The 72089-nt window shown below is 46.6% G+C and overlaps 2 protein-coding genes and 1 long non-coding RNA gene across 3 annotated transcripts; all 3 read right to left on the bottom strand.

Moving 5' to 3' along the window:
• Nucleotides 1-9301: 9301 nt before the first annotated feature.
• Nucleotides 9302-28542, bottom strand: LOC103191552 (NACHT, LRR and PYD domains-containing protein 3-like). The gene is given in 12 exon segments (XM_042345892.1): nucleotides 9302-9481; nucleotides 9644-9810; nucleotides 11955-12125; nucleotides 12784-12870; nucleotides 15914-17006; nucleotides 17009-17701; nucleotides 18490-18555; nucleotides 18668-18839; nucleotides 19289-19455; nucleotides 20918-21380; nucleotides 23851-23933; nucleotides 27907-28542. Coding segments are annotated over 10 exon segments (2748 nt in total). The 5' UTR covers nucleotides 21015-21380; nucleotides 23851-23933; nucleotides 27907-28542; the 3' UTR covers nucleotides 9302-9446.
• Nucleotides 28543-34883: 6341 nt separating this feature from the next.
• LOC121851804 lies at nucleotides 34884-42270 on the bottom strand. Its single transcript, XR_006085982.1, has 3 exons — nucleotides 42248-42270; nucleotides 40317-40487; nucleotides 34884-34914 (listed from the first exon to the last, which is right to left on the bottom strand). It is a non-coding gene; the product is annotated as an uncharacterized LOC121851804 (long non-coding RNA).
• A 1529-nt stretch (nucleotides 42271-43799) lies between these two features.
• Nucleotides 43800-70269, bottom strand: LOC103171884 (NACHT, LRR and PYD domains-containing protein 12-like). Its single transcript, XM_042345891.1, has 6 exons — nucleotides 69386-70269; nucleotides 66502-66673; nucleotides 55654-55719; nucleotides 52426-54136; nucleotides 48231-48254; nucleotides 43800-44034 (listed from the first exon to the last, which is right to left on the bottom strand). Exons 1-6 carry the CDS (start codon nucleotides 69587-69589, stop codon nucleotides 43800-43802), a joined length of 2412 nt encoding a protein of 803 aa, XP_042201825.1. The 5' UTR covers nucleotides 69590-70269.
• Between the last annotated feature and the right edge of the window lie 1820 nt (nucleotides 70270-72089).

The following is a 72089-nucleotide window of genomic DNA, read 5'->3' as shown; positions in this document are numbered from 1 at the left end:
TATGCCCCGGAGGTGGCGGTGATGCTCTGTGATTACAGTGCATCACTCCGCGTGATCGCAGTACAACACCGCCTCCCAGTGGCCGTTAGTTGTATTACAACTCCAAAAAATTCACTTAAAAAATTCTTCCTTTTGCAACAATATCAAATCACCTGCATTTACTCAGCGTACCTCACGTTGGATCACGTCTTTGAACTTTTTATCGGTGTTGTGTTATAATTGACAAATAGATTTTCAAATGTTTGTGCAAATAAACTTTTCCATATTGAATCCCATGACATGAATTATATTCCTCAATCCCTCAGCTCGGTTACCACCATATAATGCTGGAGAGGGGTAAGGCGGAGAAATCAATTCACTTTTACTTCATCTCTCCTGATGGCTGTTGTGTATTTGAGGAATATAATCATTTACTGTGCGTGTTCAAATTAAACATTGAAAACCTGCAGCACCGCATAACTGCCGCCAGAGGGCGCCGTTGCACTGTGTAACTTCCCACAAGGTCCTCAGTGAAATCACTTGTACTCCTTGACTGGAGGTGAAGAGAGTCTCAATGCAGCTGATCTGGAGTTTGGCCACAGAGAGTCAGCAGCAGCCAATCCTCTGTGACGGTCTCTAGTCCGGTTCCCGAGGCAGGAGGAGCAGCACCGAACAGCCCAGCCCGGCTCATCGGTAGGACCTGCAAGGAAAGAGCAGTCACTGGGAGAGAACCATCCCAGTCGGCACCTGTTATCCCAGTGAGCAAAAGCCCTAATGGTTTGGGTGGTCCTTGGAGTGGGAAAGCCTCGAGCTCCAAACGTCATGTCTCCACTCGCAAATGCATACCTCGCCCTCACACCTCACCAGACTTCGAACACACACAATTTCTGTCGGGACGCATCTCTGTCTCACTGTTCCCTGGGTCGGACGAACATTGGTAGGGAATGGACGAGGAGGGGCTAGTTGTGGGTAAGCATGGGGAGTGGGTGAGGATGAGGAAGGGCTGTGTATCGGTGAGGATGACTCGGGGCTGCGTATGTGTTGAATTGGGGAAGGGCTGTATATGGGTGAAAGTAGGAAGGGGCTGAGTGTGGGTAAGGATGGGCCAGGTATGGGTGTTGTTAGGATGTGGAGGGGATTGGTGTGGGTGAGAATGGGGAAAGTGTTGGTTTGTAGGTGGAGGGATAAGGTGTGGGTGAGCAATGCAGGTCTGGGTGAGGGTGGGATTGGGGAGGTGCAGGATGTGGTTGAGGGTCGGGAGGGCTGGATGCGTGTGCAGTTGGGGACGGGTGTGTGAGGGTGATGTTTGGAGGCGCTGTGGGTGAGGATGGCGAGTTGCCGGTTCCTCAGACAGAATAAGGTCAGGATGGGCTGTGTCAGGATCCAGAGTCTGAGAGCTGAGAGGAAGAAACAAAACACCGTGGAGTGAGGGAGCAACCGAGAGGGTGATGGGTGAGCTGGTAGGTTGGAGGTGGGGTGTGTGAAGAGGTAAGAGAGGTGTGGGGTGTGTGTGTGTGTGTGTGGGGGGGGTTCAGGACTCTGGGCGGTGCACGGGGAGGCCAGCGTGTGTGTGAGCTGGTGAAAGATCACGTTATTGGGTCAGTATTCCTGAAACCAGAAAAACAGCACTGATCGTGTAGTTTTGCTCGGCCACAAGCAGAGGACGATCATGAGCCCCATCCGGATCGGGTTCCACTTCTACTCCATTCCTCGGAGGATCAAGTTCATTCCCTTGATGATACCGCACTCCCCAACCCATTCATTTGCGCCCCAACCCAATCCCTGCTTCCTCCGCTCGACTTTCTCCAGCCTCCTGCATGTCCCCCTGTGGAACCTTCAGATCCACCATCAGCGGCAACACTTTCAGCCACTCACGCCCCGAAATTCTGGAACACTCTTCGTGTGTTCCTTGTTCTTGTCCCTTCCTTCCCCATCTTCAGGTCGCAACTGAAGACCTTAGTCTTCGACGTTGCTTACGATTACCTGCCTATCCTCCGGGCCGCTGTGATGATCCATCACGGTCAAGCTCTCTGGGAATCCACACCTGTGAGGGGCGCAATAAAAATGCAAGTTGTTATTGTTGTTCGTGATTTCAAGATCCTCGTCCTCACCTTGGAAGCTCTCCAGGGTCTTTGTCCCTCCTTATCTACCTACCCGCTCCCTCCGCTCAGTGGGCTCCAGTCAGTACCAAATCCCCATCGCGCTGCCCGACCAAACATCAGCAACGAGGCCTTCAGCATTCATGGCCCGACCTTCTGGAACTCCATACTGGAGAACCTCCACACGGGACCCCTCCCTGGCCTCCCTCAAATCCCATCGCAAGACCTTCCTCTTCCTCATCGTCCAACCTCGCCCCCCCCCCCCCCCACCACCCCCACCCCCCGGCTACTTAGTTCCAAACCCCGGCTTTTGTGCAAAACCTTCAATGTCCAGTGCCTTGGGACGTCTTGACGTGAGAGGCGCTGTATCAATACCATTTCAGTACCAACAGTGTTGATGCTGTTAGGATGCAGGTGTCTGAGGCGCGAAGCCGGCGAGTGGCGGGACCTCGAGAACCCGGTAAACCGAGCGGGACTCACGGAAGGTCAGTCAGGCTGCGGCGGGGAGTCACAGGGCTGGTCTCCCGGGGATCGGGACCAGCGTTACATTTACTGACTGACTCTTAAATCATTCACATTCACTCACAGAGTGAGTATGAGCAGAGTTTACACACACACACACACACACTACACACTCACACACATAAATGCTGACACAAATATATGTACACGCTCACACACACACATATACAATTCGACACACGCATTCATACGCACCCGCGCGCGCGCACACACACACACACACAGAGACACACACAGATACACACACACAGACACAAAGACACACACACACGCACACACGCACACACACACACACACAGACACATACAGACACACACATACAGACACAGACACACACACGCATACACATTCATGGAGACACACAGAAATCCGTGACTGGGATCTCCCTATCTTTCTCTTACCCATTTCTCTCTCCCCTCTCCCCATCCCGCCATCTCTTTCTCCTCCGCTCTCACCCCCCTCTCCCTCTCACTCTCCCACTCTCTCCCCCCTCACCCCTTTATCTCAGCCCCTTCTCTACTCTCTCTCCCCCTCTATATCTCACTCCCCTCTATCTCTTTCCCTCTCCCCCCATTCGTTCACACTCTCTCCCCCGCTCTCTCTCTCTCTCTCCTCTCTCTCTCTCTCTCGGCCTCCCACCTCTTTCTCTCTCTCCCCGCTATCTCCCGCTCTAACCCACTCTCTCCCCTCTCTCTCTACCCCCCTTTCACACTCTCTCACTCCCCATTCTCTCAACTCTCTCTCTCCCCCTCTTATTACCCCATTCTCTCAACTCTCTCTCTCCCATCCTCTGTCTCCCCTTCTCTCATTTTCTACCCCTCTCTCCCTTTTTCTCCTACACTCTCCACCGCCCCCTCCCTCTTCTCCAAAATCCCCCTTCCTATCCCCCAGCCCCTCCTTCTAACCCCCCACCCCATCCACCATCTCTCCCTCTAGCCCCTCTCTTCTCTCGCTCTCTCTCCAGTACAGGCTTCTCGGGCGAATCCATCATCTTCCCCAACACCACCCGGTTCGACCACGTCAAACTGCTCCCGAGCTCCTCGCTCGTCCTCGCCGCGTTCACCCTGTGCCTGAGAGCCTCCACCGGGGTGACCCGCACCGTCAGCCTCTTCTCCTACGCGGTGCGGGGCCAAGACAACGAGTTCCTGAATCCCATGATCGCGGGAACCGGCAGCTTCCCGCTGCAATCGGGGGCAGAAGCGTCGGCTTGTGGATGCCCCCACTGACCGAGGTGTTGACCCACATCTGCGCCACTTAGGAGAGCAAGTCCGGGCTGGCTCGCCTGTGGGTCAACTCTCACAGGAGCCTAAAGGCCGCCATGAAGCCGGTCTACACCATCACACCCAGGCTGGGTGTGGGGGGGCGGGGGGGGGGGGGTGGCTCCGTCCTGGGTCAAGATCATGACTCGCCGGGCGGGGGTTTCGACGCCTCTCAGTCGCTCCAGGGAGAGGAGACTGAGGTCAACCTGTGGGACCATGTGTTGTCCTTCGCCAAGATTCAGGATCTCAGCCGGGACTGCTCCCGGAGACGGGGGAACGTGATCAACTGGGAGACGGTGGGGTATCAGAGGGAAGGGGGCGCGATCGTGCAGGAAAATAACTACTGCGACTTTTATTTGTAGGCTCCAGTTTGTGTTGCGTTCCCCGAAACTATCTCTCCTTTTGCTCCCTCCATCCATCCCTCCCTCCCTCCTCCCTCCTACAATCCTCACCTCCCTCCAACGTACGCTCCTCACCTCCGTCCCCCCTTCCTATTCTCCCCACCTCCCTTCCCCTCTCTCGCTCCCTCCCTCCAACACGTACTCTCCTCAGCTCTCTACCTCCCTCCTTCCCTCCTATACTCCTCACCTCCCTCCCTCCCTCACTCGCTCCCTCCCTCCCTCTTGCTCCCTCTCTCCTATACGTGCTCTCCTCACTTCCCTCCCCCCTATACTGCTCACCTCTCTCCCTCCCTACCTCCTACATTCCTCACCTCCCTCCCTCCCTCCTACAATCCTCACCTCCCTCACTCCTATATGTCGCACTTCTCTCCCTCCTACACTCTTCACCTCCCATTCCCCCTCACGACTTCACTCCTCACCTCCCTCCCTTCTACACACCTCACCTCCTTTCCTTCTACACTCCTCACCTCCCTCCCTCCATCCTACACCGCTCACCTCCCTCACTCCCTCCCTCCTGCACTCCTCACCTCCCTCCCTCCTACGCTCCTCACCTCCCTGCCTCCCTCCTACACGAGAGGGATTCTGAGATCAATTGGATTTTGCGGTGATTCTGATCCGAAAGTAATTCTGATGAAGAGCTCAGTGGTTAGAGCACTCGCTTTGCAAGCGAGAGACCTGAGTTCAATTCCAGGCAGAGGGCGAAACCTTGGTCAAGTTTCCTTACTCCACACAGAGCCTAATAATAATCCCTCCAAAACAAAAAATAATAATAAATTGGTCATTTTCAATCTACGACTGTTTGTGGGACATTGCTGTGCGCAATTGGCTGCCGCGTTCGCCCACAAATATACAGTCAATTCACTTTACAGTATATTCTGTGAAGCGCTTTGGGACGTCCTCCTGACGTGAAAAGCGCTATATCAAATGCAAGGATTATTATTATTATTATTATTATTATTTCTGGGGAGGAATCTGTCTCTGCCAAATAAAAGTCGTGGTGAATAAACTCTATCCCTGTCTATTTCTGTGCGCTTACACTCAACCCTTGCACACTAACTCGCTCGCTCGCTCGCACGGGCGCTAATACACTCAGCCATAGATTCACTGAGCGACAGAAACAGACAGCGAGCGAGACTGTGAGTGTGAGTGAGAGAGGGAGAGACTGAGCGAGATGGGGAGGGGGACAATGGGCGAGAGGGAGAAGGGGAGAATGAGGGAGTGAGAGGGAGAGAGATGTGATGGAATAATGAAAGGAGTTGTTGTGAACATGTCAAGAACCGTTATGGTCTGTGAGAATATAAGCTCAGGATGACTTTCCATGGACAATATTCCCTTAATAAAACAACAGCAATAACAACAGCAAGATTGCATACAGCGCCTCTCACGTCGGGAGGACACGCCGATAAAAATAGTAATAGAGAGGTTGCAAAATAGTAATAATCCCTTAAATAACTATGTGATATGTCATATGTGATATATCTCCATCCTCCTGACCGTCTGCTGTTATTGGTGTCTCCATTAAAACAGCGATCACATCATCTTCAAATCGCTGTCAGATGTCCTTTGATTTCTACAGCCTTACAGAATCCCTTCGTAGTCACTCTCACCCGCTGAGTGTCCAGTGTCTCTCTGTCCCTAATTTTTCATTCCCTTGAACCTTGTAAAATATTGCTCTGATCGACCTTTCGTGTGGTTTGAGCTCCCGGTTCTGCCGGGTGTCGGCATAGCTCAGTTGGGAGCTCACTCAGCTCTCGAGTCAGGAGGTTGGGGGTTCGAGCCCCCACATGCGGACTGTGAGCTGATGGTCGAGGCTGACGGATCCCGATGTGGTGGTGGAGGAGCATCGCATGGTCAGAGGGGCCGACCTTCAGGTGAGATGTGGAGCCGAGGCCGTGTCGGGCTGTTCAGGTGGTACCAAACTTTCCATTTCACTTGGCAAAGAGGAGGGAGTTTCTCCCGGTTTCCTGGCGGTTTGTGGCTCATTGCTGACAAAACTGTTGTGGAGTCCTGTAGCTCAATGGTTAAGGCAACTCCCCGATCGAGAGATTTGGGTTTGATACCCGGCAGTTCAGGTCAGGGCGAAGCCTTGTGCAAGTTTTCTTACTCCACACACACACACACACACACACACACACATCTGATAATAATACCTCCAAAGAACAAAACAATAATAGGTGCAGAATTGGGAATGTTTCGCGCCGATGTACTTGGAAACCCGGGAATCTTGGGATTCTACAACCGATTGCATTCGGTTTTCACGGGTTTGGGGTTAAAATCAAAACACAATGTTAATGCAAAAATCTGTTGATATATTCGACAGTAGTGCAGAATTGAGGATATTTTGCACCGATGCACTTAATATCCCGGGGATTCGGAGAGCTCATAACCCGCTTCATGTCTTTATACATTGGGGCGTAATTGAACGGTTTCTCTTGAAGCCTCGCGCGGTCGTTCCCCCTCCCTCCCGGTCTCCCTCATACCGTCACCTACAGCCATGCGCGCGTGCGCAGACGCTCCCCCTTTCCCACCCACACTCGTGTGCCACGAGTTCGAGACACGGCACCTTCTCTCCTGGTGACAATTCGTAATCCAGGGGGAAAAACATCTTCATTTAAATTATATTTCGCGCTTAAAAAATAAAACTCTCACGCGACTTCTCGGGCTGAAATTATACATGTGAAATGATACTTCGCCTTAAAATGCGAATTGAGGACAATTGACACCAAAAACTCTGCAGAAACGCGGGAAGCGGGTTTGCATCAGTGCAACTTCTTCCTAATTCTGCATTAATCCCAATAATCCCAATGGGGTTTTGCATTGACTTTGTATTTCAATAGTAACCCGCTCTCTTGGTGCAAACACGGGAAACGGGTTTAAAAGTCCCCAGATCCCCGGGGTTTAAAGTGCATCAGCGCAAAATATCCCTAATTCTGCATTAACCTGAAACATGTCAACCGCTTTTTGAATGAAATCTCTCCCTCTCTCTCACTCTTTCTCTCTTTCAATCAGTCGCTGGAAGCTCTGTTGCAATCTGGAGACAGGTAGGGGCGGTGATAGGGTGGGGCTGTTTCTAGAGGCGGGACGAGGGCTGGGGGCGGGGCAGCAACTGGAGGTGGGGCTAGGGATGTGTCTGAGGCTCGGGTGGGATGGATGCTAGAGGTGGGGCTCGAGCTCGGTGGGTGGCGGGGTCGGGGTTGGGTTGACGCTAGAGGTGGGGCGGCCGCGAGGGGGGGTGCTGCATGACGTATTTCAGTCTGTGTACTAAATTTGGTAATTAAAGCGAGGGCGTTCCTTTCTTAAAGGGGAAGGAGGATTATTTGCGGTTGTGTTGGGGGTGGCGTAACCCACTGTTGATGATAGTAACAATCCTTGTGATTGTTATAGCGCCTCATCACATCTTCGAGACGTCCCAAAGCGCTTTATAGGATACACAGTAAAGTGTAGTGACTGTATTTTGTGGCTGAGGGAGAGAGGGAGGGAGAGAGAGAGAGAGACACGAACAGTGTTATAACGGGAAGTGACTGTGTTTTCTCGGATGGGAAGAGAGGGGGAGAGAGAGGAACAAGGACGTGACGTAAAGGATAGTGATTGTGTGTCTCGCTGGAAAGTGTATTGTCTGTTGTTTTAATATTCCCTTTTCCGCACTCTTTCTCTCTCGCTCGCTCTCACACACTTACATTCTCTCTTTCTCCCTCTCCCTTGCACATTCAGTCCCTCTCGCTCACACACACTCACAGTCTCTCTCACACAGTCTCTCTCTCTCTCTCTCTCTCTCTCTCTCACACACACAGTCTCTCTCTCCGACACTCACTCTCTCACAGTCTCTTTCTTTCTCTCTCCCTCTCACACTCTCTCTCTCACAGTCTTCTGGCTTGCGAGGCGAAGGGTCTAAACCCCTGAGCTACATGGTCCGTGACTTGCACAGTTAATGCAAAAAGTTAATGGAAAAAGTGGTTTATTTGGTTAATATTAATGCAAAATTGGGAATATTTTGCACTGATGCACTTTGAACCCCGGGGTTCTGGGTATTCTTTGATCCGCTACATTTGTTTTTCTCAGGTTTGGGGTTAAAATCTACACACAAAGTTAATGCCAGCAATCTATTCATATATTTGATATTAATGCCGAGTTAGGAATGTTTTGCACTGATGCACTTAAAATTCTGGGGTTCTGGGGAGTTTATAACCCGCTTCATGTCATTATAAATTGGGGTTTAATAAACTGTTACTCTTTGAACACCGGGAATGTGGGTAATTTGCAACCCATTTTCTCGTGTGTTACTCAGAGAAGGGCCGAATATTATAATAATGAGATAATGGAGAAAGCAGTTTATTTGGTTAATATCAATGCTGAATTGGGAATATTATGCACTGTTGCACTTTGAAACCTGAATATCTGGGGATTCTATAACACGCTACTTATGTTTGTCGCTTGGTTTTCGGATTAAAGTCAAAAGAATAAGTTAGTGCAAAAAGCGGTTTATATGGTTAATATTAATGCAGCATTGGGGACAATTTCCATTTAAACGGTGAGAAAAAATGTATTATGAAATATAGTGTTTGTGTTTTACGTGAGCGAGAAAAAGATAGAGACTGAGAGAGACTGAGATAGAATGACTGCGAGAGACAAAGAAAGACAGAGAGTGGCAGAGGAAGAGAGTGAGGGATCCTGAGGAATAGACAGATAGAGAGACTGAGAGCGAGATTGAGAAAGAGACTGAGAGAAAGTATATTATGCAGTGAATGTGTGTTTTGTGAGAGAGACTGAGAGGAGAGCCAGAGAGAGAAAGTGAAAAACGGAGACCGAGAGACAGAGAGAGAGATAGAATATGTGAGAGACTGAGAGAGAATGAAAGAGAGAATGAGGAAAAAAGACTTAGAGGGAGAAAGATTGAGAAAGAGAGAGAAAGAGAGTCACACACACACAAACATACACACAGAAAGAGAGAGAAAGAAAAAGAAAGGAAGAGAGCCCGGGGGAAGGTGTGTGTCAGGGTTTATGTGATAATAACTGTCCTCAGAGGAGGGATGGGAGAGGAATCAGGATTAACATCTTTAATAATCAGTCACTAAAGTGTCCAGAATATATTCCATATTACACAGACTGTGTGGACAGTCACTGCATAAGTCAGTGTTACACTGTCACTGACAGCTCAGCTCTGATTCCCCGCCGTGACTTCAGCTGATTCAGTCCGTCTGAACTGAACCTATTCTCCCACAGCCTGAAACACATTAAACAGGAAATAAACCCATGGGATAATGGTACAAACTGTAAACTGTTCATGTCGCAGTTAAATAAATAAATCCCTTCAAACTGTTCCCATTCTGATACGCAGCCCTTTCTCTATGGGTTTGTCACATTAAACACTGACACACACACTCACCTGATCTCCTCCAGACTGGTGCAGGTCTGTATGAGGCGGCGGAGAGCGGGACAGAGCCGTCTGTGAAGGAGTTAAACCCCAGGTCCAGGATCCTCAGTGAGCGGCTTGTACTGAGAGGGGAGACGAGATCATCAGTGCAGCCATCGGTCAGACTGTTACCCCACAGCCTGGAGATTAGTGGCACAGAGACATGACAGGGATCAGAGTAAACACAGTGTTCATAACCCACTGTAACTCAGTGTCTGCAAATTCACAAAAAACCTGTTTCCTTCTGACTGCTGGTAAACAGGGGACTGTGGAGTACGCAAACTTGCCTGATGTTTCGCTCTGACCGCCCTCGAGAATCATCCCCATATTCTCTCACTAGCGAGGCGGGTGCTCTAACCATTGAGGTACAGGACATAGACTTCAGTGTCTGAGTTGAAACAGACTATCTCATCACTAAAGCTATGTAGACTTTCCTCTGGTGAGATTTGTGCCGACGGGGTTTTACTGTATGGTCACGAAACAAAATAACATCTCAGGACCTGATTTCTCCACCGAAAATATATTTCCATACGGAGGCGAAAGCCGGTTGGGAATATGGATGGAATCGTTGAACACAGTCAGTTAAATAACTCGGCTCAGGAAATCCCCAAACTCTTGCATAAGTGAGATATACAGTTTGCAGGAATGCACACGCACACAGGCACACTCACACAGAAACACACGCATACAGACACACACATGCAGACTCCTAAAATGTACAAACGTACCACCCACACAAATATAAACATACATACACATACCCCCCCCACACACGAACATAACACCGACCCGTACACAAACACACAAACACGAAAACAAGCGCACTTGTCAGTGACGGTCTGCATCATGTGTGACGATCACAAGTCGAGTTCCTGAGCCAAGAGGGTTGCAGAATACAATTACATTCATTGCTGATTACAGCATATTCAATACCTCACCCCAAAAGCCACAGAAATCCTTGTCTGTGCCTTTGTCACCTCTTGGCTCAGCTATCAAATGCCTTCCTCGCCGATTTCCCCTCCATTACCATTCATAACATTCAAGGCATCAAAAACTCTTCTGCCCGCATTCTTGCGCTGAACAAATTCTGCTCCCCAATAACCCCAGTCCTTGGCCGACTTCACTGGTTGCCTCTCCCGTAGAGGAACGACTTCAAGATCCTCGCTATTGTGTTCGAATCACTCCTCTTCTCTGCCCCCTCCGACCTCTCTGACCTCCTCCCTACTCATAAAAGTTTTCGTTGCCTTCGTTCCTCCGAGTCTGACCTTGTCCTTGTCCCCCGAATCCGCTCAACTATCGGCGGCCGTGCCTTCAGCCACTATGCCCCGAGGCACTGGAACTCCCTTCGTCACTCCCTTCGCCTCGCTCCCTCACTTCTGATTTTCAGATCACGTCTGAAGACCTTTCTTTACGACGGCGACTTTCGTCAACATCATGCCCTTTCCCCTGGCTCGGTTCTGGGATCCGTTTTTGTGAAGCGCGCCGAGACGTCGTCCGGCGTGGAGGGCGCTATATACATCCAAGTTGTTGTTGTTTTGACAGAGAAACCAAGCCTGGCTCATCGGCAGGACTTGGCAGGTGAGACCAGTCACTGCGGGCAGGGAGACTATCCTTACAGCTGCTGCTCAGCACGCAAGCCAAAGCGCTCCGAGAGAGACGGAGATAGAGAGAAGCGCTGATCCCAACAAGATAGGCAGCGGGAAGCAAAGATCTACAGCTTCAACTCCACAAGTGAACTTAAAGCCAAGTACGGGTCCCTAAGCCTTGACACTGGTCAAACTGCTCCTAATAATATCTGGGATGATGTGAGCAGGGGGTGTCCTTCCGGACAGAGGATGTGCCTCCATTCCTCACACACACATATCTCCTGTCAGATTTGGAACTGTCAGGAGGTTGGTTTGGAGAGTTTGAAGCCTGGTGCCAGGTTTGTGTGTGTGTCAGACACCCGTCTGACAATAGTGGAGAAACACAAACCCACAGTGTGTGGAGGGATTGACGGGACCAGGGCAGGAGCTTGGGGATTAGACACAATGGGAGCGGGTGTGGGGCTGGAGCCAGTTTAGGGGTCAGAGCTGTGACTGTCCACATGGTAATAGAGCTGAGGTTTCCAGCACTTGGTGTATTATTAATACGTGTTGAGAGTTTGATGTAAACGATGGCTTGTGCCCTCGCACTGTCACACCGATTCCTGTCACAATATTCAGGCGCACTGATCAGACCATCACAGTAAACACATTGAGATATTGGAGTCATTCAGACTCTGGAGATACAATGTGTTACATACCACAGACTCTTTATTTTACACTCCGGATTCCTCAGGGCCTCACACAATCGCGTCACACCGGAATCTCCCAGTTCATTCTTATTCAGGTCCAGCTCGGTCAGTGAGTGGTTTGTCGTGAGAGCGGCGGCCAGATCCTCGGTACAATCAGCTGTCAGGTTGTTATCCCCCAGCCTGGAGATCAGAGCCACAGAGAAATAGCAGACATCAGAGTAAACACATTGTTTATTACTGTTTATTGCACAGCGGGGGATCAGATGCACGGAGATATATGAGATCAGAGTAAATATAACGTAAATAGTTAGAGATTCTGGATGGGTTGCGTTGTCTTATACTGAAGGAAAGGGCCGGCTCCTGACATTTTTGCCGCCTTCACTTTAAAATATAGCTGTGTTTGGAATAGACACTTACATTCAGGATTGAAGGTTTGGGTGTGGGTTGGTGAAATTCGAAACAGACTGAGTGTCCCAGAGTGTGTGTTGGGAAGAGGAGGGCGCGTGTGGCTAGGAGGGAGTGTGTTTGGGGGGGGGGGGGGGGGTGCTGTGGTGTGCGTGTCTGCTGCAGTTTATCCGACTAAAGTTGCATTGCGTCCCCAATGAGATATTTCCGGCTGAAAACACCAACTCACAACCTTCCCAGCTGAAAATATTGTGTCTCACGGGGTTATCAGAAGCCGAGTGGGAAGTATCTCTTCTCTCAGTGATTTACACTGAAAATCCATCCGCTGTGCCAAACCTTGTAGCATTTATGATCTCAGAATTAATACATCGACAACTGCTCAGGTTATAATAATTCATGTTAACAACCAGATACTGACACGATAGCTACTTACTCCAGTTTCTCTATTTTACAATGTGTGTTCCTCAGAGCCTCACACATTCGCTTCACTCCAGAATCTCCAATGCTATTGACCCCCAGCCTGGACACAGAGACAGAAACACAGTGAATGTAGGATAACAATAGAATAAACATTGACATCTATATGCAGTAGGCTTTCATGTGAGAAACATGTTCCGAAGGCGCTGTGACCAGGTTCAGAGACATTCCGTGCTCACAAACACATCGTTCCTAAGTCGGTTTGATTCGCAAAACAGCTGAGAAATATATTGCATTTAAAGGGAAGGAGTTGAAAGGTTCGAGCGGCCAACAGTCTCCCAGGCAACAATATCAAATCGAGTTTCACAAGGAGCCATACAATGAGGGTTTGAAACTGAGCTGCGCGTTGTGATCAGAGAGGGATTTGGGTGGGAGGAAAACCGAACGGAGGGTCAAAGAGGAAGATCTTGAGACGGGCTTTGAAGGAGATAAGAAAGGTGTTGGGATGGAGGTTCTCTGGGATTGAGTTCCAGAGGATGCGGGCAGAATGTGCAACTGACGATGCTGGAGAGGGCAGGGAGGGGGACATGGAGTAGGCCAGTGCCCGCCGAGCGGAAGCAATGAACAGGTTGGTAACGTTGGGAAACACCACAACCACCCTGTCGCACACCCAAGTGTGGCAGGTCCCTGGGTTGACACACCTGTCCCTTTAAGCCATTATCCTCTTCTAGTTCCAACAGCTGAGGCCCCACAGCATTAACTCCGCGCAGTCAACAGCCAAGGCTCCTCCGGCACATATGACTAGGACACAGGCTTCCGTTGTCCTGTCCGCAGCGCAGCAGGTCCTGCCCGAGATACTGTCGAAGAGCAGTGAGAGCCTCCCGGCAGTTTACTCACTCCCATTTGTGTGACACAGTAAAGGTGTGACTGATCTCATCACTCCCCACCATAACCCAATAAACAGAAATCACCAACACCCCCGCCCCCACCCCACCACCCACACCCATATAGTTGCATCCGTACTACAAGTCCTCATTTCAGAGCTGTTCAGCCCAGGTTACTATCCTTGCCCACGACCGGTATCCATAGCCAGTCATATTTGTTTAAATGATCGGGGGGTGAGGACAGGGCTGTGGGACCAGCTGATTCCATGGGCGGCTGTTCAGGCCCTGAGCAGCCGCAACAGATCAAGGGAGGCAGCGAGTCGAAAGGATTGCGAGATGTAGTTTGAAAGGATGGGGTCAGAGAGGATGAAAGCTCGGCCGCCGATTGTAGGGGGCATCGGGCGGGAGGTACGGAGGAGGCCACAGCGTGTTGAATGGAAGGAGCGGGCAAGTTGATAGGGGATTAGAAGATTGGAGAGGTAGGAGGAGTTTGAAAGTGAGTACGAGGATTTTGATTTCTATTCGCTGAGGCATGGGGAGCCAGTGGAGCCAAGGTGATGGAAATAGGGTCACAGGGTATATTGCGGTATAGGATATGAGCTGCAGAATTCTGGATGATCTGCAGCTTATGGAGGTAAGATTTGGGAAAGCCGACAAGCAGAGCATTGGACACCCTGAGTCCGGATATAGTGGAAGCATATTTGAGGGCTTTGGCGGCCTTGTGCTTGAGGCAGTCCTGGACTCGGACAATGCTGTGGAAGTGGAGCAAAGCAGAGCGGATAATATTAAGGATATGAATGATACAGGACTGTTGAGGGTCGAACAAGACGCCCAGGTTCCTGACACTTTTGGTGAGGTGGATTGTGCAACCATGGATGCTGATTCTGCCAGTGCCTGAGTTGGGGGGGTTGCTGGTGCAAGCCAATCAGGAGGACCTAGTTCTTGCTGACGTTTTTGCTGTAAAAAGTTAGGTCTCATCCAGCACTTGAACTCTGAGAGATATTCGAGTGTGGAAGCAGAGGGGTAGAGTTGGATGTCATCCGCATACATGTAGAAGTTGACTCCATCATCTGTGGTTCATGTCGCCAAGAGGGAGCACATATAGATGATGAAGAGAGGACCGAGGACAGAGCCCTTAGGAAAACGGAACGAGAAGGTGTAGCGGCTGGGGGAGAAACGGTTTCTGAAGGCAGAGTTAAGCTGGTGTGAGAGACAGCTTATGACCATAATAATAATGATAATAAGCGTTGCATTTGACACAGCACCTTTTCTCAGCAAGCTATCTTAACATGCTGGGCTGCTGGGTGTACATACAGAAGGAGCTACGCAGTGCCTGGATCTGGCAGCAACGCAGTTTACTCTGGTTCTATTTCAGCAACATTGCCACATTCGGTCAGTTTGTGAATAAAACTATTGACTTCGCTTTAGCCAGCCTGGACTGTCATCTCCCAGTTCAGTACAGTGGTTGTGAAGCTATTCTCTTATTCTCCAAAGAATGTGGATTCCAGATCTTGGAAAGTGAAACTCTGTGGCTGGGAAATCTCAGGAGCTGGAAATGGAGAATCTTAGCTACAGAAACCACAACTGCCAGGCTGATTTCAGCTCTGGGAGATGTGTTTGGGGTGAAATGTGTTGTAACCGAATTATAACCAATGTAATGGAGAGAGTAACTGACCCTGGATAAATGTGGTGTCCCAGCCCTCAGACCCGGAACACAGCCCGGGGTGGTTCTGAAGCTGGTAGGAGAGGACAAAGGAAACCTCCGTCCTAAACACATGGTTCACAGGTGTCAATCCTTGGGGCGTGAGCTGGGGGAAGCTTATAGGGTTAGAGGTTAGGACAGTTTCTGGAGTAGCAGAGACTCTGGTGTCAAGATAAAGCCGCACTGTTGTATGAATAAACCGAAACCACTGAATTAACTCGATGAGCGCAAACTCCGGTCTGTGTGATCTGATTCACGTCACAACATATTGAATCAAGTGAATATTCCAGTAGGGAGTCAGCAACGAATCCCAATAACATCAATAAGCTGTCATAAAAGGGCTCGCAATGTGGATCAGCAAGGTTTAAATTAGTAAGAGAGTATTTCACCTTCCAATCCCCCAGTGTGGTGTGTGGTGGCCACTAAAGTGTCAACAACTATTCCCTCCTGCTGTGTGATTTCATTCTTCAATTGATCAGCTGTTTGTTTTAATGTCAGTACAGTCTGTAGCTTTGAAATCAGAATAATAAGAAAACGAAATACAAACAGAGTAAACTTACTGCAACTCCTGACACTTATGCAGAACAGGAACCAGACGCTGGAGACCCTCATCCTGAATGTAGCAGCTCTTCAGATCCAGAAGTTTTATTGTGTCACACAGTCCAATGGCCTGAGACAACACAACACAATCTATCGGTGTTAGTCTCAATGCTTTGCTGGAAGAGTCATCACCAAATGCCAGTGTTTGTACAGAGCTCAGTGTTTGCTGTGCCAGGGTTTGATTCTGAGATTCAAATAGATAGTGGAGTTTGTTCAGCAGCTTTCTTTTCCCCCTGGTGCTCTTGCTGAATTTCGTGTCAGCTCCAAATTTCACCTTCAGCCAATTGATCACTGCGAAGGTTGTCTGTTCTTCAAATGGACCCAGAATCTCCCCCAGTGGCTGAGCTGCCCGTGGGGAGGAGAGACCCGCAACAAAGCGCAGGAATATCTCAAACCGGCCGTCATCTTCACTGCAAGTTTGATAAAGTCTTTCCTGAATACTTTCTGTATTTGGAGACAGGAATTGAGCGAGTGCAGCTAAGAACTCCTGGATGGTGAGGTGCGGGAAGGTGTACACCACGCTGTGCTCTGAAGACTCTCTCTCCACAAGCTCCATGAGAAAGCCAGAGAGGAACTGGAAAGGTTGGAGCTTAGTTTTGCTGAGATCCTCATCAGTAAAGACAATGTTGCACTGGGAGACTCCAGTGAAGGCCATCTCACCAATCTTCAGCATCACATCACGGGGGCTTTCTATCTTGACACTATGATGTGTTAGGATGTGGTAAATATAATAGGAGAAGAGTTGTGTGACTGTCTTGGGAACTTGCTGTTTGTTTCTGTGTGTCCGTGTAAAGAAGGGACCCAGAGACAGAGCGAGAATCCAGCAGTAGGACGGGTTGCAGCACATGGTGTGCAGGAGCTCGTTCTCCTCCACGTGGCTGTAAACAGCTGCCGCCACCTCCTGATCTTCAAAGAACTTGTGAAAATATTCCCTTCTCTCGTCACCCACAAACCCCAAGATTTCAGCCCAGACACTGATCTGAGCCTTTGCCAGTAAATGTAATGCAGTGGGGCGGCTGGTCACAAGCACTGAGCAGCCTGGCAGCAGTTTTTCTGTATTAAACTGTACACAATGTCAGACACATCACAGAGACATTCAGGGTCTGTGCACTTGCGCTGAGGCTCTGTGTCTCTCCGACTGTCAGCGAAATCAATCCTTGTCCTGAATTCATCCAAACCATCAAATATAAAGAGCAATCTCTCTGGATGTTTCCACAGCTCATCCAGAAAATCCCTGAGGTAAGGATACTGCTCCACCATTAGAACGCCCAATGTTGTTCTGTCGTAAAGTTTGTTTAGGTCTCGGAATTTAAAAACAAATACATAGTGGAAGTGAGGATAAATTTTGCCTGTGGCCCAGTCATGGACAATCTTTTGCACCATGGTTGTTTTGCCAATCCCAGCCACTCCACTGACTACTGCGGAAATCCCAGTGGGAGAGTCAGAAGCGCTTCCCTGAGAGGAATGTAAATGACTTCCTTTTGAGAAGCTGCTGTGGAACAGTTTATCAGTTCGGACTTTTTCCAGCTCTCTCTGGAGTTGCTTCTGTCTCCACTCCTCGTGGTCTCTGCCTCTCGCCAGCAGCTCATGTTCTACCAGTTCCCGTTCACGTACATCAGAAATAATTGTTAACTCCGTGTAGTGATCAACCAACTGAAACGTCCTCACCTTCTCCTTTATCAGGATGGTCTTCACTTCCAGTTTCTCACATTGTTTCTGTAACGTCTCCTTGTGCAGTCGCTGAATAGCTTCATGTTGAACATTACAAAATCATAAAGTAAATAGAAGAATTATTGAGCTTTATTAGTTAATAATACTTAGAATCATTCATGGCCTTTCAAGGCAGTAGGACTACCTAAAGCGCTGATAGATTTACTGTAAGGTGCAGTGGCTTTGTTTTGTTGGCAAACGCAACAGCTAATTTGTGCACAGCGATGTCCCACACGCAGTCGTGAAGTGATTGACCACATTTATTTGAGAGATTTTGGCCAGGAAACGGCAGAGAGAAACTCCCTTTCTTTTCAAATCGTATTGTGAAGTTTTTAATGTCCACCTGAAAAGTTAGACAGGACCTCGGTTTTATATCCCAATAGCGGCATCTCCAACAATGCATATACCCCACTGGAGTGTCAACGCATCCAGTTGATATGAACGTGAACCCACAGCTTCTGACTCCGAGACAAAAGGAACACCAATTGAGGCAGGCAAACAAGGGTTAAAGAATCTGAATTACATGTACACCATGGAAGCTTTTCACGCCATTATATGACGACTTGTGAGACGTTATCTCTAATTTATTTTGAGAAAAATCATTGCAAAGCAATATTTGCTGAAATATGTAAGAATCGAATAAGGATCATTCCCCTCCCTCCTTATTTGCAATCCTCCCCTCTCCCCTCCTCTCCCTCTTTATCTGCCTCCTACACTCTCTCATCCTCATTTGAATTTTTCTGGAAATCATCAAGTAAATGGAAAAGTATTAAACTGTGTATTTCAGAAGTGATTGACTGGCTTGAATCTTGTCACTGTCACATACCTATCATATTAATGGGGACGTCTGGAATACTTCGGTCAATGGTCACCTCATCCACCAGACTGGCACCTGTTTGAATAGAATTAATATTACTAGTTTGAACGAACTCTGTCTCAATACTATTTGAGTAAGATGTGTAACTCACCACAGAATGGAGGCACAGTGTATCATCACACATTACCTTGTTCCTGTATTTCAGTCATAATTTTGTTCAGTTTGGGCAAAGTGGACCTCATTTCCACAAAGGATTCCCACGTCACTCTCAGGGCATGGGAACCTTTTCCCATCACCAGGTTCAGAAGAAATTTCGAGCTTTGTGTCTTCTGCCCACTGTGTGTGAGCTCAGTGAGCTTCTGCAGAGAGTGAGCATTAATGTATTGAAGATGGAGTGAAACATGAGCAGTGAGAGTGATCAGCAACACCCAGCTCCATTGATGGCTTCGCTGGATTTGCTATCTCTTCCCTCCACAAACTGCTTTCCTCTGTGATTATGCCTTTGATCACCTTCCCTCCACTTCCCTTCCCAAATCCAGCTCAGGCTCTACTGTGAGTGCCTTGAGACTGCCTCACCACGTGAACGGAGTTATTTAAACGCTATATAAACAGACACGTCTTACACTGTGCAGTACTGCTCCACTAGAGGCATATACTGCATGTCCTGTATTATAACAAATCTGGTTGGTTAAGTTTTGATTGCCATTCTGCCGATTTCATGATAACAGCTGCACCTGAGCTGTGCAGACAGGCACAGATTAACTGAGAGTTTAGGAAATGAAAGGGAAATCTCCTGACTCAAACCTACTTTGTGTTCCTGCGGACTGAAACATTCCTTCTCAGTCAGCCTTGAGCTGATGTCCTCCACGCCTTCCTCAATGGCCTGTTCCAATCTGTCTCGGCAGAACTCTGTCAGTTTGTGCAGCTGGTGATCATCGTACAGGGAAAGGGTTTCAGGGAATAAGGTGTTTGTACCTTCAGCAACCGTAAAAAACATTAAGTCAGTCATGATTTAACTTTTGTTCCTTGAAATATATTTCCGAAAATATTACCACATTTATTATTGCAAACGTTCAGAATAAACCAACATCCATTAGCTTAAAACACAATTTAATAGCTACCATCAGGCAGCTGTCAGCCTGGCTATGTTGGTGTCATTCTCGCTCCTGAGAAAGAAGGTTGTGGGTTCAAACTCCACATTAGGGCTTTGACCTCATAGACGAACCTGGCAATCCACTGCAGGACTCCCCTCTGGTTCTTTTGCCTATTACCTTAAGTCGGTGTCCCCCTGGTTACCCACCCAACCACCAGAGGAAACAGCTATTCCCTCTCTGAACCATCAGAACCCTTCATAATTTGGAACGCATTTATTAAATCTATAAAGTTGAACATATTAATGCCAGAGTCTGAATTTTGCGGGATCAAGCCGCACGGCGTGAAAAGCAACTCATATCCTCTCACTGAAATGCAGGTCACACTGCTGGGGTATCGTTCGCTGCTGACCTGCCATTTTTAGACAACGTACTAAACCAAAGTCCATTTGTTGATGCTTTGGTAGTTATTAAAGAAAAGAGAGTGTCTCTCTATGTCCTGGATAACAAATCCCCAAATTAAATTGGTCTCTATCTCCATGGCTGTTTGAGTGACATTGATAAGTGCATATTGTCACATTCGCCCACAGCGCTCACAGTCACAGTCGCTTTGGCAAAGTTGTGCATGAACGTTTTGGCTGCTGTGGGTGTGAGGTTTGGACAGAGGTGAGGTGGGCAATGTGGCAGAGGTGGAAAGTCAAGGTCCTGGTCAGGCAACGGATGTGGAGGAGAAAGAAAGCTGTTGATCGAATCTGACTCCACGGTTGCGCATTTCTTTGGAGTGAGTTTGAGGGAGATCCTGGGGAGGTTGAGGAGATCGGACCCACAGGACCGAAGTTGATGGTGGGAGCCAAATATTATGTCCGTCTTGCCAACGCCGAGCTGCAGGAAGTTTGCGTTCATCGAGTACTTGTTGGCTGTCATACAACAACAACAACAACAAGATTCCATTTATAAAGCGCCTTTCACGTCAAAAGAGAAACTGACAGGACAATAGCGGACTGGGATACGTAAATGGAGGAGAGGCCAGAGGCAGAGAAGTACATTTGAGTGTCATCCGCATACATATGGACTGTACACTCTACCATAAGGGCTTGCAGCTTTAACAGGAGCTGATTTGGAATAATTCATTCCCCCAGGACTGGTCTGTGACTGCAAGAGCTGCCCATCTGCCAGGCTGGCTGGTCTGTCATCACCTGGGATTTGGTTCATGAACCGTCAAACAAGTCCCATTAAAGACCTGGGAGTTTGCTCAATCCAAACAGATATTGACTGATCTGCCAGTTCCAAAGCTGTTGAGATAAAGTTATGTGTTTGTGTGTAAAAGTACTTTATAAACTATTTACCTTTGTTGGTTATCATCTCTTTAAGACTTTCCTCAAAGTCGGGTAAAGAGAACACATTGGGTGTGTTGCCGGGTGTCTGATCCACACCGCAGGTCATCTCACCGCCCTCTGCATTGGCAATCGGTTCAATTTCCACGGATGCTGTCTCACTCGACCCACCCAAAGTGGTGGAACACTGGTTGGGATTTGCAACCGTATCACAATGAGTTTGGGTAACTGCAGATGTACTCGCTGTTTCATTCCCGCCAGATGTGGATGTGTTTGGTTGTGGTGATGGTGACCATTTCATTGATTCATCAGGTTTGTCGTGTCTCGATGTCTCAGAGATTTGTTTCCTCTTTCCCATCAATGTTCCAACAAGGCGTTTCATTGCTGCAAAGTGCAGCCAAGCTGTTGTTGAGTTTTGCGACAGGTGTTGAGCCTTATTTATGTTTACAGTAGAACACGTAGAACAAGACGTGATCTATCAGACAATACCATAAGGTTATTATATCAATGACTCCTTCTTTCTCACATTTGACGTTTATCTTGCAAACGAAATCAATCGTAAGTCACGGTAACAATGAGGATTTAAGCATATTCAGATTTTGTACTGAAATACCATAATATAATAACTTTTCTTGCATTTGTTTTCTTTCAAGTGAGGAGGATGTCTCAAAACACTTCCCCATTAGTGTGAATTGTAGTGAGTTTGTATTTCGGAGGTGAATGCATCAGCCAATTTCATAGAATCATAGAATTATACAGCAGAGAAGGAGGCCATTCGGGCCATCGTGTCTGTTACGGCTCCTTGAAAAGCGCTATCGAAATCAATCCCATTTCTTCGATCTCTTCCCTTAATCTGCAAACTTGTCCGCCACAAATAATTATCTACTTCTCTCGTAAAAGCTATCAGCGAATCGGTTTGCACCACCCTTTCAAGCAATGCATTTCAGATCCTAACAATTCGCTGTGTGAAAGAAATACCCCTCAACTCCCCTCTGTTTATTTTAAACTATTTTTAATCAGTGAACTCGGGTTATCGACAGTGGTAATATATTCTCATTGCGCAACCTTTTAAATTCCCTGTCTCAATTTGAAAACTTCTATTAATTCTCCTCTTAATCTTATCAGCTCCAAGGTGCAAAATCGGAGCTTCTCTAGCCTTCCTGGTAACTGAATAACCTCTTTACTGGTTCTATCCCTGTAAAGCTCCTTTGCACCCTCTCCAATACCTGCTTAAAGTTTGTGGCCCAAAACTCAACAGAGTGTCCAGCTGAGGCCTCACCAGTGTTTTATAAAGGTTCATTATAACTTCAACTACAACAACAACAAAATTGCATTTATAGAGCGCCTTTCACGTCGGAAGGACGTGCTAATGTGCTGAATAGTCAGGTGTCGGGACCAGAGCATGGGGGAGAGGAGGGGTATAGGTGAGGGAAGGCAGAGTGGTGGGAGGGAGACGAAAGGCATGGTCGAAGAGAAGGGTGTGGAGACGGGCCTTGAAGGAGGCAAGGGAGGAAGCGAGGCGAAGGGACCGTGGGATGAAATTCAGAGTGTGGTGGCAGAGGGGCTGAAAGCCCGGCCAACGATGGGAGGGCGGGTCGGGCTGGAGACTCGGAGCAGCTCAGAGGCCGCTGAACGGAGAGAACGGGCAGGTTGGCAGTTTTCTGAATTTTGTATTCTATGCCCTTATTTATAAAGCATAGTATCCTTTATGCTTTTTAAAATCTTTACCTTCAAATATTTACTAATATGAACCCCCAGGTCTCTCTGTTCCTTCATCCCCTTTAAGATTCTACAATTAGCTGATATTGCCTCTCCTCATTATTCCTCCCAAAATGCATCCACATTGCATTTCTCCACATTTAACTTCATCTGCCACGTGTCTGCCCATTTTACCAGTCTGCCTATTTCCTCTTGCTGTCTGCTACTATCCTCCTCACTGGCAACCACTTTTCCTAGCCTAATCTAATCTGCAAACTTGAAAATTGTACTCCTATACCCAAGTTCAGGTTATTTTCATAGACAAAAAATAGTCAGTGGTCCCAATATCAACCCACTGGGGGACACCACTGCACATTTCCGTCCAGACAGAAAAACAACTGTTCACTACCACTCTCTGATTTCTGAATCCCATTTGGTCTATTTGGTGAAAGCAACAGCTTGCAATTAATACGACACTTCCTTTGCTGTTGCCAAGGACAGCACCTTGGGTGAAAGGCGATAAACAGATGTAATTTTGTAATTTTCTATTGTAATAATATTATTACCACTAATTATTATTATCACGTTCAGTATGCCACCATCACATCAAGATGACATCATTAACTGCTTCACGGGATTTTGTGGGCAAATACAGCAGCCAATTACCAAACCGTATTGGCCTATGAACAGCTTGAAATGATTAAACAATTGTATTTAAGGGATTTTTATCCATGACACTGGGAGACAAGAGTTTAGCCTTGTGATAAAAACTACGGTTCCACTTGGGGATTATTGGAATCCAAATCAGGATTCATCAGTAATTCAATCCTAAATGGCATCTTTGGATGTATAATAAGGTTCGATCAAGGACTGAAGCCCCGGCTTCTTGTTCTCCATCTGTCTCATTGATTGTACAGAAAGACAGGAAACCAGGCGCTGGGATAGTAATAATCCTTGCGAAAACAAACATTGTCCCTCGGCCTGCCCCACTTTCTCCCCAACTTTAAATCCTGCCTAAATATTGTCCTTTTTGATTGTGCTAACGGTCTCGTCACCCCTCCCTCTGGCCTTAGCTTGGGGTCAGACACTGCCACTGTCAAGAGCTATCCCGTGTGAATGCCGCTGTGTAAATGTAAGCTGTTGTTGTAAGCTCCAGGACTCCACAAATTTGCAGATCTAAAGTGACCTGGTGCTGACTTTAAATATTAGTGTAAATCACGTTGAGGAAATTGATGCATTGAGCCTACCGGGTGCTGCTCTCTGTGTCCAGTTGCTGACGGGGGTGAATTGCCGCCTTCTGGCCTCTATCTCTCTAAAAGCTGATGATATCCTGTGCAGGAAAAAAGCAAATGTAAACTTCCTTGTTCTGCCTTAGACACTGTAACTTACAAACATACTCTCTGCCTGCTTGTCTCTCTGCCCGTCTTCTGGTGACATAATCTCCACTCTGAACCCTTACTAGGTTCCACGGTATGTGATGGCAAGATCCAGCTGGTTTGGATAAAGAATTGCCTTCGGCCTATTTATCATCTTTGTAGAACTTACAGTTTCCTTCCGGCCATCACAGTACAGAGCTGCGTTTGTTCAGGACACTTGACCGCTCTCCCTTTCCACACCTGGATCCCGCCACACTATTCCTTACTTACCTTAGACGCTCAGCAAAGGAACATAATAATAGTTATAATTATTATGGGGCTACCTGTGTAAGAAGGGTATCCTTGGAGCTGAAATGCTTCCAGGTTAATATGCCTGGCAAAGGAATGTCGGATTCATATCCGCCCTTGTGGCGGTCTGTAATCCGGTACTATAGCCAAAAAATAAATATTAATATCACAAAAGACCCTCCTTTTCGACCACGTCTTCGATCACCCTCCTTCCGCCGTTGCCCTACACCCTCCACAATCCCGTCCCCCAGCTCAATCCGAAGTATTCATCATACAACGACTTGGAAATGGGCTATAAAAATGCAATTTTGCTGTTGCCTTTGGTCATTGTACAGTTATAATTGTGATGTTTAATGTTTTTACAACTACAATTTAATCTTTGTAACCGTTTAGAATATAGTATAGCCATAAGCTTTTGATAAGGTTTGTTTGGTTTAACGACTAGTTCAGGAGGGGTTAAAGTTCCGTTGCTGGACCGGATGAAGTCAACTTCTGATTAAAATACTGCAGCCTCCATCTGCCTATCTCAATAATGAGAAGCAAACAGGCGGTGGGAGGCTTCACAGAAGCTGTCCATATCTCCCTATCTCTGCAAAGCAGCATGTGTAGTGTGTTGGCTATTTCTGTGAAGAGAGCAACCGAAGTTAAAAACACGTAAAGAAAGATGTAATTTTATTTTGCTGACAAAGCCGAATGGTCTCTTTTTGTCCTGTATATTTCTATGATTATTTGAAATAGTTGGAGGAGTGGAGAGGCTCAGCGCAGTTCCCAGTGAAATCAATATCGAGTCGACTGCATCAATGTATACGTACAGGGGGGAGGAGATTTGCCACCAGTAAGAAAGTTACCAGCAAAAGAGAAAGCGAATTAGTGGGGTTCGTAAGGAGGGCTTTCTCTATTTGGAGTTTGGTGTTGTTGTGGGTTGTAAACACTTTGATTGTTATGCTGGAAAAAACAGTGATGATATATTATCAAAATTAATGCAGACACTGTTGATGCTTGTGTTTGCATAATGGACTATTTACTTTGAATCTCTGTGTCACTTGTGTTGAGTAACCTGGTGTTCTGGCAAAGTAACGATGCAAAATTAGCTGCGAGACAGAAAGCATATAATACGTAGCAAATGATTGTTTTCCAGACTCTCGTGCACCCGGGGGTCGGTTTTAGGTCCACTGCTCTTTTTGGTATATGTGAATGACTTGATTATCAAAAGCGACGTTTAAAATTTTGGAGATTGCACTAAAGTATGGAACGTGGTGAAGAGTGAAGTGGATGGTAGAGGATGTGAGGGGGATATAGACAGACAGTTGAAACGGGCAGACATGCCGCAGATGACGTTTAATGTGGAGAAGTGTGAGTAGATGCATTTTTGGAGGAAGATTGATGAGAGCCATTCTGTGCTAACAAAAACAAAATGCCTGTCTGCGTGTCTCCCAAGAAAGCAATAACCGAATGATGCATAGATATGATTTACACCTCATCGGAGAGGTCTCGCAAGGGGGAGCAACGTGGGCATTTGAGGGCGGGTTCCTATCTCCTATATAAGCTATAATAAAAATGCAATTAAACCGATATTAAACCGACATGAATAAAAAAATGACAAATTAGTCACTCAGTACAATACTAAGCAATCAATCGAACACTGCTGTGTGAAATTTTACGTTGGATATCGCCCATAAAGATACAGTCAATGCACATCACAGTATACTCTGGGAAGCACTTTGCAACTTCTAAAACACCTGAAAACTGCTATAACAAATGCAAGGATTATTATTCTATTTTAATCTATACTATCAAAGATTACATGTTTGTCTGTGTCCTCCCAAACAGGAGTCCTCCAAACAGGGATTATTCCCACCGTAAATCCTCCAACAAGCGACCTTCGAATATGGGTTCTTCCCAACAAGGAATGGTTCCAACCAAGGCTCCTCACAACGTGGAGTCCTCACAACATGGAGTCCTCCCAAAAGGAGTTGTTCATCTGAGCCTTTCCACTGAATCCTCCCACACGTTTCTCGCACAGGAGTCCTCCCAAAAGGATATATGTAGAAGTATGTGAACAAGGAATGTCAGCGAGTTCAACAACACATTTGCTTAACCTTAATTGACAGAATTGCCTGGGAAGCGAAGATCAAGCCTTTTCACGAAAAACAAAAATGTAGATGAAAGAGAGAAGACCGATTTAATTAAAGTGGTTACAAGCATAGATGCAAGGTTACAGACAGGGAATTAGACGGTATCGTTTTAAAGGGAGTACAGGGGTAGAGAGACCTATGGATTCAGAGACATAGGTTGATAAGGACTAACGGGTAACAAAGTGGGTTTCCCCACTGTGATTAAATGGTACGTTTCAAAAATGTGTCCATGTCCTGTGTGCGTTAACCTTTCCGACACTACAATGCAATAGAGGCACTGCAGAGAAGGGAGGAACAAGGCCTACCTTGTCACTGTGCCTTATAAAGAGGGGCAGAAGCCCAAGGTGGAGCAGTCTTGGTTCCTGACCAAAGCGAAACGCAGAGATGCCTACCCCAGAACCAACCCCCCCTGCCTCCCCCCCCCCCACCACCCACCCACACACACACACCACCACACACACACAAACCACGCCCTCACGCACAAGGGTGATCTGCTGTAATCTGTGATAACCAGATACTAATACATTTGTTTTGTTTTTCTTTCTGTTTAAGGATTGCTTGTTTGAAATTAATGTAAATGTATATTCTATCTACAAACAAATATATCTGTATTGTTTTTAATCTAATAGCTGATTATCAGGACTGTCTGGTTAATTGCTGCTGGTGTCACACACATCCCGGGACATTCAGTTCCATAGCGTGGGCCTCCATGCTGAAAAGGGCAAAAGCAACATGTATATCTAACTCAGCTGAAATATATCATAAACATGTAGCAGCAGTTCAAACTGTGTTGGTTTGTTTCACTAAATGCGTAGATTTGGTTTAAATAGTGTTTATTTGAGCGGTAAAACCATGTTGTATTGAGTTCATTTGTACACTATGTTCTGGGCGTTCCCCACACAGCCCTAAGCTGCAGTTCATATCTTTATTAACAGAGAAACAGCAGCATTCCCACAAATATAACATTTCCTCTCTTGGCCTCATTGAGTCTCTAACCAGTAACTGACTGTAATACAAATATATATAGAGAGAGTGCGAGATAACTGCATACAAAGACAGATTGACATAGAGGCATACTTTTACACACATAGAGCAGAAAGGAATACACACAGATTGAGAGAGAGAAACGCACATAGAGACAGACAGATACCCAGACAGTGAGCAATACAAATACAGACACACTCAGACACAGAGAGAGATCCAGAGACAGAGTGACCCCTCTCGCTCAATCCCTCCGCATTGCCTCCTCCATTCCCACTTTCAAATCCTGGCTAAGTGTTTTCCTTTTTGATCGTACTAATGGTCACCGACCCCCTCCCTATCCCCGTAGATAGGGGGTCAGACTCCACCACTGTCAAGTGCTCACTTCGTTAAGCGTGCTGTGTAAATGTACGTTGTTGTTGAAAGATACAGAACTCCACAAATCTGCAGATCTAAATTGAACTGGTGCTGAGGAAAAACAGTAATGTAAATGACGTTGAGGTAATTGATGCCCTCAGCCTACCTTGGTGCTGCTATATGTGGTCCAGTTGTTGACGCGGGTAAATTGTTTGCTCCTGGTCTCTCACTCTCTGAGCTGCCGATCTCCTGTTCAGAACAAATGAAATGTTCACTTGCTGATTCTACCTCAGACACAGTCACGTACAAAGCTGCTGCTGCTGAATGTCTGTCCTGTTTATGGTGACACTATCTTCTCTCAGAAACCTGGTTGGCCCCAGTTCCTCATAATGTGTTGCAAACATCTGATTGGTTTGATTAAAGAAGCCCATTCGGCCCAATAATCGCCTTTTTGAACCTGCACTTTCCCTCCTGCACATCACAGTACAGAGCTGTGTTTGTCACAGACTCCTTATCATAACCATCACACACCCCCACCACACCCTCACTCCGAACCGCCACACCATTCCAGACGTTCCCGAGCCTCTTAGTAAACATGTGTAAAACTCTCAGTTAAGAGGCCCGGTGTCTGTGTAAGAAGGGTCTACTTGGAGCTGAACTGGCAATGGAATATCGGAAACATATCACCTCTAATATCATTATTAGTAGCAATGTTAATAATTCATGTTATTTTTCATACTTTTAGCAATATCAGTATCATAGTTTCAGTTGTGAAACCATACTGTAGCGAGTTCACTTTTGCCACCACAATTAGGGTGTTGCCCACACAGCACAGCCCTGGAGCTTATATCTTTATCAACAGACACACAATTCACTCTCTGAGCATTAGTGAGCCTCGAACCAATAAATAACTCTATGGCTATGGATCTTCTCATCAGTCACTCTTTGCCCTCACTGTTAGATTAGTTTAACAGTTGACAAGCTTGACAACAGAATGTCGGAATCGAGTCAGGCCTCTCTGACGGTCTCTAGTCCAGTTTTTGAGCCAGGCTGGTCCAGGGTATTCCAGGGCACTGTTAGTGACAACACAGCCCAGCCTGGTTCATTGGCAGGATACGGAAGGGCCGACTAGTCGCTGGTCAGTGATTCTTGCATATCAGCTCCTGTTACCCCTGAAAACCAAAGCCAATGTGTAGGATGGTCGTAGCTGGACAAACAGCAGGAATGTTTGTCAGATAGCAATGGTAAACTGTGCAGTTTTAGCTCGTTAGACTCCAGCAATTACCCCAACACAAGCTCTTGGGGCCCCAAAGCACAGGTTGGCTCTTGCAACCTGTACTATATACTCCAAGGAATTAGATTAGCAGCAGTTGACCCCCCAGGAAGGTAGTGCACTTTCCAATCCAAAAATCTATCTCGGGAATATGTAGTTGGGATGCATGAAATTCTCTGTTTCGTTTGCAGACGCTTCGTTACGGTGATGGGTTTCTGTGTATATTAGATACCTGGCTAAACAACAAAACAATCATAGAATCTCATTTTCGTTCAGTTCTGACAAACAAATGTGGAATTGAATTCACAGCCTTTGTCTTACAGACAGCTGCTGTCCAACTAACTGACGCTTTTCATGTCTGTTGTCACTTAACACAAATGAATAGTCGCTGCCACAAGACCGCGCTGTCTCCAGTCTCCTCGACCCACTGCTGAAGCTTTCACATCCACACTCTTACACCCATCTTGTTCCTCAGAATCGCCGGCCCAGAGAACTTCCTGATCACAACTGTTTCTGTATCTTTGTTTGTCTATGTTTGTGTCTTGTTTTCTCTGTGAGTGCAAGTGGCAGAAGGTGCAGTGAAAGGGAAGATGTGTGTGCCTGTTTTGTGCATGTGTGTGAGTGTCTGCAAACACCAGGACCTTGACCAGCAAGTCTTTATTCCATCTCTGTCACATTGCCAAGCTCCATCCGTACCTCACCAAAATCCCATGCAATTTCCGGCTTAAATTCCTTCACTTGGAATATTGTGTAAAGCTCTTGTCACTGCAAAATAAAAAGGATATTGCAGCGATTAGGGGGATACAGGGGAGGGCAGCCAAAATGATGGAGCGGTTGGAGCGACTGGACTACGAGGAAAATGAGATAAGCTGTGCATTTTCACACCAGAGAAGAAATAGTGGAGGGGCAATACGAACACCGTTTTTAATATTATGAAGGAAATACTTTAGGGCAACCATGATCAGCTGCATTATCTTGTACAGTAGAACCACAAGACCCGGCAAGCCATTCAATAGGTCTCAATTCAGAACAAGACTGTGGATACACGCTTTCAGTGAGCGAGAAATAAATCTATGGAACAGGCTCCATCGGGACACATTGGAAGCAGAAAATATCATTTGTTTCAAGAACAAATTGTGTAGATTTCTGCCAGGTTATAATAACTCGGTATATACAGCAACAACATCTACAACAGCAAAATTAAATTTATAGAGCGCCTTTCTCGTCGGATGGACGTGATACTGTTTGGGACTCGATATGTCAAACGAATGCTAGTTTGGTGGCAGACGAATTATATGGACCTTGGTTTTCTTTCGCCAGCAAATTCCAGTGTCCTTTTGTTCTTATTCTAATGCTCTCCTCGTTGGTCTCCCCAGCTCCACTATACACACAATTCAATCAATCCAAAACTCTAATACCCGGATACTCACTCTCACAAACTCTGTTTCCAAGTCCTTGACAGGCTCCACTGGCTCCCAATTACTGAATAGATCAACTTCAAGATCTTCTCCCTTGTTTTCCAATTACTTATCGACCTCGTACCTCCCCACCTACCCAATTTGCTTACATCCCTCTCCACCTCCTGTTGCCTCAGCTCAGTTGGCTCCGGCCTCGTGTTTGTCCCACGTCCGTTGCATTCCACTATCGGTGGCTATGCTTTCAGCCACTGCAGCTGTGAAACTCTCTCCAGTAACACCGCCTCCATCATGTGCCCTCCTTTCAAATCCTACCTAAAGTAAGTGCTTCCTTTTTGCTTAAGCTTGCGATCACTCCCAAAGCTCTGCGCCTCTCTCTCGCCCTTGCTCGGAAACACTTTCTGCCTCTGCCAAGTGCTCGGGGACGCCACCCCTTGTAAATGCCGCTAAGTCAATGCAAGTTGTTGTAATTGTTTGTTAGTGTATCACTCATTCTATGTATATGTGAGCGATGGCGTATCTGTCTCTGTGTCTGAGTGTGTGTGTGTTATTCTCTCTTGATTGCACCTGAAACGTTTAATGGCTGTGCATCTAAATGTCTCTCACCTTGTGTGTGTGAAAACGTCTCCCTCAGTCTCTGTGAGGGCACTGACCTGCTCCATGTCCACCCAATCCTTGGAGGTCTGGCCTTCAGTCTTTCTGCTCCCACCCTCTGGCTGAGTTTACGATGTGCTCTCTCAGAGTGAGCTCACATCGGTCTGTGCTTGATTTGATAAGGAGGAAGCTGCTCACAAGAGAATATTCTTCGCCAAATATTCCAGAATTCAAAGCACAGATCAAACACAATATGATTCACTTTATAATGTGAACGTCTACTATGTCAGGATCAGTGATGAGAAGTTTACGCTGACAGTGTATGAGGGTGATCTGCCTGTGGGGATATACAAAAGGGTCTTTACAGTACACAGTCTGGAGACAGCTGATACACATCATCAGCCGATGTAAATGACTCCCATTCTCACCCTGAAGCTGTGTCAATAGACTTATAATCACCTGGATCTTAACAAAATTAACATTACAACGTTGCGATGGTATTCGAAGGAGGCAATGGATGGGGCGAGGCGGAGATGACAAAACATAGAGATCCAGAAGGCTGAACGCCTAAATGCTGATGGTTGAGCGAGCAGGCGATGGGTGTTTGGAGCACACCAGAGGCCCCTGAGTAGAGGAATTGGTTGGGTTATTAGGGAGGAGCAAGACCTGGAGGGTTTTCAAGGTGAGGATGAGGATCTAGTACTCAACAAAACCAATAACAACTTGCACTTATATAACACCGTCACATGGATGGATACCCAGGAAGCTTGACTGTGGCGGAGCATGACGCCGAGCCAGGGGAGAGGGAGGTGACCATATAAACCAACGACGAGGAAGGTTTTCAGGTGCTACCTGAAGATGGGGAAGAAAGGGACAAGGCAGAGGGATAGATAAAGAGTGTTCCAGAGTTTGGGGCGTAGCGGCTGAAATTGCTGCTGCTGATGGTGTAACGGTGGGCACAGGGAACAAGCGGAGGCAGCAGGGAGTGGGTTGGGGCGTTAATGAATGGTTTGTGAGGTACCGGACATGAGGGGCATGAACTCGATATTCTGAGGAATGGTGAGGCAGTCGAACCCGGTCAGGATGGCGCTCATGATCGCCCTTTGCTGCTGCCCCGGCAACGCTGGGGCATCAGTGCTGTTTAGTCTGGATTCAGGAAAAATTACACAGTGATGTGAATCTGTCACCAGCTTGCAATCCCTAACCTCTCCATGCACAGCACAGAATCCTGCCTTCCCAGCCACCACACTCTCTTATTCCCCACCCTAGCTCAACCCCACCCTGACTTTTCCCTTACACCCTCACTCATCTCCCCCCACAACCCAATCGCTTGCACCCTCACTTCACTCTGTGTTTTTTCTGTTCTTCAGGTCCGGCCTCTCTGTCTCTAGATCCTGACGCAGCCCATCCTGATCTAATACAGCCTTAGGATCCAACCTCTCCCCATCCTCACACATATCCACATCCATTCCCACCTCATCCTCACGCACACTCAGCCCCTCACCATCTTATAAGACTCGGAGACAAACGGCAGCAACTTCCTGAATCCCGAAAGAGTTTAAACTGAAGCGAAATAGTTGGGAACTCTCAACAGGTCAGGAATTATTTAGAGAGAAAGTGATTCAACATGGATCTGTCACCAGCTCACACACCCCGGCCTCCTTGTACCCCGCCCAGACTCCTAGACACACCACACACCTCCATCACCTACTCCCCCCTCACTAGCTACCCCTCCTCCCAATCATTCCCTCCCCCGAACACGCACTGGCTAGCCCCCACACTCCACTGTGTATTTTTTTCTTTCAGCTACGGCCTCTCTGACTATGGATCCTGACACAGCCCCTCCATATACTCATACACAACCACACACAGACCCTTCTCATTTTCACCCACACCCAGCCCATATGCATCCACACCAACACCGAGCCGATCATCATCCTGACCCACACACAGCCCCTCCCCATGTTCAGCGTGAGTCTCGGAATCAAACAGCAGCAACTCCGTGACACGCCAAAATGTTTTAGGACCTGGGCTCTGAAGGCATCCCATCAGGGAGACATTACTGGGAGGAGCAGATGGCCGACAATACTTTGTGGTGTGTGAGAATTGTCAGAAGGTCCACCAATAGAAAATTCATCAAAAGAAAGGATATATCACAATGTACAGCTTTGATCTCATCTAACACCCTCTTGCGGCTGAGAGAGGGACCGGGGAAGCTGGGAGCTTACATGGACTATGAGGTTGGCGGGGTGGGGGATTATTCTACGAGGGTGGTAACATTTCTAATTTTCATACTTTCACCCAGACATTCACTGAAGAACTTTATAATTATTTGAGTCCCTGAATCAATGACGTTGCGAAAGCTCCCTCCACCATCACCTACACCAAGCACTTACCCACCCTCACCGACACCAAGTACCTCTCCACCCTCACTTACAACCTTCCCCGCCCCATTCTCATTTACATAGACCCTCCGCATCCCTCAAACCCACAAGCCACACACTCACTTACACCTAGAAAATCGTACACCCTCACACGCACCCAGATACACAAACCCTCACCTGAACCCAGCTCCTTATTATCCACAACCAACCCAAAATCCTCCCTATCCACACCCACACATTCCCTATCCTTACCTACAGGGACACGCACATAGACAGATGAAGGAAAGGTCAGACAGAGAAGCTCTGTGTGTGACATCTATTGAGGTGGTTAGTTTCAGCTAAGCATGTGTGAGGGAAGGCACGCACATAGGCAGGTGTGTGTCAATAACCGTTCTCAAAGCAGGGATGGGAGAGGAATCTGGATTAGCATCTTTAATAATCAATCACTACCGTATCCAGAACATATTCCATATTACACAGACTGTGTGGACAGTCACTGCCTCAGTCAGTGTTACACTGTCACGGTCAGCTCAGCTCTGATTCCCCGCAGTGACTCGAGCTGATTCTTTTCTTCTGCACTGAACCTATTCCCGTACAGCCTGAAACACATTAAAGAGGAAATAAATCATGGCATAATGATAGAAACTGTAAATTGATCATGTCACAGTTTAATAAATAAATCCATTCAAACTCTTCCCATTCTGATACCCAACCCTTTATCTGTGTGTTTATCACATTAAACACTGACACAAACACTCACCAGATCTCCTCCAGACTGGTGCAGGTCTGTATGAGGCAGCGGAGAGCGGGGACAGAGCCGTCTGTGAAGGAGTTTGACTCCAGCTTCAGGTCCCTCAGTGAGCGGCTTGTCATGAGAGCGGAGACCAGATCATCAGTGCAGCCATCGGTCAGGCTGTTACTGTCCAGCCTGGTGATCAGAGACACAGAGACATAACAGGGATCAAAATAAACACAGGGTGTACAACCTACTGTAACTCACTAGAGGCCGTCACCCACGGAACGAAGAGGCATTAGAGGCGACAAGCAGATACAGAGATGGAAACGACCCTCAGACAGTCCATGCCACCAGCGAGGGGGCACTCAGAGGGTTTTCTGGATATACCAAGTGTAATAGAGGAGAATCCAGCACCTTCCATCACAGATTGGCGCTGTGGCTGGGAAGATTCTCCGATAGAGATTAATGTTCTTTGGGAGGAGGGCAATCAGGCTCTTTGGTATCATTTGGCTTCAATGTGGCATCCCCAAGAATGGAGGTTGGGAATCTCTTCGACCCTCTGTAAGTCATTCAGACTCTGGAGACACAGTGTGTTACTTACCGCAGACTCTGCATTTTACACTCCGGGTTCCTTAGAGCCTCACATAGTCGCTTCACTCCAGAATCTCCCAGATTATTGTTATTCAGGATCAGCTCCGTCAGTGAGTGGTTTGTGCTGAGAGCAGAGGCCAGATCCTCGGTACAATCAGCTGTCAGATTGTTACTGTACAGCCTGCAGATCAGAGACACAGAGACATAACAGGGATCAGAGTAAAACAGTGTTTATAACCCACTGTAACTCACAGTTTGTTTGATGCCTGAGTGGTTGTTGAGCTGCACACACAAACACAGACACAAATACACACACGCAAGCATAAGAAACGCAAATACTTGCACAAGCATTCACATACACGCACACGCACACATACAAACACACACACACAAACACATGACCCACAGAAAAATACACACACAGACATACATACACAACAAAACGCATAAACACAGACACACACGCAAACACACAGTCATGTACTCAAATGTACGCTGTCTCACACAAATAGCACCCACACAGTAAAGCAGATGCGCACATACACAAACATACTCACACCAACACACACCCACGTGCACACAATTACTCACACACGAAAACACACACACGCACAAATACACACAAATGCACAGGTTCACACAATTCTTCACACACAAATACACGTACAAAAACAAACATACACAAAAGCAGACTCACAAGCACGCACAGAAACCAACACAAAGTGACACAAACATGCAAACACACAAACTCAATGACTCACAAACAAACACATGCCACACAAATACCCACACAAACGCACAGAAAAACACACAAACACACAAAAAGTAACAAACATACACACAGAAAATCACACCACACAAACACAAACACACATAAACAAAATCCCACACAAAAACACACACATAAATACACATACACACAAACATACCAACAACCGCACACGAAAATACACACAGTAACACACATAGGCAAACACGCACAATCACACACAAATTCACACACACAGAAACACATACAAGTACACACAAACATACAGAAACACAGAAACACAACAATTATACTCAAAAACAAACACACTGTCGCAAACATACACACAAAAACACAGAAAAACACGCAAGAATACACACACAGAAATACAGAGACACACAGAGGCATACGGACACAAACACAAAGACACTGAGACAAACATTCAAAAACACATCACACAAGCACAAACAAAGACAAACACAAACAAAAAACCATGCATAACGAAACACAAAAACAAACACAAAACACACACAAACAAATGCATACACACACAGAAACACAAACAGATACACACATCCATACACACAAACACTCAAAAAACTATCAGAAACGCACACACACAATCACACACACAAATACAAACACAGACAAGCAAACGGACAAACACAAAACAGACACACATGAGACACACACACACGGACTTCCCAAACACCCACAGACATACAAACAATCCCACACGCAGACACCCACCCACACACAGAAACAAACACACACACAGGCACACACACGGAGACATACACAGATGCACACTGACATTAATACATGTTGAGAGTTTGATGTAAAAGATGGCTTGTCGCCTCACACTGTCACACCGATTCCTGTCACAATATTAAGCTTCATTGATCAGACAGTCACAATAAAGATATTGAGATGTTGGAGTCATTCAGACTTTGGAGACACAGTGTTTTACTTTCCCCAGACTCTCACAGTCCGAGTTCCTTAGAGCCTCATAATGTCGCTTCACTCCACAATCTCCCAGATTATTGCTCCCCAGCCGGGACACAGAGACACAAACACAGGGAATATAGTGTAACAACACAATACACATTGACATGTATATACAGGAGCCTTTCATGGCGCTGGAGCCTTTCCCAAGGCGCTGGGACCAGCGTCAGACAACCCCGCACATGTGCACACACACATCACATTCTTTCTCTATTTCTCTCACTCTCTCTCCGTCTCTCTCTCTCGCTCTTTTTCTCTCTGTCCCTCGACCTCTTTCGCTATCTCTATGTATCTCCCACAAAATATGCAGTCGCTGCAATTTGCAATATGTTCTCCCCAATTTGTTTCTCTGCCTCTGTCTCTCTCAGTCTCTCTCTCAGTCTCTTTCTGTCTTTTCCACAAACATTGTCGCTACACTTTAAAATATAGCCTTTTTCATTCTTTCTCAGTCTCTTTCTTCCTCAGTCTCTCCGTCTCTCACACTCTAACTCATTCTTCATTCTCGCGGTTTCTCTCAGAATCAATCTCTCTTCTCGCTCTCTCTCTCCATTTCTCTATCTCAACTCTCACTCATTCATTCTCTCCATTTCCTTCTCTCCCAATCTCTTTATTTGTCTCTCGCTCTGCCTTTGACTGACTTAGTCTCACTTCATTCTCATTCTTGTGTGTGTGTTTGTGTGTGCGTGCGCGTGCAAATACAGACATGCACACAAACAAACTGACAAACAAACACACGTACACAACAAACAAAAAGATTGATGTACACACACATAAATAAACAGATTCATACACACGCACATACATATATACACATAAACACAAACAAGGACATAACGTCATTAGATTCAGAGTGCCAAGGAAAGAGATAAGGAACCATCTAACGTAAAGATATTCAGCTGGGTCCCAGATTATTGCGTCCCCCCAGAGATCGGTGTTAGGACCACTACTCTCAGCTGGAATAGGGCAAATTTCTGGGACCTAGCCAAAGTGACCTGGAAAGAAAGATTGGCAGGTAAAGCAATAAAGAGCAGTGGGAAGTCTTCAAGAATGAGATAGCTCGGGGACAGAATAAATAGATTCCCATAAAAGGGAAAAGTAGAGCTTCCAAAACTCCCTGGATGACGAAGGTAATTGTATCTAAAATGAAGCAGAATAAGGAGGGGTGTGACAAATGTCAAACCCAAGATACAGAAGACAACCAAATGGAATATAGGAAGTGCAGAAGAGGTTTGAAAAAGGAAATAAGAGTGGCAAAAAATTATACAAAAAAAGGTTAGCGGGTAACACTAAAGCGAATTCTAAAATATTTTACAAATATATAAAGAAAAAAAAGGCTAGTCAAAGTAGGGTAGGGCCAATTAAGGACCAAGGGGGAAATCTTATTGTGGAGGTAGAGGGCATGGCTAGTGTGCTGAATGAGTATTTTGCTTCTGTCTTCACAAAAGAAGTGGATGCACCAAATGCAGCAGTATCGGAGGAGAAGGTAGAGAAAATGGTTAGGAAAAGTATAAACAAAAAGTAAGTACTGAAAAGATTGAGTGCGCTGAAGTTAGATAGGTCGCCCGGTCCGGACGGGATGCAACCAAGATTACAATGGGAGGCACGGGTACAAATGGCGGAGGCTTTGCCTGCAATTTTTCATTCTTCGTTGGACACAGGAGTGGTGCCAGAGGACTGGAGATTGGCCAATGTGAGTCCCCTGTACAAAAAGGGACAGAAGGATAAACCTGGGAACTGCAGGCCAGTCAGCCTGACATCAGAAGTGGGGAAGCTCTTGGAGACTATAATCCGGGACAGAATAAATCTTCACTCAATTGGGGTTAATGATGGATAGCCAACATGGATTTTTAAAGGCAAATCTTGTCTAACAAATCTAATAGAATTTTTCGATGTGGTATGGATAAAGGAAAGGTCGTGCAGTTTATGTAGTTTATATGGAATTTCGAAAGGCATTTGACAAAGTGCCATATGAAAGACTTTTAAGAAAGATAGAAGCCCATGGTATAAAAGGGAGAGTGGCAGCATGGATCCAGAACTGGCGGGGAGACAGAAAGCAGAGATTTGTGGTGAACGGCTGCTTTTCTGACTGAAGCGAAGTATACAGTTGCGTCCCCCCAGAGATCGGTTTTAGGACCGCTGCTGTTCTTAATATATATAAATGATCTGGACTTGCGTATAGCAAGTACTATTTCCAAGTTTGCGGACGACACAATGTTAGGTAGGGTGATAAACAATGAGAAGGATAGTAGTCAACTGCTGGAAGACATAGAAAGAATGGAAAAAATGGGCAGATACATGGCAGATGAGTTTTAGTGTAGAGAAATGCGAGGTAATGCATTTTGGTAGAAAGAATGATGGGAGGCAATATAGGCTATGTAATACAATCTTAAGGGGTATAAAATAACAGAAAGACCGGCGGTGCAGCTAAATAAATTCTTGAAGGTGGCAGGACAGGTGGATGAAGCTGTAAAAAAGGGCATGGGATACTCGGCTTTATGAATAGGGGCATAGAGTACAAGAGTCAGGAGGTTATAATTAACCTACATAAAACACTGCTTAGGCTTCAGTTAGAATACTGCGTCCAGTGCTGGGCACCACACTATAGGAAGGATGTCAAGGCATTGGAAAGGGTGCAGAGAAGAGTTACGAGGAAGGTACCAGGAATGAGGGACATTGATTATGAGGAAAGGCTAGAGAGGCTGGGATTATTCTCACTGGAGCAGAGAAGGTTACGAGGAGACCTGATAGATATCTTCAAAATCATGAGGGGATTTGATGGGTTAGAAAGGGAAAAACTGTTTCTACTGGAGGGTGTGTCGGTTACTCGAGGTCGCAGATTCAAAATAGTATTCAAAGGAGCAAAGGGGAGGTGAGAATCATTTGTTTCACACAACGAGTTCTTAGAATCTGGAACGCATTGCCTGAAAAGGTGGTCGAGGCCGATTCGATAACTACTTTTAAAAACGCGATGGATGGGTATTTGAGAGGACGGCTTTGCACGGTTATGGGGAAAGGGCTGGGGAGTGGGATTGACATTAATTGCTCTATTCAAAAGAATGCACAAACTCGATGGGCCGAATGGCAACTTTTTGTGCTGTACAATTTTATGATTCTATAATTCTATATAAATACGCACACAAACACAATAATAAGCAAACATCCATAACACACACAAAAAACACTCACAGACACATATACCATCAAACACCCACACACAGTTCAAACAGGCAGAGACACACAGCAACACACGTACACAGAAACACATAGAGACACACACACAGAAAAAACATACACCGATACACACACCACACTATTTGGTGATACTCCGAGCTCCCAGGGAGGCTGCTTGTAGACTCGCCCACAATTTGTTTTAAAAGTCGCCCAGTTGATCAAAAACTTCCCCTGCCCTGGAGAGAATGTGGCTTCATTCCACACACACAAATCTCCAGTCAGATATGGAACTGTCAGTAGGTTGGTTTGGAGAGTTTAAAGCCTGATGACAGGTTTGTGTGTGTGTGACGGACACACGGCTGACAATAGTAGACAACTACAAACCAACAGTGGAGGGATTGACGGGACCAGGCCAGGAGCTTCGGAATTAGATACAATGGGAGCGGGTTTGGGGCTTGGAACCAGTTTAGGGGTCGGAGCTGTGACAGTCCACATTTTACGAGAGCTGGGGTTTCCAGCACATGGTTTCTTCTTAATCCATGTTGAGAGTTTGATGTAAATTTGGCTTGTGGCCTCACACTGTCACGTGGATTCTTGTCACAAAAATACATTGAGATATTGGTGTCATTCAGACTCTGGAGACACAATGTTTTACTCACTCCAGGCTCTCTATTTTACCCTCCGGGTTTCTCAGAGCCTCACACAGTCGCTTCACTCCACAATCTCCCAGATTATTCTTATTCAGGATCAGCTGCGTCAGAGAGCAGCTTGTACTGAGAGCGTCGGCCAGATCCTCAGTACAATCAGCTGTCAGATTGTTGTCCCCCAGCCTGGAGATCAGAGACATAAGAAAGATCAGAATAAATACAACCCACTGTATAACCCACTGTAACTCACACTTTGTTTGATGCTAGACAGTTTGCAGGAATGTGCGCTCGCGCACACACACACACTCAAACGCACACAGAGACACAGATATGCGCACACAAACTCACATGCTAACAAGCAAACAGAAACAGAAACTCACATACACAGACAAACACATGACCCACAAACAAATACGCACAAACAGAAAAAAATACAAACAAAATCCCGCACACACACCCACAGAAGCACGCATGCACACCAACGCACAAACACTCAAGGAACAAACATAATCATAATAATAATCCTTGCATTTGATATAGCGCTTTTCACGTCGGGAGGACGTCCCAAAGCGCTTCACAGAATATACTGTAAAGTGAACTGACTGTATATTTGTGGGCGAACGCGGCAGCCAATTGCGAACAGCAATGTCCCACAAACATACACACAAACGTACAAACACACGGGCACCAAAACACATGCACACATACCCAAACATGCACACGCAAACAAATACACACGCGCGCACAAATACGCACACACACAAAAACACACACACAAATACACACATAGACACACATAAACAAAATCGCACACACACAAACAGTAATGCACAAACATACACACACAAAGAAATTCACAAGCACAAATAAGCAGACAGAAAGAATCACAAATACGCAGAAACCACATAAGCAGAAGCACACAGAAATACAAAGACACACAAAATATACAGATACATACACAAACACACACACACACAAACAAACACACTGACAGACACAGGCATACATGCACAAGTACACGCGCAAATACACACACAAAAAGACACACACGCGCGCACAAGCTCACGTGCACACATACACGCAGATGCAAAATCATGCACAATAATACACACGTAGAAACAAAGAAACACACGAAAATACATACGCAGAAACATAAAAACATAAAAACATAAAAACATAGAAATATAAAAACATAAAAACATAAAAACATAAAAACATAAAAACATAAAAACATAAAAACATAAAAACATAAAAACATAAAAACATAAAAACATAAAAACATAAAAACATAAAAACATAAAAACATAAAAACATAAAAACATAAAAACATAAAAACATAAAAACATAAAAACATAAAAACATAAAAACCATCAGCATACACACAAACAAACACACACAAACGCGCACACACAAACAGAAACACATATAGAAGCACACAAACACATACACAAACACATACATCCACTGCCACACAATTACACACACAGCAAAACAAATGCAAGCACACACACAGAAGGACACGTCGAACAACACACACACACTTACGTACATGCGAAAACATACACAAAAACAAACATACACACACACACACAAATTCACAGACACACGAGCAAAAATAAATCCAGAAACACACATGCACACACAAACAAATAGAAACAGACAATTAAACACGCATATTGAAACACACAAACATTGAAACGCAAACACAAAAATCACACAAACAAACAAAAACAAATACACACACCCAAGCACACACACAAATACCGACAAACACAAACGCACATATAAAAAGAAACACTCAGAAATACAATACGCACATACAGAAATATACATTCATAGATTCATAGAATCCAAGAATGTTATGGCACAGAACGAGATCATTCGGCCCATCGAGTCTGTGTGGCTCTTTGACAGAGCAACTGACTTTTATTAACCCCACTCACCAGCTTTCTCCCCATAACCCTGAAAAACTGTCTTCCCCAGATACCTATCCAGGTCTCTCTTAAAAGCTGTTGTTGTATCGGACTTCACTGCCCTTTCGGACCGATCATTCCAAATTCTAACAACTCGCTGAGTGAAAAAAAATTCTTCTAACCTCCCCTCTGCTTCTATTGGTAGATATCTTAAGACTGGGACCACGGGTCACAGTCACACCTACCAGCGGAAACAGCTTTTCCTTATCTCGCCTGTCGAAATCTTTCATGATATTGAAGACCTCTATCAGGTCCCTGCGTAACCTTCTCTGCTCTGATGGGATAAGTCCTAACTTCTCCAGCCTGTCCTCATAGCTAACGTTCCCCATTCCAGGTATCATTCTCGTGAATCTCTTCTGCACCCTTTCCAGTGCCTTAATGTCCTTTTTGAAGTACGGTGCCCAGAACTGGACGGAGTCCTCCAGCTAGTCCTAACCAGTGTTTTGTATAGATTAACCATAACCTCCCTACTCTTATACTGTATGCCCCTACTAATAAAGCTCAGTTAAACAAATGCCTTTTTTACTGCCTTATCTACCTGCCCCGCTACCTTTACTGATTCGCTAACTTGAACACCCAGATCACTCTGTACCTTCACCCCCCTTAAGATTGAGCTGCCAAGCCTATATTGCCTCCTATTATTTTTCCTACCTAAGTGCATCACCTCACACTTATCCACATTGAAATCCATCTGCCACATGTCAGCCCACTTCCACCATTCTGTGTATGTTTGCTTGCATTTGGTTACAGTCCTCCTCACTATTTACTACCCTACCTAACTTAGTATCATCTGCAAACTGGGAAATAGTGTACTCTATGCCCGAGTCCAGATCATTAATGTATATTGGAAAGAACAGTGGTCCCAATAAAGATCCGTGGGGGACACCACGGCACACCTCCTTCCATTTCACGAAAAACCCATTAACCACCACCCTATGCTTTCTGTCACTCAGTCCGTTCTTAATCCAAACTACCACTATCCCCTTAATACCGCGGGCCTCTAATTTGTTTGCTTAATCTCTTATGCGGTACTGTGTCAAAAGCCTTTTTGAAATCCATGTAAATAACGTCCACCGCATTTCCCTCATCAACCCTCGCAGTTACCGCTTCAAAAAATTCTATTAGATTTCTTAGGCAAGATTTGACTTTAACAAATCTATATTGGCTCTAATTACCTCATGATCCTCTAAGTAGAGATTCATTCTGTCGCGGATTATTGTCCCCAGTAGTCTTCCTTTTATATGCACTTGAGGAAATTATCCGCTTTTACCTGATCTACACTTCGCACTTGTCTTTTTCATCTTATCTCTAATCCATTGTTTATCCTTGGATACCCATCCCCCTCGACACTGGTTTAAATCCGCCCCTACAGCATTTGATAATCTCTTGGCAAGGAAGCTCACCCCTGCCTATCTTAAGTGCCGCCCATCCTCAAGGTAAAGATTCCACCTCCAGCATTAGTTGTCCCAATCGTCCAGAAAACTGAAACCTTCTTTTCCAGAACACTTCCCCAGCCAATCGTTCATGCGACTGATCCTTTCATTATGGTGCCTTGTTGCCTGAGGTACGGAAGTAACCCAGAGATCACCACCTTGGATGTGCTGGAATTGAGTTTGCTCCCCAGCTTTTGATACTCGCCCTGGAGCATCTCAGCCCTCTTCTTACCAATATCATGGGTCCCCACATGGACTACGACTTCTGAACAATCTCCTTCCCCCCGAAGAATCTTGTCCATGCGCTCTGTGAAGTCCACTACCCTTGCACCAGGAAGGCAGCAAACCATCCTAGCCTTACGATACTGATTACAGAAGATGTGTCACTGCCTTTTACTGTTGAATCGCCTATCACAACTGTATTGCCGTTGTGAACCATTCCCTTGTCCTGTTGGATAGAATGTCCACCGCTGTCTGTAGAGACTCGAGAGGGGTTCCTTCAGCTCCCCTCTCGACTCTCTACCATCTCCTTGCTCCCTCCCTTCCCCCTGCTTTCCCTGAACATTTCCACCCTAATCGTGATCCGACCCAACTTTCTAGCGCCTTGGGACGTCCTTCCGAAGTGAATCGCGCTTAATAAATGAAATATTGTTGTTGTTGTCCTCACGAGAGGCTTCCACGCTCTCGACAGCTAATGTTGAGTACCTATTAGAGACTGGTACTCAGTTGGGGGTGTTGTGCCTTGAACAAGCCCTCTTCTTGCCCCGTCGCACTGTCACCCAATCACTTTTAGCATGAATGAAGGGTGGCCGTGGGTTGGGCTCCCTGGGAGTGGTCCTTTACTTGAACTCTGACCGCTCGATAGCTCCAGTATCCCTCTCTCATGGCTGCTGTACAGCGATGGTCTGCTATAACTGGGTCCTAGGGGAGTGAGAGTCCAGGAACCTCTCACTGTCCCTGATGGAGCGCACTGTCTGTACCTCGGACTCCAGCTCAGCTATTCTAAGTTGGAGCTTGCTCAGTTGCAGACATTTGCTGCAGATGAAGTCAGCTGGGCTCAGTTTGCCCTCCGTCAACTCCCACATACCACATTCTTTGCACCCACACAAACCCACTCATGCAAACATGCAAACGCAATTGCACAAACACACACATACAGGATCAGACAAGCAAATACAAACACACACAAAGAAACACACAAGCACACACAATGATATACACAAGGACAGAAACATACACACAGAAATATAGAGACACACACATAAATACAGAGTCACCCCCAGACACACACAGAAACACACATAGCCATAAACAAAAACGAACACCCAAATCACAAAAAACAACAAGATTCCATTTATAGAGCACCTTTCACGTCAGGAGGACGTCCCAAGGCGCTGTACAGTTGGGTCAGGATCCGAGCAGGGGGTAAATGGTCAGGGTGAGGGGAGGGAAGGGAGGGAGCGAGAAGGGGTAGAGATTCGAGTGGGGAGCTGAAGGTACGGTCAAAGAGAAAGGTCTTGAGACCGGTCTTTAAGGAGGAAAGGGAGGAGGCGGCGAAGGCACTGGGGGGGATAGAGTTCCAGAGCCTAGGGGCTGAGAGGCTGAAGGCTCGGCCACAGATGGTAGGGCGTTTGGGCCGGGGGATATGGAGCAGACCGGAGCCAGAGGAACGGAGGTTACAGGCAGGAAGGTAGGCGGATAGTAGGTCGGTGAGGGAGGAGAGTGCAAGGCCGTAAATGGCCTTGTAGGTGAGGATGAGGATCTTGAATTCGATCCTCTGGGGCAATGGGGAGCCAGTGGAGGTGAGCGAGGGTTGGAGCGATGTGTTACCGAAGCCTGGTGCGGGACAGTACACGAGCTGCAGAGTTCTGAATGACCTGCAACTTGTGGAGGGAGGTGCCGGGAAGGCCGGCGAGGAGAGAGTTCCCATCGTCCAGCATTGAGTTGATAAAGGCGTGGACCAGAGTTTCAGCAGCGTGAGGGGTGAGGTAGTGCCGCAGTCTGGCAATATTCCGGTGGTGATGGAAGGCGTTGCCAGTTGTGGCGCGGATATGAGGAAGAAAGGACAGCTCAGGGTCCAACAGAACACCGAGTTTCCTGACTGGTTTTGAGAGGTGGAGAGTGCAGCCATGGATGCTGATACTGTCAGCGCCAGAGGTGCAGAGGCGCTTACGTGAGCCAATCAGGAGGGCCTCAGTTTTAGGCACGAGCTGAAGAAAGTTGTCTCTCGTCCAGGACTCGATGTCGGACAGGCAGGCTGTCAGGACATTGGTGGTCTTGGAGTTGAGTGTAGAGGAGGAAAGGTAGAGTTGGGTGTCATCCGCATACATGTGAAAGTTAGCCCCATGTCTGCGGATGATATCACCAAGGGGGAGAGGTACAACCTAAACCTGCGTGGAGTCCTGTAGCTCAGTTGTCAGAGCACTCGTTCTGTAAGCGAGAGATCTGAGTTCAATTCCAGACAGGGCGAATCCTTGGGCAAGTTTCCTTACAACACACAGAGCCTAATAATAATCCCTCCAAAACAAAACAATAATAAATTGGTCATTTTCAATCTACGACTGTTTGTGGGATATTGGTGTGCGCAATTGGCTGCCTCGTTCGCCCACAAATATACAGTCAATTCATTTTACAGTCTATTCTGTGAAGCGCTTTGGGTCCTCCCGATGTGAAAAGCGCTATAACAAAATGCAATAATAATAATTATTATTATTATAAACCACTCAAGGACAGGGTCTTGAAGGTTGACGTGGGAGGACAAGCGGTGAAGGAGGATAGCATGGTAGACCGTATCGAATCCTGCCGATAGGTCAAGGAGGACGAGGGGGCAGAGGGAGCCCTGGACACAGATGGTCAGGATGTCATTGGTGACCTTGACCAGGGCAGTTTCTGTGCTATGGGCAACACGGAAACCCGACTGAAGAGGTTCGAATAATGAATGGGTGGAGAGCAAAAAGCGCAGCTGGGAGGCGACAACTCGTTCCAGGACCTTGCATAGGAAAGCTAGGTTGGAGATGGGCCGGTAGCTTGATAGTTGCGACGCATCAAGGGAGGATTTTTTCAAGGTGGGAGCGATGGGGGCAGTTTTTAAGGGAATGGGAATCGAGCCAGAGGAGAGGGACAGGTTGACTATGTCTGTGATATGTAGGGCAAGGAGGGGGAGCTGGGACATAAGGAGTGGAGTGCGAATGGGGTCAAGGGAGCAGGTGGTGGGTTTCAGGGATAGGATGAGTTTGGTGACAGAGGGTGGGGAAACGGATACGAAAGTGTGTAGGGGAGGATGGGTAGGAGTCGGAGTGTCGGAGGGAGGGAGTGGGGGGGTGGGTGGATGTTGGAGAGGAAGTGACCGCGCAGCGAATTCCCTTGATTTTGGATTCAAGGAAATCCAGCGTCTCCTCGCAGTGAAGGTTCGAGGAGATGACCTGCGTGGGGTGGCGGGGGGGGGGGGGGGGGACGGAGGAGTCGGGATGTGGTAGAAAACAGTAACCTGGGGTTGTTCTTCACCTCTAGGATTATCCTGGAGTAGAAGGACGACTTTGCCGAGGATAGAGTGGAGTGGCAGATTTTGAGGATGTCGGGCCAGATTTGTCGGTGGACCGTTAGGCCAGATTTGACGCAGGTGCGTTCATCGGCCCGCAACTGGCTTTTCAGTGAGCGGAGGTGGGTGGTGAACCACGGGGATGAGCGAGAGTAGGAGACAGTACGAGAGGTGACGGGGGCAAGAGTATCGTGTGTGGAGGAGAGGGTGTTGTGGAGGAGGATGAGAGGAGAAGAGGGGTCGGTGAGGGTTGAAGGCCAGAGGCAGAGGAGTTCACAGGACTCCAAGGCAGCGGTTAGGGATTGAGGGGGTAACTTCTTCCAGGGGCAGTAGAAGATGGTGTTGGGTCTGGTGGAGGTGGGTGGAGGTGGTGAAGGAGATGAAGTGGTGGTCGGAGACGGCCTTGTCGGTGACAAACACAAAGAAACACATAAACACACACACCCAAAGGCAAACATACACACAAATACATACAGAGACATTCACAAACGTACAAAAACACTCACAAAAGTATTCACAAACGCACGCACACACAATCACACACACAAAACATACATATGCAGACACACGCAAACACACACAGAATCACAAACACAAGATCAGATACACACACAAATCACACACAACACACACATACAGACCACACTCTCCCCCACAAACCCCAAGCCCAACCCCCATCCCCGCATGCACAGACACAAATAGAGAAAGAGGTACAGACACATGCACATACACCCAAAGACATAGACACGTAACACAGACACATTAATGCACGTTGAGAGTTTGATGTAAAAGATGGCGTGTGGCCTCACATTGTCACACCGATTACTTTCACAATATTCAGCCTCACTGATCAGGCATTCACAATAAATACATTGATATTGGAGCCATTCGGACTCTGGAGACACAATGTGTTACTCACTCCAGACTCCGTATTTTACACTCCGGGTCACTCAGAGCCTCACACAGTCGCTTCACTCCACAATCTCCCAGATTATTGCTCTCCAGCCTGGACACAGAGACACAAACACAGGTAATATAGCGTCACAACACAATACACTTTGACGTGTGTATTTTGGAGACTTTCACGTAGCAAGTTCCAAGGCCAGGGTCGGATACACCTCACATGTGACACGATCATCAAACAGCTGACATTTTTATTGATTCACGTGTTGTCCATCAGGTGGCCCATGGGCGTTTGGCCCGTGGGCGTGTGGCCCCGCTCTCACTCTTTGGTTCCTCTCCCTCCGATTCACTCCTTCCCTCCTTCTTCTCCCTTCCCTTCACTCCCTCATTCCCATCCCCTTGTTCCTTCCTTCCTCTTCATCCCCCTCGCTGCTTCCCTTCCATCCTTACCCTCCCTCACTCTATCTCTCCCTCAATCTCCTCCTTCCATCATTTACCTCCCTCCTTCCTCTCCTTACTCTCTCTCCCCTCCTTCTTTCCCTCCCCTCTCTCCTTACACTCCCTCCTACCTGTCCCTCCCTTCCCCCTTCCCTCACTCCTTCGATTTCCTCCATCTTTACTCTCCATAATTCCTCTGCCTCCCTCTCCCCTTCCCTCTCACTCATTTCTATCGCTTCCTCTCCCACCCCCACCCCTTTCCTCATTTTTCGTCTCCTTCTTTAATCTCCTTCCCTCCTTGCTCTCCCTGCCCCTACTTTTCTCTCTCCCATTCCTCCCTTCTTCTTTCCCATCCCTCCATCTTTCCTCCCACGTCTTCCTCTCCCTCCCTGACTCCCTCCTCTCCCTCCTTTCTCCCCTCCTTCTTCTCCAACCCTGCATCCTCTCCCTCCTTCATCGTCCTCCCTACTTCCTCTGCATCCCCCCTCCCTCCTCTCTTCCCTGCCTAATTCCCGCCCTGCACCTCTCTTGCTCCTTCCCCTGCCCTCCTCTCCTTCCTTCCATCCTACCATTTTGTATTCTCCCTCCCTCCTTTCCCTCCCTCCCCTCTCGCTGCTTCCCCACCACCCTCGTTCCCTCCTTCCCCTCCCTCGCCTCCTCCTTCTTTGAACTCCTTCCTTTCCTCCTTCCATTCCCTACTTCCACCGCTTGTTTTCCCTTGTTCCCCGCTTACTCCTTCCCAACCCTCACCATACATAGATCCCTCACCCTACCCTCCCTACTTCCACTCCCTCCTTCCATTCCTTACATCCTTCCCACCCCTCTATGCCCTCGCTCCTTACAATCTTTCCGTCTTTCCGCTCCTCCCTCTCCCTTCCTCCCTTCTTCCCCTCCCTCTCTCCTTCCCTTCCTCCTTGTCATCGCTCCTTCGTATCCTTCCACCTTGCTCCTTCCCACGCTCTTTCCGCCTCTCCCTCCTTCCCCTGTTTTCCGACTTCCCGCTCCTTGCCCCCCCTCCTTTCCTCCCCTCCACCCGAACTTCCCCGATGCTCAAGATATGGTTATTAAGACACATGTTGTCTTGTTGACATATTGCATTAATGGCGAGTTTTATTTTCGTACTCCTTAGTGCATCCCCCTAATCGATGGCTCCTGACACTGCCCTGGAAGGATATTAACCAGAATGGGAGCGAGCGGATGTTGGAATGTTGGAATGGCACGAATGAATCACTGCCGGGTCTGAATTGGCCCACGGATTGCCAGTTGGCCACCTGGATGTGGTCCTCGGACCGTTCCCAAATCACAAGGAATCTCACGGGAACCAAGAGGTTGTACGAAACTGAAGAGTAATGTGTCAGAGCTTGGGGGGACGAGCTTGGAGGGTTCGAGCGGCCCCCAGTCTCAACGACAACAGCAACACACTGCAATTGTGGCACCTTTCACTTTAGCACGACGTCCAAAGGCCTGGGACAATGAGAGATTTGCATCCGAGCTTGCAGTTGGGATCAGAGTTCGGATGAAGGGAGGGAAATTGGGGTGGAGGATGACGGAAATCACAATGAAAGAGGGAGTTCATTGAGATGATTGTTCATTGGGGTTTGAAGGAGACAATGGTGGGCCGAGTTGTAGGGGCTGCAGGATGGAGTTCCAGAGGCTGTGGTAGAGTGGCTGAAGTTCCAACCACTAAAGTTGGAACGGGCTGGCCACGGGCATGGAGGAGGCCATTGTTTGCCGAGCAGAGGGAGCGGAAAGGTTTGTAATGTTGGTAAACACACCTTCCTCCCTTTCACAAACCCCTGTGTTGCAAGTACCTGGTTTGGTCACTGCCCCCTCTAGGCCTCTCTCCTACTCTGATTCCATCAGCTCAGTCCCCACAGCACTCACTCCATGCACTCAGCAGCCAAGTTTCCTTCGTCTCATGTGACGAGGCAACAGGCTTCCTGTTTCCTGTCCTTAGTGCAGCAGATCCTACCGGAACTGCTGTCCAGAACACAGAGAGCTTACGGGGTGGGGGGGGGGGGGGGGCTTCATCTCCAGTATATGACACAGTAAAGGGGTAACTGAACCCCGCACCCCCGTAAAACACAAAGCACCACACCACAGGATGCCTCTTCCCTGCAAGTCCTAAGGCTTTACACTCTCAGGGCTCAGATTACCTGCCTTCTCCACGGCTGGTAGACAGAGTCGCCCATTATAACAGTGCAAGTGACCTGAGAGTGAGGATAGGGCAGTGGGACCAGCTGATGCCATGAGGCGCTATTCAGGCTGTGAGGAACCGGGCCGCATGCTGTCAGGATCACAGGCCGATTGAGAGAGCGAGTGTGTAACCTGATCAATCAGCCAATGGCCTGAGGGAGTCTCCTCCTCACAATGATGGACATCAGATTCTGGCTGTTTTGAGCATAGCGGGTTGACAAGAGGAAGGTTGTAGGTTGGTATCAAGCTGTGAAGCGCTTGTTCCCAGGCCATTCACTCTGTGGTTTGAGGGAGGAATGCCTGAGGACTGGCCACATGCTGAGGTCAGGACTGTTGTGGAGAAACCTTTCCAGTGTCTTTAGAGCTATTCTGTACAGGATGATGTGAGCAGTAAGGGCTGTGAGGAACAGAGGGGCCATTTGAGTGAGAGCGGGGTGGTAAAAGATTATACCAACCCTGACTCTGACCAGTCACTGGAGATCACTGAGCTTTTCACGGTGTAAATAAACTAGTTGATGAACAAACCTGTCTCCATCGGTCTGTCAATACCTGCCTGGCTCAAGCCATCCACAGTACATTAGTATTATTCTTTCCATTTGATGTAGCATCTCTCACGTCATGGAGGCATCTCAAAGTGCTTCCTTCAAGCGATTTAGTGTAAAGTGTAGTGACTGTGTGTTTGTGGTCCAAAACAGCAATTAACATCCCATAAGTGTGTGTTTGAGCCTCACTAGGTGTGAACTCCATGGTGTGCAGTTTAGCTCAGTGTGACATGTGTGAGAGCATTACCACCATCTCCCTCCCACTGCTCGGGCACACGTCCCTTCACATTGAACCATGTTGTTGGTGAGGAGCTTAAACAGCAACTGCTGATCTCTCCGTAAACCAGTCAAGGTGGATTCCAAGCCCTGGATATATGAACGTGCTGTCACTAGCTCAGCTCCAGGTCAAGCATGTCAGCAGCTGTCACCATAATATGGAGATACAAACCCTGGTCTGAATTACACTAAATCCAGGGCTGCGCTCTAAGGAATGGAGCAGTTAAACACACTGTGACTCTACACTATATAAATACAAGTTGTTATTGATTTGTACAGAGAATATAAACCATGGTCTGAATTAGATCAACTGCAGGACTGTGCTTTGAGGATTTATAGAGAGAATCTACACAAGCATTAGTTCACTGTAACTGCAGAGCTGAGCAGTGAGGCAGGAAAAGTGTCAGTCAGGTCAGATAAACCCTGGAGGATCTTGTTATACAATAAGATGGATGTAGTGACATCAGCTGTAAACGGAGTGGAGGCTTTGAGGGGCTGAGACCAGCTGTTGTATTGTGTATGGAGTCAGGTCAGGCTGCGGGGAGCAAAGAGGACAGGGATTGAACGACAGGGACAGCCACAGAGATGGCTCAGGTCACAGCCCGGGTACAGGTGATGGCTCTGAACATTCCCAGCCAGGTCTCAGCCAGTGCGCACAAGTCAAGGCTTTAACATCGAGGGTCAATTACAGACAGATTGTGTTTATGGATTCTCCCCCAATTACACCATCTGTATATCAGTATATTCACCCACCGCTAACACAACTCACTGACTGGCTGATAATCTACAGGTTTATGAATGTATTCATCAATAAGGACAAACCTGAGATGTTGGCACTTGTGCAGTGCGGGCACCAGATGCTGGATCCCTTCAGCTCCGATGTTACAGCTGTTGAGATTGAGGTTTTTTATGGTGTTACAGAGCTGTAACACATGAGAAAGCACAGCACAGTCCAGAGGTTTCAATGTGAACTCACTGAAGTCCAGTGTCTCCGCAGCTCCGAGAATGTCCTGGGGTAGTCTGTAGTTCTGCGACTCAAACAGATAGTACATCATGTTCAGCAGCTTCCTTTTACAATCGTGACTCCCTGACAGTTTAATCGCCGCCTCAACATTCACTTTCAGCCAGGAGATGGCTTTATCAACTGATTCGTGAGGTAAAGGCCCCAGGATCTCCTCCAGTTGTCGAGGTGTGTGGGGCGAGGAGAGACCCACAACAAACCGCAGAAATATCTCAAAACGCCCGTCGTTCTCCTTCTGAACCCGGTGAAGCAGCTTATGCAGATCCCTGCAGCCGGGAGTCAGGTACTGAGCGAGGGCAGCCACAAACTCCTGGACGATGAGATGAGGGAATGTGTACACAAATCGTCTCCCACCATTATCCTTCTCCAGAATCTCCATCATAAACCCTGAGATGAAGGTTGAGGGTTCAAGCTGATGGCGATCGAAATGGTCATCATCGAACACAGTGGTCCTGTAATAGATCCCCTCATAGGCCATCTCCCCGGCTCTCAGCATTACCTCCCGAGGGTTCTCAGTAGCTCGGGAATGGTTCTTCAGGATGTTATAAATGTAACTGGAGTACACCTGTGTGATGGTTTTGGGGGGAGGCTGTTTTGGTTCTGGATCTATGAACATTGGCTCCACTGTGCAGCAGAGTATCCAGCAGTAGGAAGGGTTGAAGCACATGGTGTACAGGATGTCATCCTCCTTCACATATCTCAGCACTTCAGCTGCAATCTTCTCATCTGGAAAGAAGCGTCTGATGTAATCTTCCCTTCCCTCAGCGAAGAATCCCAGGATTTCAGCCAAGCGGTCGGTGTGGATGTGATCTAAAGACTCCATGGAAGTTGGGCGGCTTGTGATCAGCACTGAACAGCCTTTCAGTACTTCCTGCTGCACCATAGAGTGCACAATGACAGCCACGGGACAGAGGCATTCAGGCCCCGGGCAGATGACACGAGTGACTGGGCTTCTGTCACTCTCTGTGAACTCCATCCTGTCCTTGAACTCGTCCAAACCATCAAACACAAAAAGTAAATGCTGCGGCTTCTCCCAGATCTTGTCCAGAACATCCTGAAGATAAGGATATGATTCCAGGACCATGGTTTTCAGGCTTGTTTCCCCTTTTATCACGTTCAGGTCACGGAATTTGAAATGAAAGAGAAAATGGATCTGGGGATAGATATTTCCTGTGGCCCAGCGGTACAGAATGTTCTGCACCATGGTGGTTTTCCCAATCCCTGCGATCCCACTCAGGACGGTTGTCCCGAAAGTAGATCCAAACAGCTCATTCGATCGTATTTTCTTCACCTCTTTCGTGATATTCTTCTCTTGCCGCAGCTCATGGTCTCTGCCTCTCGCCACCAGTTCATGCTCCACTAGCCTCCGCTCACGGAGAGATGAAGTGACTATTAATTCTGTGTATTGGTCAGACAGTTCAAATGTCTTGCGCTTCTCCCGTCCTCGTAGCGTGTTAACCGACAGCTTCTCATTCTGGGAGCGGAGGGTTTCTTTGTGCTGTTTTTGAAAGTCTTAAAATTGAACATTAGATTCTATCAATATTGCCACACATTTATTACAGTAACCCACGAAAACAAGTGCATACATTTCTATTGATGCATGGGTGCACAGTCACACATACATAAAAACATACATGCACGCATACATACTACACCCACAAAATAATAGTAATCCATGTATTTCATATGGCACATTACCACGTCTTCGAGGCGTCTCATAGCGCTTCACAGAACATACTCTAAAGCAGAGTAACTGTATATTATGTGGGCAAAATGCGGCAGCAAATTGCACACAGCATTGTCCAACATACAGCCGTTGATAAGTGACCAAATTATTATTTGATTACCCTGGCAAGCAATCCGCCAATCGAATGACAGGCGAGTTCACTGACTGCTGGATAAATAGAGGCGTGTGGAGTAAGGAAACTTGCCTTGTGGAGTCCTGTAGCTCAGTGGTTAAAGCACTCGCTTTGCAAGCGAGACACTAAGTTCAATTCCATGCAGGGCAAAACCTTGGGCAAATTTCCTTACGCCACACGCCTACTAAAAATCCCTCCAAAACCAAAAACAATAATAAATTGGACATTTTCAATCCACGACTGTTTTTGGGACATTGCTGAGCGCAATTGGCTGCCGCGTTCGCCCACAAATATACAGTCAATTCACTTTACATTGTGTTCTGTGATGCGCTTTGGGACGTCCTCGCGTCGTGAAAAGCGCTAAATAAAATGGAAGGATTATTATTATTATGTTTCACTCTGACCGTGAATCGAATCCAGGCCGTCTCGCTTGCACATGAGATTGTACAACACTGAAACATATTAGTCACCCCAACCAGTCCTCCACAGTGTTTATATTATACACAAGATACCCACGTCCATATACCCCATCAACGGTCACATGTGGACCGCTCTATTTCCATCTTTGTCATTTACACATACAATATATTCTTTGTTAAATAATGAGATGGTTTACTTCGGTTTAAAGCCGATGTATCTCACACAATTACAATAAATTAACTACATTTGCCTTCATTTGACACTTCCACAGCGTACCACCATAGTCTGAATTTTTTCCATCCTCCCCCGAATCCACTTTCTCCAGTTCCCTAGCTGGTGGATTTCCAGATCCATGGCCTGACTTTCAAATACCTACATGTTTTCAGTTCTCCTGAACTGTGTCACATTCACCAGCTCTATATTGCTGCTCATGCGCACTCTTCCTCTTCCTCCATCTGGCTCTAAGCTATCTCCATCCACCGCCTTTCACACACGAACCTCTTTCTCTGAAACTCTCTCCTTAATTCCCGATATTTTTTGAATTGTTTCCACCATTTCACACCAGAGCATTCAGTGAAGTCCCCTAAGTTCCCTTCCTCTCCTCCTTGCTTAGTTTCCAAATTGCCTTGTGAAACACTTGGTGACTTTCATCTGAGGTGAAAGGTCTTTTATTAAAAGCAAAATGATTTCATGTTTAATATCAGTTTGATGTGATTATGTTGAAGGACTCCATTATCCATATGCACTTACCTGCAAGTTCTTCTGGCACCTTCTCCTCACACCAGCACCGAAATACCTCAGTGGGAAGACTTTCACCTGATGATGTTTAATATGAGTTAGTTGTGAAACGAACCTAACAGAAGACAAAGTCTTTATTTTGGGGTGTTTATTAATATCATTATGGAATACTTTCATGGAAGTCACCGAACTCTATCCCTTTAGCCTTAACACTGGATGGAGTACCGCGTTTTGACCGATTGCCTTTTAGACGTCAAGTTCAGACTGAGTTGTAACTTTCTCCAGTTTAATGTCAACAAGACGAACACCTCCTGCCTTTGCTACCGTCAGCTCCTACTGAAGTCATCTACTGGAAACAAGCTCCACATTTTGGAGAGAGTGACGACGCTCTGCGTCCTGTTTGATCTGTTTACTCCCAAACCCGTTGCCTCCCATCGAGTGGCTCTGGCCTCCGCTTCGTCCCCCATGCGCTCTGTTACACCATTGGTGATTGTTCTCTGGAATTTTCTTCCTTCTGTCCATCTGACTCGTCCCCTCCTTCCTTATATTCAGCTCGCTCCTGAAGACCTTCTTCGACCGCGACTGTGGTCACCTCCAGCTCAATGTCGTGCTCTGCACCTGATAAGCGCTCTGGGATGCTACCCCGCATGAGAGGGCGCTATATAAATGCAAGTTGTCGTTGTCCCTCATTGACTTTACCTTACATCAACAAAATTGTCCATCTCCACCTTGACCCACTTGTCCTGAGACATTCAATTCATGCCATCAACAATTTCCGGCCCAACTATTCCATCACTGCTCTCTGGTCAAGCTCACGGCTGTCCCAAAATCTGCAGCCTTTGCTCTCTCCCACAACAGTCTCTGAGCCTATATTTTCTAATCTTGCTTGACATCACTAACTCCCTATACCCAAAGGGGATTCCAAGATTCCCAGATTCTAAACCTTTCCATCACTTCAGTGCCTTCAACTGTGCAGCGCCTTGGGACGTCCAACTGTGCAGCGCCTTGGGACGTCCTCCTGACGTGAAAGGCGCTTTATAAATGGAATCTTGTTGTTGTTGTTGTTCACCAACCCTTTCTCTGTGACCTCGCGAAATGCCACCAAGCAGGTCATTCACTCAACAACGGAAGAATATGCTAAAGTGAAAGAAGACAAAGTTCCATCTAGTTCGCTTTCAACCACTCTGGCAGTCAATCTGTTGTCATGTCTTGAACCAGACTATATACCGTATCCTACAATATTATTTTCCAGGTTAAATGTATCTAATTTGTTCTTAAACAAATGCAATTTCCTGCTTCCAATGTCTGTCTCCCTGAGGAGCCTATTCCCTCAGTTTACTAATTGCTCACTAAATCGTGGTTTTGCAGAATTTTTCGGGATTTACCCGCTTTAATCGCGGGCCGTTTCCTCTGGTTCTATTGTTCAGTGAACGATGAAACAATTTCTCATGGTCCACATTAAATGTTCACTTCACTCAACAGCTACTCATCTGCTTCATGTGCCCTGTCCTACCTGGCTCTCCATTGGGAATTTCTCCTCTGTTCTCTGGAGTTGTATCCTATTATACATCTAACGTAACTCTTGCCACGGACCTTCAACTTACACCTTAAGGCCTATCACTTCAAACACACGTTTGGCCTCCTTACCACCTCTCCGACCTCCTCACGCCTCTCTGACCTCCTCATATATCAATCCACCACTTGGTGCCTCCGCTCGAATAGCACCTGTTCTTGATCGTCCCTCGCATCCTCCACCCCAACATAGGAGGTCGCACGTGCAACCAATGCAACCCAAAACTCTGGAACACTTTCCCGTAAACCCTCCGTCTTTCAAGCGAAAAACCTGAGTTCAAATCCAGGCAGGGCTAAATCATGGGCGAGTTTCTTTACTCCACATGCCTGATAATAATCCCTCCAAAAAAAAAAACAATAATAATTTGGTCATTTTCAATGCATGACCGTCTGTGGGACGCTGCTTTGCCGAATTGGCTATCGAGTTTCTCCCACGAATATACAATCAACTCACTTTACAGCATATTGTGTGCAATGCTTTGAGACCTCTAGAAGACGACTAACGAGCTATAATAATTATTATTATTAACTGCAAGCGGGTAGATTCCCTCAAGGCAGCAGAGTTGAACATTAGTGATCGACTAGCTATGCATTAGGGCAGGTGAAGTCTTTATAAATGATGTATTAGAAGAGACCTTGCTAGGGGACACAGTACCCTGTACCTGGAGAAGAGGATTGTGTTTCTTTCAGAAAAGGGGCCACAAATGGTGGTCAGCAAAAGGGGAAGGAGCGGACATGTCAAGGGCTCTCCATCAGATTCTCTCCGCTAGAGAGAGAGATTATATTGATACTCAAGTGATGGCTGAGACAGGCAATACAGTGCCGTGCACTGAGGCAATCCAGCAGCCAACGAGGGAAGGAGTGACGTAGAGAAAGAGTAGCAGACAAGTTGTGATATTAGTGGATTCGACTATTTGGTACACAGATCGCATTCTGTGCAAACAAGACCCTTGAAATCGAATGTACGTTAGTACTGAGTGCACAGTTTCAGGATCTAATGACCGTAGTTCAACAAAGGCTGCAGAGACCAGATGTGGAATCAACTATAACTTTTCATGTGGGAAGAAATAACACAGAAGAAGTAGAACAGACTAGACTCACGTGCTAGTGAGAAAAACATGAATGTAATTAGGCAGAAGAACGAATGGCTAAGACATTGGTGTTGGCCTTCATTTTCTTAAACAATGGGGTAACTTTTGGAAAAGGGGTATATATACAGAAAGGATCGGCACCTCCTCAACAAAATGCGGTGGATGTTTTGATAGGCAGGATGGATTGTTTAGTTAGAGAGTGTTCAAACGAGGCACAGGGCTTGTTGCGGTACGTGTAAGAGAAAACAGGAACCGATTAGGAAGAAACCTTAAAATGTAAAAGGGTAACGGGTCAAACTCCAAAGTTTGGTGAAAAAGAAACAAAAAATGCCTATCCAGTGAATAAAATGGCACAAGATAATGGAGCTCAATTAGCATTAACAGAAGCATCTGACACGCAAGAAACGTGATCTGGAAGGTCTTATAGCGGGTAATAGATGGAACATTAATAGGGTAACAGAGACATGGTGGGATGAATCCATTCAATGGATTGCACAAATGGAACGTTATAAACTATTTAGGAGAGACCGTATGGGAAGAAAAGCGAGTGATATTGCACTATATATATGCATCATTATTGAGACACAAGTGAGAGATGACATACAAAAGGGAAGAAGACACAGAATTACTTTGGGTAGAAACAAAAGACTGCAAAAAAGGTAAGCTATTACTGAAGGTTTGCTACAGAACCCCAAGTCAGGGTGAAAGCCTTGATCTGGAACGGTGGGTTGAGATAACAACAAGAACACGATTGCATTTATAGAGCTCCTTTCATTTCAGGAGGACGTCACAAGGCGCTGGATAGTAGGGTCGGGTCCCAAGCAGGGGGGAACTGGTCAGGCTGAGGGGAGGAAAGGGAAGGAGCGAGGACGTATAGAGAGTCGAGTGGGGGCTTAAGGCACGGTTCAAGAGAAAGTTCTTGAGACCGGCCTTGAAGGAGGAAAGGGAGGAAGCAAGGCTAAGGCACTGGGAAATTGAGTCCCAAAGCCTAGGGGCTGAGAGACTGAAGGCACGGCCACCGATGGCAGGGGGATTAAGGCGGGGGACGTGGAGCAGACCGGAGCCAGAGGAAAGGCGGGGACGGGAAGGTAAATAGGGGGATAGTAGGTCGGAGAGATAGGAGGCAGCGAGGCCGTCAATGGTCTTGTAGGTGAGGATGAGGATCTTGAATTCGATCCTCTGGAGGATGGAGAGCCACTGGAGGCGAGCGAGGGTGGGAGTGATGTGGTCCCGAAGCCTGGTGCGGGACAGTATACGAACTGCAGAGATCTGAATGACCTGCAGCTTGTGGAGGGAGATGCCGGGAAGGCCGGCGAGGAGAGAATTCCCGTAGTCCAGCATTGAGGTAGTAAAGGCGTGGACCAGAGTTTCAGCAGCGTGAGGGGTGAGGTAATGTCATAGTTTGGCGATGTTCCGGAGGTGGTGGACGACGGTGCCAGTTGTGGCGCGGATATGGGGAAGATCGGACAGCTCAGGGCCGAACAGAACACCAACGTTCCTGATTAGCTTTGAGAGGTAGAGAGTGCAGCTTTGGATGTTGATTTTGTGAGTGCCAGAGGTGCGGAGGCGCTGAGGCGAGCCAACCAGGAAGGCCTTAGTTTTGCGCACGTTGAGCTGAAGATAGTTGTCTCTCATCAAGGAATCGATGTCAGACAGGCAGGCTGTCAGGACCTCGGTGATCGTGGAGTTCAGGGTAGAAGAGGATGGGTATAATCCTCATACACGTGGAAGTTAACTCCATGTCTGCGATGATGCGACCAAGCGGGAGATTATAGAGTGTGAAGTTGAGGGACCGAGGACAGAGCCCTAAGGGAAGCCGCACTAGACAGTGTAAACGCCGTTTACAGAGACAAAATGAAGACGGTGGTAGAGGTACGAACTAAACCACTCAAGGACAGGGCCTTGAAGGTTGAAATGGGAGGACAAGCGGCGGAGGAGGATAGAGTAGTCGACCGTATCGAATGCGGGCGATAGGTCGCGGAGGTCGTGGAGGCAGAGGGAGTACTGGTCGCAGATGGTCAAGATATCAATAGTGACCTTGACCGGGACGGTTTCCGTGCTATGGACACCACGGAAACCCGACTGCAGGGGTTCAACTAGTGAATGGGTGGAGAAGAAAGAACGCAGCTGGAAGGCGATGTCCCTTTCGAGAACCTTGGACTCAAATGGAAGGTTGGAGATGGGCCGGTTGCTTGATAGCTCGACGCATCAAGGGAGGGCTTTTTAGTGTGGGAATGATGGTGGTAGTTTTGAGGGAAAAGGGAAAAGAGTCAGAGGAGAGGGACAAGTTAATTTTTTCTGTGAGCAGTGGGGCAAGGCGGTGTAGCTGGGAGATAAGGAGTGGAGTAGGTATGGGTCCAGGGAGCAGGTGATGGGTTTCAAGGACAGGATGAAGTTTGTGACAGAGGGTGGGACGGGTTCGAAGGTGTGTTGCAGAGGATGGGTAGAAGTCGGAGTGTTGGAGGGAAGGGGTGTTTGGTGGATGGAAGCTGGAGAGGCATTGACCGAGGAGCGAATTCCCTTCATTTTGGATTCAAGGAAATCCAGCATCTCCTCGCAGAGAAGGTTGGAGGAAATGACCGGCGCGTGGTGGCGGAGGGGACGGAGGAGTGGGATGTGATAGAGAACAGAAACCTGGGGTTGTTCTTCGCCTAAAGGATTATCCTGGAGTAGAAGAACGACTTGGCCGAGGCTAGAGAGGAGCGGTAGGTTTTGAGGAGGTCCAGGCAGATTTGCTGGTGGACCGTGAGGCCAGATTTGTGACAGGTGCGTTCAGTGGCTCGCACCTGTCTCTTCAGTGAGGGAGTGGGTGGTGAACCAAGGGGAGGAGCGAGAGTAAGAGACAGTACGGGAGGTGATGGGGGCAATAGTTTCGAGTGTGGAGAAGTGGGTGTTTTGAAGGAGGGTGAGAGTAGAGGGCTAAATACCAGAGGTAGAAAAGTTCAGAAGACTCCAAGGCAGGGATTACGGATTGAGGGGGTACTTTTTCCAGGGGCGGTAGCAGATGGTGGTGAGTCTGGTGGAGTTAGGGAGGGTGGTGGAGGTGGTGAAGGAGATGAAGTGATGATCGGAGACGGCCATATCGTTAATGGTGACATCCGAGACACTGAGACGCCGGGTGATCACGAAATCGATTCGGTGGCCATGAACGTGAGTGGCAGAGTTGATATGGAGGGAGAGGTTGAGCCAGGAGAGGAGGGAGGAGAATTCCAAGGAGATGGATCAGGAGGGTCTGAATTGAAGTTTGAAGTCGCTGAAGATCATGAGGCGATCAGAGCAGAGGTAGAACGATGTTAGAACTGTCGGAGAGGAAGGATGATGTGGGTAGGTGGCTGGTAGATACGGAGAATTTTGAGTGAGAGATGGTAGCGTTGGGAGAGGGTGAGGTGCTCAAAAGAGGAGAAAGAACCAGTGGAGTAGGGGTATAGGGCAAGTGATGTCCTTGAGATAAGGGCTACAACATCGCACGGCGGTTGGGGCGAAGGATGTGTTGGGAGGTGTAGCCGGGTGGTGTGGCCTCCTGAAGGGGGAAGGTGTCGCTTGGGTTGAGCTCGGTTTCAGTTAAGGCCATGATGTCAACGCTCTCATCAAGGATGAGATCGTTGATGACCAGGGCATTATTACAGAGGAAGCGGACGTTTTGTTGTCCGATTTGGACGGAGCTGTTGATAGAAGAAGCCTGGGGAGGGTGGGGGTTTCTGGTTGTGAGGCAATTTTGGGGGGGATGGGGATGAGGGAGGAGAGTTTGGCTCCCCGGGTCCGGGTCCGGGGTGGCTGGCGAGTGCAGTGGGGAATGGGGCAGTCGGTGTGACTGCTGCTGGACAGCCAACGCCGAGGACCACGTTGAGCCCGACAGGATTCCCAGGCTGGAACAGAGGGAAGTAGTGGGAGGGTCAAGCTAAGGAAGACCACAAGAGACCAACATAGCAGTTGGAGATTTTATCTTACCCGAGATTAATTTGGATAATATGTATGCTGGTAAGATAGGGAATGGATTTCTTGAATCGAAAAAAGGCTTTTTTATTGCCCAGTAAAAGAGCCAACAAAGGGAGATGATATCTTGTATTTGATAACGAACAACATGGACAATCAAATCTCCAACATAAAGATCGGAGGAGCATGAAACAACCGCGATCACATTTGACAACACAAGAATTGGTGAGGTTATACAAACGCAAACGAAACTACCAAATTTCAAGAGGACGGAATTTATGTGCTTGAGAATTCGGGGTGGGCCTGAAACGCTTATATATGGCAATGCAATTGGGGGACCTGTGGAGCTCCTTCAAGGCGGTGATAATAAAGCCAATGGAATATTGGAACAATGTGTACAAAGATACCAAGTTTAAAAGCACTACTGCCTGGTTGGACGGTGCTACAAAGCAAATCATTAGGAATATAAGTATTTAAGACGCTGAAGGAAAATAACACGAAAACAAAGCGGATTTATTACCAGAAGGCAAGCAGGATTGAAAAAAATGACATCAAAATTGCAAAGAAAAGATTTGAATTGACTTGACAAGAAATGTGAATGATAATAATAAAACTATTTTTAGATGCATTAACAGTAGAAGAAAACAAGAAATGGAATAGGGCCATGTCTTCGGGAGGGAGGATGACAAATAATGCTGCACAGGCTGCTATAGTGCTGAATAATTGTTTTGTATCAGTCTTTACCAAGGAGGAAATAGGCAACCTCTGATCTGGAAAGAGAAACGAAAGGTTCGCAGAGAAAGGTTGTGACACGATTCATATCACTACCTGCATGTTTGCCAAACAACTGGATAAACCTAATGTAAGAAATTCGCAGGGATCGGATAAATTACATACGAGTACCCTTATTGAACTAAGGGAGGAAGTCGCAGAAACGCCGACACAACTGTGCAAAAAATCACTAAAGACTTCAGAGGTGCCGTTGGACTGGAGGAAGTCAGGTGTTACTCCGACATTTAAGAAAGGTAACACAAGTGACCCAGGAAACAGACCAGTAGGTTTAACGTCCATTATCGATTATGTATGACGTACTATTCAGGAGAAAATCATGAGAGCATCTGTACATAAATCAAATCATCAATGAAAACCAATATAGGTTCATGAAGGGGAGGTCCTGCCAATCTCATTTACTGGTTTTCTTTGATGATGCGAGAAGGGAACTTGATAACGATGAGGCTGTGGATGTTGTATATCTGAATTTCACTGAGGCGTTTGATATATTTCCTCTTGAGAGGCTGGTACTGAAAATAAAGAAAGGGTGAAGAAAGTGGAGGTATATAACAATGGATACGTGATGAGGTGAATGGAAGAAGCCAGAGAGCGGTGGTACAGGGAATGTCGTCAGGCTGGAAAGAAATTAACAGTGGAGTTCCACACGTGTCTTATTCGAGACATATTTTCTTCAATATATTTATAAATGATCTGGACCTAGGAGTTGCAAGCACAGTGGCTGATGGCAGAGATGACACCAAACTAACAAGATGGTAGTTTGCGAAGCTGAACAAGATATGCTACAGGTGGATTTCAACGTATTTGCAATTGCAGGCAGGTGAAATTCAATGTGGAGAAATATAAATTACTTCACATGGGGAAAAAAATCCTGGAACTGACTATAATTTGAGGGAAGGAAAATATAATATTGAGAAACATAAAGACCTAGGAGTTCTGATTGACAATAAATTTAAGCTCTCCCAACAATGCACTGGAACAGTGAGTAAAGCAATCTAGATAAAGGTATGTATCAAAACTTCCATAACAAACCGAAATAGTGGAGTGATCCTGCCAGTGTATACATCCTTAGTGAGATTTACTTAGAGTAATGAATACAGGTCTAGTCAGTTCAGTAGAAAAAGGATTTTGGAGAAATCAAGAGGATACTGAGGAGGGCAAATAAAATGATTGAGGGAATGGAAGGACTGGACTATGAGAAGCGACTAAATAATTCAGTATGATAACGCTGGAAAAGAGAAGATTGTGAGGCGACATGATTGGTGTCTTTAAGATTCTCTAGGGGCAAAACAAAATAGATCATAGCAGGATGTCTCAACATGTCCAGAATAGTAAAAAACAGAGGACATGGCCTGCGATTGAATTGCGCAAATTGAGAACGAACACTATTTCAGTGACTGAATAGTGAACCTTTGAAGAGTCTCCCATGGATGGGTTGAGGCAGAAAGTGTTGCTTCCTCCAAACACGGATAATATAGTTTTCTCTTAGGAAGTAACATTATGGGACTGAGCATGTACTGAGGTGTTTCAGGCCATACGTGCAGGCACTGGCCAGGAAGGTGGAAGGCCAACTAGATGGACCTTGGTCTTTTATCAATTAGCATTTCTTACGCTCTTATCAAGGCAACCGATAGTCGTTTCCTTGATAGATATCTGTTGCCAGCTAGCCACCAAATCCTCACAGATCTTTTTAACGCGCATCCACGCCATGACCCGTTCTGACTTCCGCCACCTCCGTCACTGCCTCAAACCGCAGGCCCCCTAAACCCTCGTAAACGCCTTCGTTAACATAGAGGCTCGACTATGAAAACACACAGCATTTCGGCATACCAAACTCCTCCCTCCGTAGGCTGCAGATCCTTCAGAACTTTAGAGCCGTCCTTTCCCACACCAGGCTCCACGACTCAATCAGCCCCATCCTTGACCCCTCCACTGGCTTCCCATCATACAGAGGATACAGCTCAAACTCCCTGTCCGAATTTTCAAAGTCCACTAAGATCTTGCTTTCCCCGACCTCTCCGACCTTCTACCCCTATCATCCTGTTCGCTCCCTCCGCTCAGTTGACTCTGGCCTGCTTCATGTCTCCCAATTTGCTCGCCCTACTATCGGCGCGTGGTTCGTCTGCCACTATCCACCCTCTGAAACGCCATCCCGCTGTCTCTCCGTCTCGCCCCATCCTCGTCACCTTCAAGAAACCCACTGAAGACCCTCCTGTTGGCAGTGCAATTGATCTCCCTGCTGTCCCCTTCCCCATCTCCCTTCCCCAAACCTTCCCTCAACTCGGTTCCGTAACCCCGTGTCTGTTTAGCGCCTTGGGACGTCAGACAACATGAAAGGCTATGCAAATGTAATTTTGTTGTTATTGTTGTTGGTCGAAGTGTCAGTGTCAATGGCGTCTTGCCTAACCAACTCAACAACAGCAAAAAATTACACTTAAATAGCGCCCTGCATGTTCAGCGGTCACTCAGATCAATAACAACAACAAAAAATGATATTTATAGAGCGCCTTTCACATCGGCAAGAAGTCCAAAAGCGATGAAGAGTCAGGTGTCCGGGCTCAAGCATGCGAGAAGGGTATGAGTTTGGTATAGGTGTGAGGGAAGGCAGAGAGGTGCGAGAGAGACCAAAGGCACAGTCGAAGTGTAATGTCTTGAGACCGGCCTTGAAGGAGGCAAGAGAGGAAGCGAGGCGAAGGTGCCATGAGATGGTGTTCTAGAGTGTGCGGGCAGAGAGGCTGCAAACCCGGCCACCGATGGTAAGGCGGGTCGGGCGGGAAACACGAAGCAGGCCGGAGCCCACTGAATGACAGGAGCGGGCAGGCTCATACAGAGTCAGCAGGTCAGAGAGAACTTAGCAATGTTGAAGCCTAACAACGAGCCAGGGGAAGGGGAAAGTTGACCGTAGGCACGGCCAAAACGGATGTTCTTCAGGCTTGACCTGAAGATGGGGAAGGCGGAGCGAACGTGTTGAGTGAGCAGTTCAAATGTTTCAGGGCGTTGTGGCTGAAGGCACGGCCTTCGATGATAGAGCGGAAGATTTGGAGTAGCAAAGGAGGCCGGTCCCAGCAGAGCGGAGTTAGCTGATACTGCTGTCGGGGAGAGTGGAGATTAGAGTAATGGGGGACAAGGAATGGAGGGATTTAAACACTAGAGTAAGGATCTTGAAGCCCATCGGCTCTGTGACAAGGAGTCAGTGGAGTTTGGCAAGGTCTGAAGTAATCGGGGAGTGGAGTTTATTGCGGTTGACTTAAATTTTTTGTCACTTTCAAGTCTCTCATACTTGTTAGTTGCCAGACATTTCCTCAAATCTGATTGAACTGCGTTATATCCAAGCGATTACAGCCCCATTTTCCCGCAAAACATAGCTTTTCCGAGAATACTGCGTTTCTTGCAGCTTGCATGCGTATGTGTCCCAATCGGACTCCTCCACCAGCCCAAATTGTTAAAATCTTCCACCATTTATGATGTGTCTTACCTTTATCCTGGATCTCTTTCAGGATTCCCTTCAGCTGTGGTTTATTGTCCTCCATTTTCATAAAAGCTTCCCACATCCCTCTTTGCACCTGTCTTGGCGCTCCAGTTAATAAATCCAGAAGATATTTCGCTGCTTCATGTTTCTCTTTCCTATTTAACAGCTGTCTGATTTCCTAGAAAAGCAGAAACAAAAGTGTTAACTGAATCCACGCTGCTGTGATATGAAACGATTTATTCAATTGTTTAGTTTTGGCGTCAGAATTCTTTCAATCTTACCAATTTGTCAATCTTCTGCTGTATATCAGGCTGGCTTATTTAGTAAGATTCTTGCCTCCGAGTCTGAATTTTTTGGGTTCAAGAATCACATCTAGCCACTGAACTCATAGTCTAGTTTGCCGCTCCAGTGCAAGGCTGATGATGTGGTGCAAATTCTGGAAGGTGTCCTCCAGAATAAATGGTACACCGAGGGCCCATGAATTATTTCTTGGGTTTACCCATGTATCTGAAACATGCGGAAAGCGTACCGATTGCTTATGGATATTCAGACCAAGCTGAGAATTTCATGCTTCCGACCTAAACATGGATACCCCAGAACAAATTATTCGAATGGAATATACTCTGTCTGTCTCTCTCTCTCTCTGTCTCTCTCTCTCACTCGCTATCTTTCCCTGGAGGGACGCATCCTGTTTACCTAATTCCGGAAAGCATTAGACACAGGTTGGCATGTTCCAAGGTTTGGGTAGAGACCAGCGTGAGCACAGTTGGAGTAACTTCTTGGGTTTGAAACCACACAGCTTTTCATTGATAGCATTGTCTGTCTTTTGTTTCTCGCTGCTTGTCCAGCTGGGAACACCGACACGTTAGTTAGGGTTTTGGCTGCAGGGTTAGCAGGAGCTTAAGGTGAGGTTTCTGTACGCCAGTAACTGGTCTGCCCTTCCAGATCCTGCTGATAAAACAGGCTGGGCTGCGCTGTCCCAGCAGTTAGTGCCTAGGAAGACACCGAAACCCACTGTCTCAGGAAGCTGACTAAAGACCGTCAAAGAGGATAGAGGAGATTCCCAAATTCCGTTCCTAAGCCTTTCACCTTAGGGCCAAGTCAGCTCCAAGGACACTCCACTTACCTACCACGACCCGCAGCCACACAACCGCATATCTGCACCACCCACCAGCCGACCACACACACACCGGCAGCAGAATAGACTTCAGCAGATCGTTCAGCAGTCAACAGGCGCGTGTTTGAGCCTCACTAAGTGGAAGGTGGGAGCTTTCCGATGGGCAACACATAGCAGCATAAGGAACGTGAGAACATTGTCACCAACTTCCTGTCCGCAGCTCGAATAGACATCCCTTCCCACTCCACCAACTGTAGGTGCAGAGTTTAAGTATCAGCCTTCTGTCTCTCTGCAGTAATCAAGGATTCGAAGCGCTGAATGTACGAACATATGTTCACAAACTCGGACTCCAGGTCACACCTTCTAGCAGCTGCCGCCTCAAGGCTCAGAGTGTTCCCGGCACCTCTGATATCCGGCGAGAGTCTGCTTTATTTATCAAGGTTCTTCACAGCAGAAGCTGTATTAAGCAGCTGTTGTTGAGATACGCTGTTACAGAACATTGGATTTGGACCTGGGGATAATCAAGTTGGCTGGCACTGTTCCATAAAGCTACTCCCACATGAAATATCCCATAGCACTGTTTAACAAAAACAGTGTGTTTCCTCTGGTGACTAAGTCAACAATTCCTCATATATGATTAGTTATTCACTCCATGTTTGGTGGGCATTGCCATATACAAATTGGCTTACATGTTTGTCTACAAAACACACAGTCACTGCACCTTACAGTATGTTGTCAACGGCATTGGAAGGTGCAATAAAATTTTTAACTATTATTATTATAATTAATATGTCTGTAAGGTTAAATATCTAACGGTTAAGGTTTCAAAGGCTTTATAGTTAATCTCCATATACTACTAGAATCTCACTTACTCATAATCATTTAGTTAGGTGTTTGGTTTAAAGACCATCTTAGCAGGGGTTATCTTTGCCGGATCAGGTCAGCTTATAAGTATTTTTTTTCCTGGGAAGATGTTCACTCCTCTGAGATAAAGAGAAATCAGGCCCTTGAAGACAGATTTAAGAAACATAGACCCCAGGAAGAAACATCTACATGCTCATACAGCTGGCTATCTCAAGACTGAGAAACACAAAGGCTGGAGAAGAATGGAAAAGGAAAGTTGTCCATTTGTATCAATTTTTTAACGAAGGGAAAAGATCCAACTGAGTGTCACTATCAGTCTGCAAAGTCTGATGGCTAACTCATTGGCAAGGGGAGGCGGAGTCAGAAACTACTAAAAGAAAGATGTAACCATGAAATAGTTGGAGTCGAATTGGGAGTCGACCCTTCTTCCCAGCTGGAAGTGGTAATACGGATTTTCCTGTATTGGTTGAGTCACTTGGAGCTTATGTGTTATGCTTAATAAACTTTGGATTCTCACACAATCTCAATAGTCGTCTACAGCTGAATTTCTTACCTATTAGCGCCATTCCTTCATTACATGGATAGCTCAGTTACACAAATAATAATCATCCCTTTTGATATTACATTTCGTCACATCATTGAAACTCTGCAACGCACTTCATATAAAACATTATAAAATGTGTATATTTTATGTATTAATTGTTTATATTATCAGCAAATTTAGCTAAATGTAAAACGAAAAATTGTTGTTTGTGACACATTCGTGCTCCCGGTCTTGTGACTTCTGTACTGAGGATAATTGACTATAAGATTGGAATCAATTTCCCTGATCAATGTAACGTTAGACCGGTCTGTACACACCGAAATTTCACCAACGACACAAGTTAGTTTTAATGGTACTCAACCTACCGCAAACTCTTTGAGTTTCAACAGTTTCTCCAGCATCGATGTCAAGTCCTCTACCAGATCATCCATCATCTGCTCCAGTCTCTGACGGAACGTCCAGGTCAACATGTGCACCTCTGAGTCGCTGTAGCTTTCCAGAATTTGTTTGATTGTAGGTTTGTGGTCAACTGACAAAAATAAGGCATACGTGAAGGGTAGTGAGAGCATCGAAGGTCACTACTACATTAGATGGGGGAGATGAATGTGGGGAAGGTGTGGCATGAATGCAAATCAATGCACCATAGAGCAGAAGGCAAGCGGGTTAGGAGCGTGATAGGAATATTGTCATCCGGGATGCAATAAATATAGCAATCGCGTGTATCTTCTGCAGTCGAGATCGAGTGCACAGGAAGGTCTGTTGCCTTCCCGGTTCCAGGGTAAGGCATATTTCAAAGCAGCTGGAAAGGAACTTAGAAAAGGGAGGGAACAGAAACAATTATGCTTATTCATCCGGGAACCAATGACAAAAGAAAGCGGAAATAGGAGGTCCTTGTAAGGGATTATCAAGAGCTAGGAGTTAAACTGAAAAACAGGACAATCTCAAGATTGCCTTCCGAGCCACGTACTAATCAGCAGAGATCAACAGATCAGGGAAATGAATGTGTGGTGCGAGGAGCAGATTCCATTTCATGGGAAACTTGGACCAGTACTGGTACAGGAATGAGCTGCACTGTTGGGATGGACTGCATCTGAACTGGGCTGGAACCAAGCTTCCAGTGAAAAGGCTAAATAATACTGTAGAAAAAGCTTTAAAACAGTAAAGTAGGATGGATGTGGGGGAACAATAACCAAAGCGTAATGCAAAGAGAGGATGAGAGCAACGTTCAGCATGCATATAATAATAATAGTCGTTGAATTTGATATAGCGCTTTTAACGTCAGGAGGACGTCACAAAGCGCTTCACAGAACACACTGTAAAGTGAATTGACTGTATATTTGTTGGCGAATGCGGCAGCCAATTGCGCACAGCAATGTCCCACAAACAGTCGTAGATTGAAAATGACCAATTTATTATTGTTTTTGGTTTTTGGAGGGATTATTATTAGTCATGTGGAGTAAGGAAACTTGCCCAAGGTTTCTCCCTGTCTGGAATTGAACTCAGGTCTTTCGCTTGCAAAGCGGCGTGTGCTCTAACCACTGAGCTACGGGACTCCGCATATAGTGTTCAAGACAGAAATACTACAAGCTAATAGGATGTTATCACAAACATGTGTAACAGGTCAAACAATGTGAGAAGAACATTGTCTGGGCATATAGGCATGTCGGGGACAATTATCCAAATAAGACTTATTTCCACAAATGCATGTAGCATAAAAAATCAAACAGGATGGATCAGTTTAAGTATCAGCCTCTTGTCTCTCTGCAGTAATCAAAGTTTCGAAGCGCTGAATGTATGAACATAGGTTCACGAACTCGGACTCCAGTTTACACGATCCAGCAGCTATCGCCTCAAGGCTCAGAATATTCCCGTCACCTCTGCTGTCCGGCGAGCTTCTGCCTTTATTCATCAAGTTTCATCACAGCTGGAGCCGATGCAGCTGATGTTGTGTTGTTGATGCTGGACGGGACTCGGAGCTAAATGTTCAAGTCTATAATATCTTTAGACGACAAGGTAAAATGCCACTGGATTTGGTGAGGAGTAATGATCCATAACTAGTTAAGAATCTGAAGGAAGCATCTTGCAAATAGTAATCATAATATGATTGAATTTGACATTAGCTTTGAGAGTGAGTAGGGAAAGTCCCAAACCATGGTTTTAAATTTAAGTTAAGCGAGCAGCGATGTGTTGGGATCTGGAAGGCTTTGCCTGAAACAAGAACAACGTGATTAGAATTATATAGCGCCTTTCACGTCAGGTGTACATCCCAAGGTGCTCAAAATGTGTGGAAGCATTGGGATTGATTTGAAAAAGCTCACTGCAAAGAGACGATACAGAGAAGATGGGCCGAATGGCATTCTTCTGTGCTTTTCAATTCCATGATAAATCTCAGTGGGATGAAAAATAAATTTACAACAGTAAACTTGGCTGAACTGCTAATGGGGAAACCTGCAGTTAAACAACGAGAATTATTCCAAAAGGTATTTGGTACACTACAGAACAAGTACATAGCGCTAAAACGCAAAAGCTCCAGTCGTGAAGGTAAGCAACCACAGTGGACAAAAGAGGTTCGAGGTTGTATCACACTAAAACAAAAGGCTTACTCAAACGCCAGAAAAATTAGGAATGCAGAGGACCGGGCGAACTACAAAAGGCAAACAAATTGATATAAATAAATTAAAACGAGGAGCAATAAAGGAATATGAAACAAAAGCTTGCAACGGATATTAAAACAATAGTAAAAGCTTTCATCAATATAATTAAGAGAAGGACAGTGAGTGGTACGCTTCAATGTGTTGCCATTAAACACAAATGTAGTTGAGACTCTAATGGAAAATAACGAAATGGATTGTTAAATAAATACTTCGTTGCCGGATTTACAGTAGAGGATGTGGACAAAATACAAGGCGTACAGGGCAACGTAAATATAAGTTAAAGTGAAACGCTTAATAAACTTAATATGAATAAAAATGATAATGGAGAAAACAGTGAGCCTCAAGACAGAAAAATCTCCCGAACATGATAGTTACCACCCAGGATTTTAGAGGAAATAGGAAAGGAAATTGCAGT

Source organism: Callorhinchus milii, unplaced genomic scaffold (assembly GCF_018977255.1).
Source record: "Callorhinchus milii isolate IMCB2004 unplaced genomic scaffold, IMCB_Cmil_1.0 Scaffold144, whole genome shotgun sequence".
Lineage (NCBI taxonomy): Eukaryota > Metazoa > Chordata > Chondrichthyes > Chimaeriformes > Callorhinchidae > Callorhinchus > Callorhinchus milii.
This window is presented reverse-complemented; position numbering and strand designations above follow the sequence as displayed.

What these genes read in the sequence shown, in the direction of transcription:
- LOC103171884 (XM_042345891.1), bottom strand. Translation starts at nt 69,589, where the DNA reads ATGCTCTCACTACCCTTCACGTATGCCTTATTTTTGTCAGTTGACCAC. An exon ending in TGAAACTCAAAGAGTTTGCG is followed by an intron (nt 66,674 to 69,385) that starts GTAGGTTGAGTA and finishes CTGCTTTTCTAG; the next exon opens with GAAATCAGACAGCTGTTAAA. An exon ending in CACAAGTGCCAACATCTCAG is followed by an intron (nt 48,255 to 52,425) that starts GTTTGTCCTTAT and finishes CTCTGTGTCCAG; the next exon opens with GCTGGAGAGCAATAATCTGG.